This window comes from Epinephelus lanceolatus, chromosome 11 (assembly GCF_041903045.1).
Source record: "Epinephelus lanceolatus isolate andai-2023 chromosome 11, ASM4190304v1, whole genome shotgun sequence".
Classification (NCBI taxonomy): Eukaryota; Metazoa; Chordata; class Actinopteri; order Perciformes; family Serranidae; genus Epinephelus; species Epinephelus lanceolatus.
The window spans coordinates 28,722,529-28,789,768 of NC_135744.1; the positions used below are offsets into that span (position 1 = coordinate 28,722,529).

Sequence of the window (67,240 nt, forward strand, 5' to 3'; positions counted from 1 at the left end):
GTCTCCCAGAAATTACATATATACATAGGCTAATAATTCATTTGAAAAAGCAAATACATTTTGAGGGAAATGTAATGCTGAGTGACTTATGTTGATACTGGAAGTGTCAGCAAAATGTTTACTGAAAACACATTTCAGTTGTTTTCCACCTAAATAGGCAATACCGCAGTACGGTTTCCTGCCGTGGTGACTACAGCATTGTTTCTTCATTCCTGTTCAACCAAATTCACGATTTTTCACTCAACTTAACAAAAGTGCTTGCGTTAACTAAACCTAAGACCAGATTCTGGACATGAACCCAGTTCCATGAGTTCTGGTTTTGAGGTCCAACACTTCGTACGCTGGTAACCGAATGCACCAGTAATGCACCAATTATAGTGTTTCTCACTGGTTAATAAATGTCTAAATGTTGGCTATGTATGAAAAAAAAACTTACTTGGAATAAAAACAGGCCAGTCTTTATAGCAAGGTCATTATTATATTTAAACTTGCAATAACCGATATCACAAAATAACACAGGCTTAACACTCACTTCATTTGGTGACAATTTGCATTATCAGCAAGAGATTTTACCATGCCATTGTGACATACTGTTATTATACCAGCTCTGCTATAACCAAACCTCTGTCCACCATCCCTTCAGCCTCTGTGAGGACTAGCAGACCATCTGTTCCTCTGTTCCTCAACCCTCTGATACCTCAGCTGCTGCCTACCTTGCCAAGGACTTTTCTCCACACCATGTCTCTGGGGCTTATGGCAAAACCTGCTTGCTCTCAGGACAGGCAGACTACAGGGAGATTCAAGTCTCCACAACAGAGAAAAGAGTTTGTCCCTGGTATGGAGAGCCTGAAGCGCTGAGTTCCTCTGCCTCCCTTGCCTAATGGGTCACAATCCTGCATTTGTCTCGCCAAAGGATTAAACTGCTTACTCCTATACCTGTGGCTGCTGGGCCTCTTCCACATGCTAAAAGTCTGACCTGCTGTTTCCTCTGAACCAGCTGGCATTCAGCATGTTTATCACCTGCCACACAGCAGGCAAGGCAGAGCAAACTGTACCCAGGGCCTCCAGCTGTAGGACTTGTCTTTGTCCACCCTCATTCCTCAACTCTTATCCCAACAGCCCCATCTACATTCATGCCTCCTGTTTCATTTCTCCCCCACGCACCTTCTTCTGTCTCCTGTTCAACACGTCTCAGCATTGCACTTCTCTCCGTTCCTGCTTGCTCCCTCTCAAACTACATCCTCTGCTCAAATGGTGTCACTCCAAGGCCCTCCTCATGTTAATGAGTCATTAGGATGAGTTCACTACAGGAAGTTGGACAGTTCAAATAAAGCTCAGACTTTGTTTAATTTTTCTGTTGTATGTCAGAGCTGCTGTATGGCTCAGTCACGTGCATCGTAGGAGCAGTTTAAAAGGTACTAGCAGTAGAAGTGGCAGTAACAGCAGCACAGTTAGTCATACCAGTGCCAGTAGCCTCAGCAGCAGTATAGTTACCATAGGAGCAGTGTTAGCAGGACCAGTACAATAGGAGTAATATTTACGGTGGTAATGTAGTTGAAGGTGTTTTAGCAAAAGATTCACATGGTAGGGAAGGTACTCTTTAAATTAAATGAAACAAATATATGCTTTTCATTATGTAATCATTGAAATTACAATTAATTTGTATCTTTGGGTTGTGCTTATAGTGATGTATCCTGTAAAGACATACAGATGAGTAACAACGTTTTGGATCCCACGTTTTTTTAGAATTACCTAAAAAGGAACTGACATGTTACGGGAAAAAAAATCAGGAACTGAGAAAAGATTACGTAATTGGTCCTGATAAAATGCCATGTAACAGAAAATTCTTAGAGAAGTACTCAGAAAAGATTACATAGTTTGGTCCTAACTGTAGTAAAAAATGCAGACATTGTTCAAGCGATACTGTTTTGATTAATTATTTCCAGTTAATTTCTTGTGTAACCAAGAGTCTTTTGGTCAGCTGAACACGGCTCAACGTGAACAAGCTTACAATTGAACTATGTAGAGAATAGTTTCCAGTTCTTAATGGATAGTGAATGAATATTTACTTGGGATTAAATGGAGAATGTCTTACAAGTAAGGTAAGACATTTCGACATATAGGCTGCTTGACTGAAAAAACAACAACCCTGAAATTAGTTTTGTTTTTGTGAAAAGAAACTGCAACATTCTGGATTTTGGTATGATATTTCCTGTTTTATTTTGAAGTACTACCCTCTTGTGTCCGTTTCCTGTGTTTTCCTGCCTTTCATCAACTGCACCTGCTGCCACTTACTCACCTGCCCCTGATTATCCTCTCAGCCATCCCTGTGTATATGTACCCACCAGCGCCTCATGTCTTTGTCCCTTTGTGTCATAGCTTTCTAGCAGTCTCTATTTTTTTTTTGTTTTTTTTAACATTTTTGGACTCCTTGTTTGTGTACCACCTTTTTGGACTGAAGTAAAGACCATGCTTTTTTTAAACCCCCCTCTGCCTCCTGTGTGTTCTCTGCATTTGGGTCTGAGTTATTACTGTGACAGGATAAAATAACAGAATAAACAGCAGAATTTTACTATTTCAGTTTCATGGTTTTATATTTTGCCCGTATTTATTAATATACTTATTAATTTCATAATGTAATTATTTGATGCTAAACAATTATTGGTCTTCAAATTGCACTGCTAAAAGTACAAATTGTTTCGTGGTGAAATTGTTGCCACCACTGACTCACTGAGCAGATACACTGTGGCTGCCTATGACCTGTGTGTGTGCTAACACTACATATGTTTGTCAGATTTTCATTCAGTATTTAGAATTCTGCTCCATTCAATATTCTCAGGCTTTGAATGCATGTTATCAAATGTTATTTAACATTCATTCATTCTTTAATGAAATCCACTTAATACTCTCGGACTATTCCATATTTCCAAATTCTCAGTAATTTATTCTCTGTTTTCAATTTAATCTTGTCATAAATTATTACTTTTAAGGCTCTGACATTTCAACTTTGTTGTGATACTAACAACACTGTCTTATATTCTCTGTTACTATTGGCCAACACATACTGTAACACATCAGGGAGGCAGTAGCTCAGTCCATAGGGACTTGGATTGGGAACCGGAGGGTGGCCAACCTCTCCATTGGCAGCCCCCTTGCTATGACATGCATATAATGGTCCTGTTTGTCCGTGTGTATATTTTGGGCCTGTGTGTATGTGACATCAGAGTGAAAAAAAATTGAATTTTTCCTCTGGTATTAATGATTAGTATATCTTCTTCATAATAATATTAATGTATGTATATGTGTTTATTTCTTATTTTAAGATTTGAACAGAGGTTTCAAATCATTTATCAAAGACTCCAAAAGTAACCTTTAAAAATCTACATTCATTTATTTACCGTGGATTTATCTAAAATTGTATAAATGAATAATGATAAATATAATAATGGATAAATTAATAAAAAGAATTCCTCACTATTTGATATTTTTCAAATTCTTTCATTTGTTATTTCAAAAATAAAAAGTAATTAAGTGTTCTTTTTGCCATAGAGTCTGCTTATTTAAAAATGTAACCTGAAGCCCTATTCTCTTTTATCTTTAAGGAAACTGTTCAATGGTAAAGAGATAAAATCAACACTTTCTATGCCAGTTAAGTGAAAAAAGCATAAACATATGCTTTGTAAGCTTTATGACCAAAGAACAAATTTCAACAGTTTTAAACATTTGACATTTAATTCAGTATCAAAATATGCAAATGATCAACATTACATCATATAATATCATGAAAGACACACTATCCATTATATAATTTTAACAACATATGATACCAGTTTCAAAGAAAATTTTGTCAAAGAAAATCACATTGGTTAGTAGGCACTGACCGGATCACAGCTTCACTATATAAACCATGCAGGCGTTTCCATGATCCATCTAAAAAATGTCAACCATACAACAATAGCATCCTGAACGTTTGTTTTTCGAGGAGCCATAGAAATGTTCCCTGATCCCATTCAATTCATGTTTTTTTTTTCAGTGACTTTACAAGATGAACAAACGGAGGTATCACTTCCGCATGAAGTGACTTAAGACATCCATGGGCAGGGGGAAGATGATGGTGGAGTTCTTCTCTGCTGCGATGGTGTTGAGAGTCTGCAGGTAGCGAAGCTGCAAGGCTGACGGAGACTCTGCAATCACGAGGGAGGCCTCCTTCAGGGCGCGAGATGCGTTCATCTCACCCTCTGCTGCAATCACCTACATCCAGAAAGAGAGATTGTGATTAACAGGTAATTATTGTATAACACTGTATGCATGTACTGAACGTGTCTTGCTGCATGTGCTAACCTTGGCTCTGGCCTCTCGTGCAGCCTCTGCCTCAGCAGCCATGGCTCTCTGCAGCTGATGTGGCAACTTCACATCTTTAATCTCCACACGCTCCACCTTGATTCCCCAGTTGTCTGTGGCTTCATCAAGGTTGGACTGCAAAAGACAAAAAAGAGGCACAGCTTACACATGTAGCTTACAATGTCATTAATTTGCTGATTATTTCATCCACCATCCACAGATGAACTTTACACATAAAGCTGTCGATCAGAGATGAAAAATCAAGGAAAAGCAAATTTATTTCTCAGTTTTTGTTTTTTGGAGAGAAACCATCTCTTTTGTTAAGTACAGCCCGCCTGAGAGTTTCCTGTACCTGCATGCTGTGAGCGATGCCCTCACGGTCAGACAAGAGCTCAGCCAGGTTCTTAGTCCCCAGGACATTTCTGAGGGTGGTTTGAGCCAGCAGACGGGTGGAGAAGTCAGCATTAGTCACATTGGCAACAGAGGCGATGGGGTCAAAGACCCGGAAGTACACCACGCCATCCACACAAACTGTGACTGAGTCCTTGGTCAGGATCTAGAGCAGAAGTACATAATAGTTTGTGAGTATGTCCACAGATTTGAGCTAAGATCATTTTGTGACGCTCTAAACACTGACCCTACCTCTTGTGGTGGGATGTCAAATGAAACTGTTCGCAGGTCAACTTTCACAAAGGAATCAGTGCATGGCAAAATAAAGAAAATTCCTGTGGACGAAAGGGAAAAAGCATGAATTGCATTACTATCTTAAATCAACCTGAAAATAAACCCCAAATTTAACCATGAAAAATAGGATTATATTTTTTCTCGCAATTATTTATTCATTTTTACAGTTTGTAAAAAAAAAAAAAAAAAAAAGTATATAGAAATTGTTAGTGTTTCTACCTGGTCCTTTAGCCTTCCTGTCTGTAATGCGACCCAGTCTGAAGATAACAGCACGCTCATACTCCTGAACAATCTGCAACATGACAGGAAGACCACAGCTGAAGCTCATTTCACATTCAGATTTGCTGAAGTAAAGGAAATTGCGGTTTCTGCTCTTCAACCCACTGTGCTCATTTACCGAGTTCACTCACCTTCAGACAAAACCAGATGGTGATGGGAAAGAGGCAGATTGTGAAAACGCCCGACAGTATGACTATGAGCCAACCAATGCACCCCAAAGATCCTGTTCGTTCAGCTAGAGAGAGAGAAAGAAAGACAACACTGTGTGTTTGAGTGTATATGATGTGCTGTGAAAACCCTAAAACAAATATGAAACGGCAAGGAAAGCCTCCTTGTTTATAGCAAAATAAGAGATGTGAACAGGTTTGTATCAAGAATAAACAAGATATGATTCAGTGGGGCATAATGTGGGGAAATAATGAACATCTGCCTGAAAAATTCAGAAGGTCACTGATCAGAAAGCAGTATGAAATGACATTGGATCCCTTTGGAATGGAGGACAATGGAGGTCTCTTGGCCCCCTGTAACTACAAGACATGAGACCTTAAGGGAAGCTTCAAACCCTCAGCTGCTAAAAAGGCAAACACACTATACTATGACTCAGGACTCACATCACATAAATTAGACACAAATTTGATAACTTTCTCAACTTGGACTTTACCACCAATGACTCATGTTACTTAAAAACTGTGCCTTGAATCAACTATTTTCCCTTCATTTCCTGAATCAACTATGCTTTTCATTCCCAGCAAGTCCGCAAGTGTTTTTCATGTGCAAAAATTATGCAATAGTCATTAAAATATTAATCACAGTATGCAAAACATACAGGTCAAAAATTGCATAACAAGTTGAGGCAAATATTAACATAGTTACGTAACGCTTGGCTAATATTAGCCTTACAACAAAGTAACTTTTTGTTAAACTGTATTTAAAGTAAAAAAAAGTAACATATTACTCTGTTGTTAAAACGGCAACACGTGGTGAAGAGCACATTGTGACCTGTTTAGGATTTGTAACTCAAAGTTTAGAACTTGGGAGTCATCTCCTGACTTTTCAGCTTTGACTTGGGACTTGGGAGCAAAGACTTGCAAAACAATGACTTGGTCCCACCTCTGCTATGAATGTGAAACTGAAATCATAATACAACATGACTTCTAACTGCTATCAACAGATTTTTTTCCCTTTGTTATCCAACTCAGATCTACCACCGATACGAGCAACTTACACACAGAGAAACTCACACGGAGAGACTTTCATTTTAACAGTGTAAACAGTAAAATGTTTACCAAAGCAACATGATCCCCGGATTACTATTTTGGTAATGAAAGAAGTCATTAAGTGAGGGAAAGGTCCGTGTGGTGATGCACCGTGTCATAGTTTCCAGCTCAAATGGCTGCACCTGTGCGTGTTTGCAACAAAGCCATGATATTTCACACTGAATCCTTCGTGGTCACACTGTTAAACTCCAGTTTATTGAGGTTATATATTTTAATTTGCAAGAAGCTTTAACTTTATGGCCTTTGCACCACTTAGGTTAAAAATTCATTTGTCCTAGCATGGTTAAAAGACACAAAAGCCTCTCTTTCTAGGTCAAACCACAGGAAATGTGCTTCCTGTGGTTGTACTAAAGGAGATGTTGAGAGTATTATCGCGCACAAACTGACTTTTAGGCATTATTGCACATTAGAGAGCCCTGCTAATTCACTTCCTCTGTGTCACAAGATCCCTGATACTTGCTGGAAAAGGTATTGCATAATTTATGAGGATTGTTACAATATAATCATAGCTTACACTGTGCCAATCTTCATCATATCTGTATATACTCTCAACTAAACAGGTTTAAAAATTGTGCACCCAATTTATGTAATGTTGATTTCGTGCTGTATCACCATCAAACACCTGTGTGAATGTGGATTCATGCAGGTGATGTGTATACAGTGTTCTATGTCACTTGATCCCATCTGACAGGTTCATGGTTACGCTGCAAAACGATGTGATGTGAAAACGAGCCCTAATCAGCAAACCAAATTAAGGGACGTTTACACACAGCTCAAACTCAATTGTGTAACATGACAGCTCCTTGTTTACCTGCTCACGGAGCATGGAGACACACAAACACTTAGTCACATGCTTTTGGGACTCTTATCTCAGTGACATGTGATTTCTGTCTCCATGACAATGGAGTTCTACTTTGCCCTCACCTCTCTGGCTGCGTTCTACCTGTACAGGTAAACTCCATATATGTATACATAATACACTCCTGTTTGCAATAATACCACAATGTAGCTAACATTCGATATAGAACTTCTGTTTCAAGGAAGAGTAAAGAACACCTTTGTTGATCTAAGCCTCAAACCAAGTCTTGTGATCATATTTTACTTTTTGTTAACACAACCAGTTACATAACACTGAAGCTCAGGTGAAAAGACAGGAAAAGAAAATGTGGTTTATCTTACATATCAAATCTTCTTTGCTCATCCCTCTTCTCTTCTGGCTTTCCATTTGGTCCTCCATTTCCATGTGCTGAGACTGAGAGAGGAAGTTCGTTGAGAGGGAGTTTGTAAATGTGTATTTGATCAGGAGGGACTCGCCCAGCCTTTTAAAGCTGTAATGCTACAATACAGTGGAGCTCAGAGTAGGTGTGGTTCCCACTCTGAGTTGATCATCGACAAAGTGCATTTATCATGATGCTAATACGTAACTGGATTTATCTCAGTGTTTGTAAAAAAAAAAAAAACCTGTAGGAGTGTTTTCTGTGTGAGCAATGTAGGACAAACAAATCATATTTAGTTGCATAAAAAAGAAGAAGGCAATCTAAAATACTGGTAATATATAAAATGATACATAGTACTAAAGGCATATATTATTTTTGCCCTACACATTCTGTTTATTGATGATATTTCTGAAGAGGAAATAAACAATGCAATGCTGCACTTTCTTTGATTTAACTTCCTACTGGAATGGGGAACTATTTAAAAGGCAGCTGAATATAAAATGAGCAAAATTGACTCTCTTTGTGGAGAACCTAAAAAGTTCTCAATGTTTTATGATGTCTGCATAAATAAATAAAATTAAATACCTTACAAGACAGAAAGAACAGATAGGATAAATTCAACATTTCCTTTAAATGGAGAGGGTACAGAGAGACCATCATTTGTTGAATAGGATAAACAAATATTTGTACACTTGTTGACTCTAGTTTCCTATAGACTGAACAGCAAGGTAAAGGACTCAGTGGTGAATATATTCTGAAAATAACTTACTGAAATTAAGGAAAATAAATAAATGCAAGCATTTATATTATAGTAATTCAGCTACTTGTGAAATAGAGTAAGTCTTACAAATACCAAAACTATAAATCAGTACTAATATATAAATCATACCAAATGTGCCTTGAAATTGAATTTATCATATTTGAAGATTAAGATTTTAAGAAACTGAAGAATATATTTTCTTTTGCAAAATTATTAAAAATTATATTAATTTAATATTATTGATTAAGGAAGTCGTAGACAAAGTATGGGTACAATGGAAAAAACTGTAATAATAGAAAGTGTAAATTGGTCCCATGATTGGGTGTTGGGCGTCGCTCATGACTAATTGACACATGACTGAGGACATCACCTCTGTGTTGAGCAATATTACAGGCGCTTATGATAAGCACTGTGTGGAGCCCTAAATGGACGTTAGGTAGGTTGTAAAAATGATCATACTGAGGGTTGGATAAACTAACAGAAAACAGAATAACCGCATATCAATTAAGGTATATGCCACAGCTGTCAGTACATATTAATCATCTATAACTATCCTGTTAACTCAGTCTTTCTCTGACCATGAACCTTTATTTATAACCATTACTTTGCTGATATAATAAAGTATAACCATGAAGATGCTCCTTCACCGGCTCTTTTTTTGCCTAGTGCACTACAATTTATCAGACTTTTCAACGTCTTTTGACATTTTATTAAAAAGACACATAAATAGGTGATTGCTACACCTCTTTAAAAGCAAATACCAGCTGGCCTTCAACTTCAGGATCTGCATGTCGAGCTGTCATTATTATCTACTAAGTGGTTTTCCTGATAAGCATGGCTTCACACAGAGTAGAGATACAGCAACAGCTACAGTAACCAGCAGTTTACTGACAAAATAATAAAACAGGTGCAAATACAAAAAAATAAGGGCAAAACAGATAAAACATACGTGTATCACTCTCAACTGTCTCTGAGTCTACTGATGTGTACAGTAACTGAGGTAAAATTACAGTTTTCACTATGTTGCAAAGCATCGCTGAAGAATACAGACATTTTATATCTCAAGTCCATATATCAATCAGCTTCTTCTCAGAAACATCTGCATACAGTATATGTGGTCAAATACTGTAATAACAGTGTTAGCATCGTGACATCCGTCAAATTTGAATCACAGTAAACTGCTGACAGCCACAATTGTGTGTTCACTAATAAAAATTAAAACACAAATATGAGTGGAGCTGGCAGATGCAGGTATTTGTGTAGAGCACTCCCACCCTCGATGCAGCACAAGGATTGTGAAGCAGTGTGCCCACCTCAAAATATGACTGCGCCTTATAGCTCAGTATACCATGAGTCACCTAAAAATGTCATGTCATAATACAATATTCAATTCAGGACAATCGATCAGTATCATACACGTCCTTTCCACCGAGACTGGACATGAAATACTACATGAGGATACTGGCAATTCATTACATGATATCATGTACATTTTTCAAATTCATTTCTATATTTCATTATTCACTAATAAATGTTGATAAACTCGATTAAAAACAGCCAAGTCCAGCTAACATTTAAACCAGTCACGGTCTACTTTTAAAACCTAACAACTTCGACAACTGATATTTACAACTGTTCACTTTGAATAATGTAGTAAATTTGTTTACTCCATAGTGTTTCTGGTAGTAGTAAGTCATTCTGGCTATAACACACACATTACTAAGACTCTCCAGTCTGTCCTGTGCTCTTCAGGGTTCAAGGCCAAAAAAAAGAAAATGTGTCAACTGCTGAGGGGTGGGACAGGGTGTACGATAGGTGTCAGCGTGTAAGTGTACTCCGTATTTCAAGGTGTGCTGTGGGTTTCACTGCCAACCCAACTGGGGGTGCAGGCCTGGTTGGAGGGGGAACGGGTTTCCAGGGCCTGGAGGGTAGTTGGTGAAACTGTTGGGCTGAGGAGGAAAGCTCTCCAGAGCAGGTGTGGGATGAGCCTGGAACAGGACAAAGAAAAGTAGCAGTGTGGCTTTATCAAACCGACATTCAAATACTTGAATACTCTCTCCGCCAGAGAATAGTGTGTGTGTGCGTTTACGTGTGTGTCTACCTGCAGCAGAGCAGACTGCATAGCTGGGTTGTGGAGGCTACCGAGGGCAGCAGGGGAGGCGGAGGGAGAGAAGCTTGTGACCCCAGGGAAGGACAGCAAGGGGAACCCGCTGCTTCCAGAAGGCTGGAGGACACTGCTCAACCTGTAACACACAGAATATACACAATGTTATTTTAATTTTATCAATATATTATTCCACATTATTCTGCATCTACTGGGTGAAAAAAAATGCTATTTACAGTGCTTAGTTACAGACGCAGTTTTTAATTCTAATGTGATAAAATACAACTCTGATCAAGCTTTTATTTTTGCCAACATCAGAAACTAAAAAAGCTGCATTTCAAAGAATATTACGAATTTATATAACTCTCATATCTGTCCCTTTGAATATGAAGCTAGAGCCAGCATCCTGTTAGCTTGCCAGCTTGCCAGGCCCTGTTCAACAGGAACAAGATCCACCCACCAGCACCTCTAAAGCTCACTAATGATCGTGTTATATCTTGTTTGTTTAGTCCATATAAAAGACAGAGACTCCAGGAAGTTACTGCTCTCATCTTACTCTCTGCCACAAAGCATAAGCGCATTTACCAAAATGTCTAAAACTAAAAATCTAATGAGTATACAGTACAGTATGTACCAATAGTGTGTTTATATTTTAAATGAATACACAAATATATGTATGGCAGTGGACACATTCTCTCATAACTTATAAGAGTATTAGGAAAATACTAGTTTTAAGGTGGCGTATGGTTTGATATGACAATTACCATCATTGTACATGTGTTTATATATTTTTTTAAACATTAAAAAGTACAACTTCCTTGTTCATTTATTAGCTCTTCCAAGAAGGACACCACCTGCCTCTTGAGTGCATGAACTGTCAACAAAAGGTGAGGCGTGTGCTTGTGAAACACAAGCAAGATTGTGTTTGACAAGATGATATGCTTAATATATGGCTATACAGCAGTCACCTATTAGCCAACTGGCATAGAACTCTTTAAGACCAGACAAACCAAAGTCTACACCTGACACTCGAGAGTAGAAACACAGGTGGACTTTGCACTTAGGTGCAGTGTTTCCACTAACAAAACCTTTAGTGGAAAATCAGTTTACATGCATTATGATGCTCTTTTTACAGCCATTTTACACTGAGTGGAAACAATGACATATCATATAATGGCTAGCTCAATTGGCACACACTGACCTACATTCAAATTCAGTAGCTGCTATGGTCTTTTCCTGTAGGCTAAATAAAATAACGGTAGGAAATCAATATAAAATCAATATGTGTATTTTACATCATTCATAAATCATGGCTTCTGTATACTGGACAGTAAAAATGTTTGAGGATCACATACCCAGGCTGGAAGTTGGAGCTGAAAGCAGACGCAAAGCCTGGTAACACTGGAGATGATGATGGAACTCCAGCTGCTGCTGCTGCCTGCAGCGGTGCCACCGATACTGCTACAGAAGATGAAGAGGCCCCTGGTAGTCCCATGAATGATGACAGCACAGGGCTCCCAGCACTATGCCCTCCTGAAACCCCTAACCCTGGGAAGGCAGCGGGGTTAGGACCAGGTGGAAGGCCTGGGAATATAGAGGGACCAGAGGTGAGGCCTAGACCAAACGGGGAGGCTGCAGCAGGGGCAGTGTTTGGAGCCAGGCCTGGGTAGATGGAGGTCGGTGGATGGTTAGAAATGTTGGTAGTGGGAGGTAGTGCGGGCATGGATGAAGGCATGGAGGAATTAGGGAGAGCGGAAGAGAGGGAGGAAAAGGGGGACAGGCCAGGGTAATGAGTGGGTGCTGGGCTGGAGGACAGAGCTTGGAGGCCGGTGAGAGCCACAGGACTAGAGAGAGAAACTTGAGGAGAACCTGAGGGGTGCGACAGACCAAGGGAACGTACCAGGGCAGCCTGCGCAGAACCTGGTACCACAAGAGAGCTAAGAGACGGTGTGCCAGAACGAGAGGTGCCCTTGAAAGCAGAGGGCACTGGGCTGTTACTGCCACTGTTACTACCTCCAGTGTGTCTGTTCAGGGCTCCAGCCACTGCCATGGCGGCCTGAATCTGTGCAGAATGAGCTGGCGAGGGTTTGGGACTGGGGCCTGGGGTGGAACAGTTTGGAATAACTGGAGTGGTTGGTCCAGAGGGGGTGTAACTTCGGATCACTGACCCAGAGGGGTTACCTGCTTGTGAGTGTATGCCAGGGTGGGTGGGTCCTGACTGGTGGTCTGTGGACTGGGAGAAAACCCTCTGCTGAGTTGAGCCCATGGAGTTTGTCTGAGATAAGAGGTCTGGGCCGCTGCGGGAGGTAGCAGGGGTGCCTGGTCGGGAAACTGCATGGAAGGGGGAAGAGGAGAAGCCTCCGCTGCCAGGGACAGGAGTTCCACAAGGGGTGCCTGAGGGTGTGTGGGCTTTAATGACAGATGAGGGTGTAGGTGTAGCATGGCCACTGGGGGTCTGTGGACCTGCTTTGATCACAGATGGGGATGGAGCAGGGGAGGGAGAGGGGGCACTTGGGTTGTGAGAGGGCACCATGCCAGGGAAAACTGGTGTTATAGGGGTTGTTGGAGGAGGCTGAGCAGGAGAAGCCTGGGGTGGAACAGGGGTAGAAGGCGTGGACCCATGAGGGATAAGGAGGGGCCCGCTGTTGACTCCAGGTGTGGTGTGCTGTGGATTGCCTGGTTTGGCATAGCCTGGAGGGAAAGAAAGTTCAGAGTTGGTGAAAAAGGTAATCTAAAATGATGATTACTATTATCTGATATGGCGTTAGGATCAATTACAAATAAAAGAAATACATTTAGATCCACATAGTTGCATTAAATATTTTTTTCTGATCAGTAGTGTTATTGTTCAAAACAAATTTCATTCCAGGACACAGACAGAATAGGTTGAAACCCAACAAACTATTGTAGAAGAAACAATCCACTCACATCTAAAAAAGGAGAGGAGAGACACAGCAAGGAGGAATAGCCAGAGAGCATCCCTGCGTGCAACTTACTACATGAAAAATCTAACAATTTTCAAGATTGGAATATGTCTTCTTCTTACCTTTGGGGAAATGTTTGAATGATTTATTTAGCCTAGTAACCTGGAATTAACTTTCGTCAGACACTGTGCTTATCTCAACACTGTGTTGGACATTTGTCAATTTTTAATGCAAGTTGAGAAACCTTTGTACGTTTGACCACACATCTCCCCAAAGGCCCTAAAAGATGTATTTCAACTGTGAAAACTGACAAGACAGTGCATTCAAAAAAATAAGCTAACCCAAGCGATGCATGTTAAATGCCAGCACACAGCATGATTCCAGAAAGAAAAAGATTAATGACATTAGTTTGAAGCTGTTCCTAGTCCAGGCAACCAAAGACCCCGTCCTCACAGTTCACCAAAGCATACTTCCACACTGACTGACCAGAAAACAGAAGTACCTGTGTATTGTTCTGAGATACAATACAACAACCTCGCAAAAAAAATGTTTTTGACCATTGTTTCAATTGCTTGCGTGTCAGTACCCTCTATGGCGTTGTATTTTTTCCATTTTGCCTACTTCACCTTCAAATTCGGAGGAGAACATACATCAAATTAACCTGAAATGTGGTTGCATTGTGTGTAATGCAATATAATACAACAACATCTCCCTGAAACATCACAGCAGTATTAAATCGACATCTCTCTAACAGCTCTAAATAAAAGGAATCCAGTACACAGCTGCTGTACTGGTTGCATTAAATGTACAGGAGGACATATTTTTCTGGTCACTCAGTGTTATCCAGAAGTAAGAAGCACAACCTTAAAACCTGATTAAGACATTAAACTTGAGAAGCGCAGGTAAGCAGCATGCCAGGTAGTTAGGCAGCAAGCTTCAAGGAGTGTCTATTTGCTGTAGCACACACACGCGCGCCCGCTTCCATCGAATCATACCTGCAACTTTGTGGGTAGAGTTGTAGGGGGGAGGGGGAACGTTGGCTGTTATAACCCCTCCCACAGAAACAAGGCCTGCGTTGTTGTATGCACCTGAGTGGCAGTTGCAAATATTAACAGCGCCCACCACACATTCATACACACAGACAAACCAAAGAATCATGCACACCACTACTAACTATACCTCAACCAGTCCCACATGGCAGTAAGATAATGCCTAAATGTACCTGAAACCACTTAAAGCAGCAATATTAATTTTTCAAATGTCTGAGAGCCCTCTAACTTACATATCAGCTTACTTATCCAAAACAAGTCGTACAGTGTTCAGTTATATGGCAGGAAGATAGGGATGGGTATGTAAGTGTTGTTTCTTACTTGGTGCGATGGTAGCATGGGGTCGGCACGGTGGTATAGGGTAGGGCACAGGCCGATGAGGGTTGTAGGTTGAGGGGAACTAGAAAAGGATAAGAAAAAAATGATACAAGGTGTTAAAAGGCAACTAACACATCAATTACACTGAGTGAAAACCAAAAATATAACAAACCACTGCTCTGTATGGTTATACAGCAGATGGTGGTAGTTTTTATAGCATGTCCCCATATTCCAAGATGATGACAACTGATGGATAGTGGAAGTCAAACATTTTTCATGGCCTCATTAATCAGTGTGAATGTGAACCATGGCTGTTAATGTGTTCTTCCTCATATGTTACTTATGTGTTTCTGATCACACCCTCTATTATTCAGTCTTTACTTCAGTCTATTTGATACTCTCACCATACCTAATCATTAGTGTATATACCATGGCTTGACATGCGTGTTGAACGTTTTATCATGTGTAGGCAATGTAATTAGTCACATGAGGCCTCGTCACTCAGGTATGAGGTTTCTCTGGGGCATGCTGGCCATATGACATATTCCCCGTCGGTGATTCCCATTCACTTGCTTACTGGTTTGAATGGTCCGATAATGCGAGCAGAAATTCCTTTCCCCTCAAGACTGTTTGAAGTGTCATCCTTCTTGTCGCCATCTTTCTTAACAGGAGGGATTCCCTATGATCATAAAAGAAACACATTTTTACATGGTAGGAGACAAATAAGGCATGCCACATTGTCACTTTTTGCTGTCTAGTTCTATTAAAATCACAAGGCAAAAGAAATAATATCAGTATCACAATTTATCTATTTCAGCCCAGTTTCATTCTTTTGTATGCCGAGTTTTTGCCACACTGGTAAAACATCACCAGTAATCTTCTTTAATTGAATTCAGATTTCATATAAAATTTACACAATGCTGTTAATTACATAACTTTTACCAACTTTGCGTATTACAAAACACTTTAGTATATGGTTCTAGCATTATACTGTTAATCCCGTATAAAAACTGACAGTTATCATACATGTACCATGTCTATGTGCTTATCTTATTGAAAATGAAATGCACAGCAGTGAAATTCACATAGATTCTAAACTTTGTTTTGTTCACTTATCTCCTGAGAAATGGAAGTAACGCAGATTTAAAGAATAAAGACAAACATATCAAAATTAATGATAAAATCTATTTCTACATCTACATCTTTACAACTCCATGAGCATACTTACAGGGAATGTGCCACTGACCAGGCTGGGTCTGCCTTTAGGGTATGGATTTCCTGGTATCATACCACAGGAAGAGATCATGGCTACTGGAGCCTTGCAGCCAACCTTACACACCTAGTGACACAGAAGTAGTAATATTTTAGAAACTGTGTGTGTGTTTGCTTGGATTTGCAGCATGCATTGAAATATTCTAATTGGATATCAAAGATAATGCATTAAAACATGAAAACAACCATTGTAAAACCTTTATCTTAGTTCGCTTTATTAGTATCTAAATGCATCACTGGCTTGTCCCTGCACATCTCACTAGGTAACGGTTATTCCCTGGGAAGAGGCTACCAAAGGGATTCCACAAGGTCTTTTGATACCCAGACATACAATTACCAAATACTGTTTCTATGCTAACCTGCCTAGAACACAAACAACATCATTAATTGAATTTGTAAAGGTGAACGTACTTGCTCCAGTATCCTGCGAGCCCGCTTCTTCTCAGACAGGTGTATGCGAAACAGATCCTCCACAGGACGATAATTCTGAGCATCTGAAATGTTCCTGAACGGGCACAGAGATCCAATATTCAACTAGAAACCAAGCAATCAAACCAAATTATCTGATATTACAATAAAAAATTTGATGTATGGTGTTTTAAAGACCATTCAGGGTGCTTAAATGTATTTTCAGAATGTACTCACAAAGCTATAAGTTCCAGGACAATCAGTCTGTCTTTTGAGAAAGTGAAACAATTCAGGATATTTGCAACTTTGGTTGTAGGGATTGCAACCATTTTCTAAAGGTAAAAGAAGAAGAAACATATTTAAATAACCTTTTAAAACACACCAAGTACAGACAGAGATGGCATTTACACACAAAACAATACATTCTTACAGCTTCTGATACTAAGACTTATGTTGCTGTTGTTTTCCTGCACTTACATTATATATTTTTTAGCAAAATATAAATGGATAAACATTTTTTTATCAATGCAAACCATAAACTTTGGTGTAGATCATTTGAAACTGGTTACTCACATGCTGCAGAGCTTTAACGGCTTTGATCTGTGGCTCTGCCCATGAGAAATACTTCAGTATCTCAATGACCTGCAAATTTTCAAGACAGTGTTATAACATACAATAACACCAGAGCTGCACTGCTCTAGTATTAAAGTCGTACGAAAGACCGTGACTAATTCGACAACCAATTTTATCTATAAAAAATACATTTCGACACCATATGAGTTATAACCCTTTTTGCAACTACATATTTTTCCTCAGTTTACATTGACCTAATCAAATACAACATAACACACAAGTTCAATTTATTTGATAATTCAATTTTTAAATCTACCCATGTGCAACACTGGTTACAAGGTAAGTCAAGAACTAGTATTAATGTCAGATCTTCATATGAGAGACACTGATACATTTTGGGACCATCTTTTCATTTAATGTCCGTGTAAGGGCCTCGTGACACACACAAGCTATGAGGGTTTAACAAATGTGTGGGAGCCCTGCCTATCTCATGTGATAAGACACAGTTTGGGCTGGAGGTTCTGCGGAGTTTCTCACTGCGGATAAACATGACGGTGGTGCTGTTTGGACATTTACCTGCTCACTGGAGAAATATCCATGCACCTGCTCTATGGCTTTGATCCGCTGATCGGTCAAGACGCACTGAAACACAGAATAAGAGTTACCAAACCTCGGAGTGGAGACGATTTCAGATCTTAAATCGGCCAGACAATTAGGATTTAAAGACTCCTTACCTTTCTTATCTCATCCAAGACTATATCAAATGATTTCTTATCCATGTTTATTAATTCAAATAAACGCTCGCCTTTGTCGATGAACAGTTGTTATACCACGCAAATGGTAAATACACTTTTTACAATGTAACAGATAGAAAATTTAAGGTAAAATGCCTTAATAGTTTTTACTAATACGTCACTGATATAAATTCATAACGCAGCGAAATCATACTTCAAAGCATCGCATATTCGCAGTAAATCATTAGCTCTGTCATAAAGCTTCATGTTCTTCACAGTCCTTATATATATAGTGCAACTTTCCGCCCATGAACAATGACTTCCAAACAAGAGAAGCTGTGTCTGCAGTGCAAAAAACCTGTCTGCACCAGATTTATCCGCAGCTAACAACAAGCTAGCCAGCTACAGCTAGCTTAATTCCGAGCGACGCGAAACAAATACGCTATAAAATGCCAAAAATAAATATTCGTGCATCTGTTCATTCAAGTTTAGTCAAAATCCAGTGTTAGCGATAATTACGAAAGAGACTGGAAAAGAAAAAAAATCATTTAAACTCATAATAATGCGCAAGGAAAGACAGCAGGTTAGCTAGCTTCCTCTGACAGCTGGCGCTGGTAACGTCAACAGTGGGAAGGACCCTTCTGAGGGTGCCTGTCACAAAAGACAACGTGTAGCCAGTTATATGAAAATTTAAAAAAAAAATCAGCTAGTTTGGGTAATATAATCAATACTTAAGTTTTATCCGTATTGAACATAATTAACAGTACAGTTTACCCAAACTTAGATTTTTTTATGTTCTATTTTAGCATTTCTCTGCAGGCAAAGTTTGGACAGCAAACAGGAAGTAAACATAAAATAACGTTAGGGCTCTGCAGCGGAGCAGAACAAGGAACAATTGTTTGTCTAAACATTAAAAATGGACCGCTTTTCGTGGTCAAATGGGCTCTTAGAAATAAACGAAACTTTAGTAATCCAGCAAAGAGGTGTCAGACTGTATGACGGTGATGATAAGGTATAGTTGTGTTTAAGTTCGTGGTCTGACAACACAGCAGCTAAAACTTACATGGAACACTGTTAATAGTCGAATAACGCAGCTATATTGACAGTGCACATGACATGCTGATGAAGTTCAGGTACATCTTTATGGTTTTAGGTAATAAAATATAATGGAATAACAACGTCTTGTCATTTCCTGTCATTGCACCAGGCTAAGCTGGATCTTGGAGTTGCCTTGTTGAGTACCCATCGGCTGATCTGGAGGGACGTCAAAAATCACGTAAGACAGCAGTGATTGTGTGGGATTTGTGCTTTTGGTCACAGATTTGTAATTTTACAATTTGTGTGCTGATTCTAACGATATATTATGTGTTTATATTGTCACCTGTAGGAATGCTGCATAGCCATGCCCCTGTCACAGATCATCTTCTTTGAGGAGCAGGCTGCAGGAATAGGAAAGAGGTGACGAAATAAATCTTTAGGTTTCTAACTACATACTGTAAAACGTCAATTAAAGCCTAGTCCCAATTAAACACCTAGTCTCTCTTACTAGAGAGGCTACACATTTTGACAAATAAAAGCCCCAGTCTCAATTAGAAAACAGGTGTGGTAGCCAAGCAGTTTTTTTTTTAAATTAGTTTTTGGGCCACTTTAAATTATGTGTTAACTCCTCGATCACTCTGTAAGATATTCATATTCCTTTAGTCTGTAAGGGTCCTCAGATCAAAATAAACAAAAGGCTTTTTCAGTAAAGATTAATCCAAGTTGTGCATATTGTTTTAACAGGATAAAGTGGTGTTGTGTTGGTATTCTGGGTGCTATAATCCTCAAGTGCTGTAATTCTGTCTCTCTGATGAGCTGTCTGTCAGAGCTAGATCAAATGAATTATTCATAATTGATGTCTAATCTAATTTTTAAACAAGTAATTTTCATGCTGGTTTAAATAAATAATTTGATGGTATTTCCCATCTTTGCCAAGCAACAGTTTTGTGTGAAAGGAATTAAAGGCCTGTCCCATGTAGGCACCTGTCCCAAATATAGGCCCTGTTGATTTCAGTGATTTAAGCAAATAACAGCCTGGGCTATTAATTAAGGTTTTATGGTCAATGAGAAATAGGATTTTAGTATTACATGAATAAAATGAGCGGGAACATGCTTTTTTATGCTTTTTTTCCTGGCATCTCATTGTCTCTATCAGTAGATAGAGTTTGCTCACTTGTCATGAAGGTAGCTCAGTTGTCATCACATGAATTAAGTGTGGAAATGTGTTCACACAATGGCTGGTGGCTGTATTTGGGGAAAAAAGGCTCTGGGAAAAAAAAAAAACTAGCAGGTGGAACTTGAGTTAGGATTTTTTTTTACTCTTTATAACAACAATAATTTCAGTCTACAAGCAGGGAATGGTAAATTAACTATTGGCATCTTTTATCCTGTAGTGCAAAAATAGTTATCCACCTGCACCCTGCACCTGCCAACAAGGAGCCAGGTCCCTACCAACACAGCAAGTACTCTTTCATCAAGCTGTCCTTCAAAGAGCACGGGCAGATTGAGGTAGTCCCACCCATACAAGTAGCTTAATTCACTTTTTTTGTTTTAGCTTTGTTCACTTCATAATGAGTATTCTTTAGCGAGACTGTGTGTCTTATTCTATATTACCTGAAAGTGACAGGGTATCATTTGCTTGCAGTTTTACAGGAGGCTGTCAGAGGAAATGACTCAGAAGAGATGGGAGAATACACCAGTTTCACAGCCCATCTCCACAGGAACTGGCTCTCAGGTTAGAAGCTGAACAGATGCTCGTTCTCATCCGACTACAACTTCTTCCTTTCCGCTGTGTTATTCATGGATTTTTTTTCTTTTAGAAGTTCATGCGATTTGTTTCCATACCACGTGACTTAAACTGTATCAGCCAAACTGCAGTTTAATAGGTGATGCACATGGGAATGACGCTCCTGTCAAAACACATTCTCTTCCACAGGATGGCAGTGTTGTCTCTATATTCAAGGGCTTGACAGTTAGAATAGTCTTCTTCTGCCTCTAACTATTCACTGATATGTGATAGTGACACTATGTGCTCAATTATTAGAAATTGGCTTTATTGACAATTTAAGTATCTCACACAAAAGTAAAAATAAGCCTCTGTATAAGCTGTTACACTCTGTTGTTGTTTTTTGATAGACACTATGAAATAATTGTCACTAAAAATGATTTATATACTGTAACAGCAGTTGACCACAAGTTGTTCCCTCCTCACTGTTTGTCTTTCTTCGTCCTTTGAGGCTCCTTTGGATTGCCTGTGTGTTTGACTACGTGTGTTTTTCTTTCCTTTGTGGTTGTATAGGCAGGAAGGACACGTGCCGTGGGGATTGTTGGCATTGAGAGGAAGATAGAGGAGAGGAGGAAAGAAACAGACAAAAACATTTCTGAGGTACTGTCAGGCAAAAATACTGAAATACTGAGAAATGTGTCTCCTCAAAGCTCCAAGCTGAAACTTTGTATTTAGCCATCTTTTGACGAGAATGACCTTAAACGTACTGAGAATACAGAGTGGGAATTTTTTGTGAATGTTTTGATCTGTTTTGTTTTTCTGCCAAAAACTTGTCACCACTGGAATTTATTGTAAATGACATGAATTCAAGCTGACCACAGCTGCCGTGACACTCGTTAGACAATCATGAAGTTATGTGTTTATACAACCACTGTTGGACATACTATATGTATCTATGGCTTGAATGTGAATTGAATTTAAATAAATAATGATGGCATGTATGAAGCTTTATGAAAAGTGTGACATTGAAATAAATGGGGGGTTTACAGTGAGGGAGAATGTTCAGTTTTATCATCAGCCAGAGGAGGGGTGGAGCTGCTGTGGAATGATATTTAAATTGCATCTGTAGCCATGAAGTTTTGTGGTTTATTTAATTGTGAACATTTTTGAACACAATTACCCATTTAGTCTCTTTTTACAGGCCTTTGAGGACCTCAGCAAGCTGATGGTGAAGGTAAAGAGTGTGCTCCTTTTTATGCTCACATTTTCCTGTAGTTGTTTATTTATAACAAAATTGTAGATCTTTATGAAGTCCTTTTATATTTCACCTACTGACATTTATACTGTATGACTGTTTAAACATCCTAAACATGCATATCAAACCTTTGTTGAGAGAATACTACACCCACAAAATTATTAATTTGTATAGCAATTACTTTCCCTGTGTTACATTGAATTCATGAAAAAAACTATAAGCTAAATTAAACTAAATTCTTGATGAATTGAAAATAACGGAGGCTGCATTTAACAACAGCAAAACTATATCTTGAATTTAAGAGTTGTGTGAATTTGTAAATGGATATACTGATGTAGCTTTGCTGTTGTCAAACACAAACTCCCCTTTACTCCAATTTATCAAGAATTTTCTCCATTTTTGGACTCTTTGTTCACCTTGGAGGCGTGAGAGAAAGAACGTTTTCTTCATGAATTTAAGCTAACAAGCTGAATAATTGATAATTTAATGGGTGGATTATTCCTTTAAGCTCATATACTGCTACAGGGTGCAGTTGGTTGAACAATTATCTACTCTAACTAACAGGCCAAAGAGATGGTGGAGCTGTCTAAATCTATAGCCAACAAGATCAAAGACAAGCAAGGAGACATTACAGAAGATGAGGTAAGAACTTGACTGGCATAATCAGACACAGAAATAAAAGAACAATGGATGTAGTTTCAGATTACTGCACATGCAGCAAGGTTTACCTTTTACTCATAAAATCCTGTAAGTAATACTTTCCAACATCACTGGAGCCTTAAACACACAACTGATGCTGTTATTATGAAGATGCCTCTACAGCATGCAGTTTTTACTCTGAATTGCACAATTTGGTTTTTAAGTAGTTTGCTTTTCATTGACGTTATGTTCTACTTTACAGACAATACGGTTTAAATCGTACCTACTGAGCATGGGTATTGCTAACCCCGTTACAAGAGAAACATATGGATCAGGTACACATTACCATATGCAGCTGGCTAAGCAACTGGGAGATATGCTACAGGCCCCTCTGGAGGTATGTGCCATTTTTTTTATGTGTCATGCATTTACATCCACACAGGCCAAGATCAAATAATAATTTTATTCATCTCCTTACTTTCTATTTCTATTTCTGTCTCTTTCTGACTCTATTTCTCCTACTTTCGCAGGAGCGCGGGGGTATGATGGCTCTCACTGAGGTGTACTGTCTCGTCAACCGTGCTAGAGGGATGGAGGTAAAGCTCACATAGATGCACACACAGAACAGTTGCAGAATTTTGTAGATCATGTCACAACTGTGCTATCTATATATTCTTGCTACGCACAGATGTCTTTAGTGTCAGATACTGAGGTTACTTTTTTTTCCCTCTTTCCACAGCTTTTATCTCCAGAAGACTTGGTAAACGCTTGCAAGATGTTTGAGTCTTTGAAGCTCCCGTTGAGGTGAGTTTGAGTTTTGTTTGTCTTTGTATCGTATTGTTTAAGTTATCTGTGTGCGCTTTCATTCACATTCATGTAAGTATAGACCAGGATATGTGTTTATATAGGAATATAGGGCAGGTTTAGCGCCTGCCTCACAGAGGCCAGGCTCTTCCTGCCTGGCTTCCTGTTGTTGGAAGTATTGTCCAGACCTCTGCAACTGTCATTTCCTGTCACTTCCCGTGGTTTAAAAAGAAACACTGGCCTGTTTTCCTACCACGCTGATCCTAGTACACCCACAGTGTTTTTTGATATTAAGAGAGTTCCCTACTTTAGCTTCATAAAAGATAATGAAGCACAAATGTGTCTCTATCTCTCACACACACTCATTTCCTCATCCATCTTGTCCTCCTTGTAGGCTGCGTGTGTTTGACAGTGGTGTGATGGTGGTCCAGCTGCAGTCTCACAGTGAAGAGGAAATGATAGCATCAGCACTGGACAATGTAAGCTTTACAGTTACAAACATTATACTGACACTGACGTGCTTTAGACAGATTCAGCAGCATAGATATATATTTTTGAAAAATATCAGGATAAGTCACCAACCCGTAGGTTTGAAGTTTCTATCTGATTCCTTGTGTCGTCTCATCATCTTCCTCTCCTGCAGGTGTCAGACAAAGGCTCTTTGACAGCAGAGGAGTTTGCAAAGCTCCTGGGTCTCTCTGTTCTTCTGTCCAAAGAGCGGTAAGTTTACACAGAAACACAAAACTCAAAGTAACATTTTTATTTTTGTTCTTTATTTCTGCATTCAGTCACGTGTTTCTCGTTCCTCATTTCTACATGTCGTATTCTCTTCTCCCTCCGCATCTCCAGGTTGTTGCTGGCTGAGAAGATGGGCCACCTGTGTAGGGATGACTCTGTTGAGGGTTTGAGATTCTACCCAAACCTCTTTTGACCTGTTTACAGTCATTATTGTTAAGATTAAAAAAAAAAAAAAAAAAAAAAAGACTTAAACTGGGCTTACGTGTCTCTGTTGATAGACTGATGCAGAGCCACAACATGTACATACTGAATGCACAGCAGCAGGGTGCCTGCTCGGGTACATTCTATTTTCTGTCCAAGACCTACACTCTGAGATACTTTTTCACAAACTGCCCAGGATTATGCAAATACTGTACACGCAGAAAAGTGATGGAGTGATCATCATGTGCGTTTAGTAATAAATGGGTTTGGGAAAATTGACTTTATGGAGTATACAGTGTACATTTTTTAACACATGCTTGTCATAGAGCTTATGCCTTCTTAAAGTAGTGTGGATTGTTATGAAAAGCTCATAGCCACTGATTTCCAACGTAAAATATGAATTGATGTAATAAATGATTCAGGAATGAGTCTTTTCATGCTGTCTCATCTTCTGAGGAGGGAGAGAACCTGCCTAGATGTCCCAGTTTCAATGAATCCTTTCATCTTCAGCCTTGTTCATCAAAACACGATTCTAGCCCCCTCTCCAGTGAAACTGTCTTTGAATGTAATTGCCTTTGTCTGGGACACATTTGAGAAAAGACAGAGATAAAATCAAATACCTGATCTGCTGTCAGTTTGGTTTACAGCTAATAAAATGTAGGGCACGTTGCCAAATGTCACTTCACAGGCAAGTAATCCCCTCATCGCAGAGGTTATGTTATAGAAATTCCAGTTTTGACTGTTTCGGCGCCAGACTGAAAGGTTAGTACCCTCTTAATTGGCACAGTGAAGCTTTTAAAACAAGTTTCTGTAAAATCCCATCATGCACTCACAGTATATCATATAAAGAGTGACTGCAGATGTAGTCATGAATGCGTGAAACATGAGCATATTGTGTTGAATCTCATCTGGTCTAAGTAGCTTCATGTCTAAACATTATGCTTTCTGTTGGAAGCATCACCACTGTACTTTTATTTTTAATCTCTGTGTCCCTGTAGGGCTTTTTACACACAGAATAGAACATGTCTTTGTTCCCATTGTGAGCTGAGCTGAGCAGTAAAGGGTGTTCCATCTCCCGAGAAGCTTCCTGTTTTCTGCTGGCTCTCTGGAAGAAAAAATGGAGGTCTGCAGAGCTGTACAGCTGATTAGATTACCCTGCCATGTGGTTCACTTATTGATAGTCTCATTTGTTTTCAAGGAATCTAGATAGCTGAACTGCGGCAGGTCTAATCATAATAATTAGGGACTCATGCGTGACATTGAACTTTCGGTGAACGTTTTCCAAACAAAATAGGTCCTGTTCTTGCATGCTGAGATGAATTTACTCAGTGGTGCATTTTAAGTTAATCCATATCCTGAATGGCTCAGTGTCGTCTGCCCAAATCTCAAAAATGTTTCCTTTCATCAGTGGATTATAGAAGGATGACTTGTCAGTCATCTACATGTGAGGGGAAGGTAATCTGATTACATGAGATGAATAGTTCTGCTGTTTACTATCGTGACTGCATTGTGTACACTGTTTGTTACCCTGCCTCCTGGGCCAATTTGGATACACAGTGTCTATTCTGTGTGAATTTCCATATGACTATATTATGAGTTTCTTTTAGTCTTTTAACAACCCGTTTACATAAAGAAGATTTATGTGTGACTGCCACTTGAAGGAGTGAGTTATGGATCATCTGTTGAAGCTCACATTTTTCTCCATGTAGTCACCTTCTTCAGCTTTAATGACCCTGGTGCCTGTGCTTCAAACTGATGACAAGCTTTTGAAATACTATTTTCACACAGTATGATGCAATTTTTAAACTGGCAGGAGAGGGAAGGGTCTTTTATGTTGTGCTTTTGTTATGTATATGTCCTTATAAAAAAAACCATCTTGTATAAATGAACGTGCTTGTGAGGGTGCTGCATGGGCGGCTCTGCACTAGAGAACCAGTGTTTTGGATATTAGTGTGTAACAATTTTAACACAGACATTAAGAACCCAAGAGCCATTTCAAAACCAGTGAATAGCATTGCTTCATTTTTGCTGGCTATGTTAATGCTCATGCAGGAATACAAGAAAGATTAGCCTTTATTTGTCTTGGACATTTGCAAGAACACAGGTGTCACACACACACACACACACATACAGTCAAATTACAATTAATCCATACACCCCAGTATTGAACGATGCCCTAGAGCCAAATGTCCCATAGATGCCCAACCTAAAGTAATTGCACACAAGTCCTATAGAGAATTATTGGGCAAGTAGTAATTGCACAGATACCCTGCACAAGGTTATTTCACAGTCAAATGTCCTATGTCAAATTATTGCACAGATGCCCTACACCAAAATATTGCACATCCCCCTCCCTCACACCCACACACACTCTTCATCTCCTACTGTTAAGTAGTTTGTTTGATAGTGGGACTAACAGAAATGTATACCTGTTGAGCTTACGGTTTGGCAACCTGTACCTTTTGCCTGAATGCATCAGCTCATACTCCTTATGAAGGATGTGGGTCAGCAGTGATTTTTAAGACCCTGCTTCCTCACTGTCTCCTCAAATATGTCCTGGAGAGAAGATAAGGGCAGCATGCCAATTATTTTCCCTGCCCTTCTGATCAGGTTTTGGAGTTGAGATCTGAAGTTGACAGTCAGGTTACCAAACCATGAGATTAAATGGCTGCTCTGTAAAATAACATAATATTTTTATCAACTCCATGGACCCTCAGCCTTCCCAGAAAATGCAGGCATATTCAGCATGATGAGCCCACTGCATCTGATGATCAAAATTAATACCTAAGTTCTTTTATTCTGTTACCTACTCAAATCTCTCACCATTAATAACAACTGGGCTGTGGTCACCAACAGACCTTATAATCAGGTTATGCCCCCCACTGCACTGCACAACTTCTTCTATCTCTAACTTGTATACAGCAATATCTGAGTCACTAAATATTAAGGTTAAGCCATTAGAAATCATTTAAAGTGCACTTTATAACAGGCTGTTAAAAGAGGTTGGTGGGAAATTAATGTGTAGAGGCCATTAAAATATTTTAATAACCGACTCATTTATGTTTTTTTATGCGTGTGTGTGTACAACTATTTCCTCACTCTTTCTGCAAAAAAATAGTCTATTGGTTTATGCACCACTACGTCACAGTACGTTGTCTTTACAGTGCCTCTACGTTTAGAGAGGAAACAAATAGTGAGTTGCACATAATATCCAATCCGCCCCGCTGGTGACCGTGAAGTGACTGTGAGCGGATCTCTCTCGCGCGCGCTCTGAACAGCGGCGCGCGCCTCCGGAGAACTCTGTCTGATCTGTGACGCTTGTCCTGCAGACTGTCACTGACATTATAACCAGATTATCAGGAGAAATGTATCACCAGGACATGGAAGGAGTCGTTTTGCTGCCGGTTTCTGTGTTGGAAAATTGGAGAGGAATAATGCTGCGCTGAGTCAACAAGAAATGTGAGTACGACAGATTAATTTCCAGCTAAAACAATGACGGTTTTGACCAAAGGTATGTATGCACTAGATATGCTAAAACTCGGGCTTAGAATCATTTGTAAGTTTCATATTTGCGCACACAGTTTCATAAAATATTTCCAAATAAGTGACAAAGTTATATGTAGTCAGCCTTCCTGTCGGCTAAGCACAGATACATTTGTGGTTTGGTTTGGTTGAAAGTTGACAAAGCATTTAACTCTTTACCTATATGTAGACATATTGCAGTAACATATTGATTTTAGTAATTGCAGCCTTAGGTAATTAGGTATTCATAGTGCAAAGCAGAACCCCAGAGTTCAAATGTGAGTGGGAGTGTAAAATGTAAGTCTCACATCCTGGTGCCAAAAATCCCAAGTTTAGATTTGTTTCTGAGAGAGGAATCTATTGTATGTGTGAGGAAACAGTAGAAAAACAATCACTGAAAACCAGTAAAAGCAACCAAACAACAAGTATGTGGCTCTAGACCTCATAAATATTTGTTATGGATAACTTCCACATTTGTGTGCTGGCTGCATCTCTCCATATCCATTGTGAGGATGGAAGGAAGAGGAAGACGCCACTGTAAATCCAGAAAACTCATTGTCAAAGCTCCATGCTCTAGCCTTCCTGTTTTTCATGCCTCAGATCAGTTACTACATCTTCCATGCCCCCTCCTGTCTGACAAACACAATTGATTGTTGCCTGCTGCCGTCATGTGGATTTTGTCTTGTTTATTTTGTGATTTGCCTCTGATTTGCAGAGGTCAGGGATGGTGGAAGACGACGGTCATGTGGTGAAGGAGAAAACAGAGGCACGGACATCGGAATGCCACAGGCTGTCTCACTGCTGCCCTTCCTGCTGGCGCTCATGGGATATGGTGAGTGTCACCAAACCACCTAAACAACATGACATGTTTGATCTGATCACCATTGTTTCTAATTCATCCGATCAAGCACACACGTTAGCTTCAACAGGATGTGAGGAACAGGCAGAAGAATGAAGGGAGTAACGGAGGGTCAGCCTCTTCCTCTTCCCACACCCTCTTTGCATTGTGAGGATGTGAGGTTTGCACAACAGGATTTACCCTCAGCACAATAGCTCTAGAAATAATGTGCCACTGTGCCACAACATTTTTACTTTTTCCCTGCTAATATTCTAAAAAGCTACACAGAGGTAACTACTAAATGCTTAACGTATTGTGTGTGAAATATGCATCTCACTATTTGGATCCATAGTGTCTGTGCTGAAAACTGAGCTTTAGCTGTATTTGCCAAATTCCATCATTTGTGACTGCGTTGTCATAAAAACTTGACATGGTAATATATTAATGGGCCCATACATAATTCAGTGTTATATAATTGTACATGGAATTTCTTTGGATCATGAATCATGATGCACAATTATGTTGTCAAAAGTGACACTGTACTGCAGTCACTGTCACATTTCCTCCAAATTGATTTCTGATATTTGTGTCATGATTTTTTTTATACAGTTGGAACCTTAAAGGTCCAGTGTGTAGGGACATGCATTGGCAGAAAAAGTATATCATTTTCATAACAGGGTTTTAATTAGTTTATTATCACCTCAAAAAAAGAATCGTTTTCGTTACCTTAGAATGAGCTGTTATATCTACATACAGAGCAAGTCATCCCCCATGGAGTCCGCCATATTGTTTTTTAGTATCCCAGAATGGAATAATCAAACACTGGCTCCAGAGAGGGCCATTGACGTTTTCACGTTTTTGCATTGGCCACTGTAGTTCTCCTACACGCTTGGTACATGGGAGATGTTTCAGTCCTGCAGCCTCACCACTAGATGCCACTAAATCCTACACACTGGACCTTTAAATAGGCAACTTTTTTTTTAATAATATTCCACATCTAAGCAGTTGTTGGGATATATCAGTTTTAGAAAATGCCATTTTATTGAATCACTGCAGTAAGTTGAGCCAGAAATACACCCTGTAAGCGCAGTAACATACAGCTTGCAAAGTCAAGAAAATTGGAAAAGCAGATTTACAAAAAGTAAATGTAAAATGCGCAAAGAAACAATAACAAAATCTGAGACCAGATTTTACCCACAGTGGACATGCTCAGAGATGTTTGTGCAAGATGGATGAACAATAGGTAAAATAGTCTGTGTCTTTGCCCTGTCTCACTTCCATGCATCCTCTCCTGTAGCTTTTGCAGGCCTCAATATCTGGCCCTCCTTCCATGTTGCCCTTAGCAACGCCAGTGTATTTGTGGACTTCAGCACAAAATCCAACAGCAGCACCATCCGCAACATGAGCCTCTCTCTGGTCAACACGGAAACCAACACCACCCTTCTCACCAGGATTCTCCCCAATGACCAATCGACCGGTAGGGTGGAGTTCAACTGTTCTTGCTTCCTGTATGCAGGGACTTTCCGGTTCCTGCTGAGGCAGACCAGCATCTCTGCTGTTTCCCGTGGTAATGGCACACACGACAGTAGCATGGAGAGCACTACTTGGTGGTGGAGTTCAGAACTGCAGGTGCAGTGGCCCACCTTTCACATCGCTGTGGACAGGGCTGGAAACCAATCAGGATCTTTTCAGGCAAGACAAACAAGATCTCAAACTGTACACACTAAGTTAGTTTATTGTGCTGCAGAATGCTAACTGTTCATATATCTCTTCCTTTCTCTCTCTCCAGGTTGGGATATCCACTAATGAACACTTTCAGGCTTGCTCCAGTGGCATTGACTCAGCTCTCTTCCTAGAAGTCAGTTACATGGAGTACAACCAGATAGGGCGAAACAGCATCGACAAGGTCCAAGCCCGCACACGACATCCAATCAAACCCCTCCGTTCCCAGAGTATTGAGCTGTCCTGCGCCTTCCCCTTCACAGAGAGAGACTTCATACGAGTGGCTCTGCGGTCTCCTCATGCAGCGCAGGATGTGAAGAGCTCTGGACCTCTCTACCTGTCCCGTATCTTCTCCTACAAGCTGCTGGTGGAAAACACCAATGCTTACAGGAGTGGCTGTGAAGGGACTATGACTGTTAAACTGATAACCCCACCTTGTGCTCACATCAATGGGAAAGTATTGCTGTATAAGGATGCAGGTGTTGGACGAGGGGTTGCTGTTTCCTCTGGGATGGATGCAGGTGGAACAGCACTGATGGGGTTTGGATCAGAGGAGCCGTCTTCACCTCTGTTGGCCTATAACTGGCTGACTCAGGGAGAGAATGAGACAGAATTCAACTGTTCTGTGTTTTACCCAGGAAGGAATAAGTACTGTTTTCGCTTTGTTTTCAACTTCAGTCGCTCCCCTAGTCCTGCACAGACCTGTTTGGTGGTTCACAAGAGTGCAGGTGAGATTCACATTTGGCAGCTGACAAGAACACATTTACACTCTTCTTCTGCTTGTCACTCAGCAGTGTCATTGGAGCAGGGGTGCAATGTTGCTCAATAAGAAGTGGATTTTGAGAGAGGGAAAGAGTTGCTTTGCTTTTTTATCCAGATTTTCGCAGATTGATAAAATCCAGTGATGGATTAGACTTGTTACTAATTGACAAATGGCCTCATTAAAGAGAAGGCCTTTTTCATGGAAGACATTTTGACTTGTCACTCTAGGGAAACGTGGGTGTTAAAATCAAAATGAATGATGGCTAAATTTCTTTTAGCTGCTTTAGTTTCAGGGTTGCGGTGTTGTGTCTGCTGGCTCATTGTCACACTGTCATTCCATATTTATAAACAGCAATAGCCAGTCGAGAGTGAACATCGTGAAAAAAATGACAGCTTCATAAGGCTATTATTATGCATTCAAGTCAAACTTTAAGAAGAGAAAATAAATACCACACCACTAATAGCTATTTAAGGATATGCAAGACTGAAAATGTCATCTGTTTTCTTTTCCTTTTTTGAAGATCACACATTATCCATGAAACTGTGTTAAGATAATGCAGTGTGCAAACTGAGCATCATCATATCAAACCATGAAATCAGGGCCAACATAGCTGATCACCACAGTGCAGCAAACAGGCATTGTTACCTGCAGCTGATAAGCCATGCCACTATACTGACCTTTGTGCATTCCCATGCACTCCTGTGTAACAAACTGCACAGTGCATGATGTTGGATTATAGTGAAGTGTCAACCTTAGTCAGCACATATCCAGTTATTTTATTATTTTGTGCACAGATACACAGCTTAGTAATTTATAACAAATCATAATGTTCAACTTCAACAAATATATATTTAGGCCACACTAAATTTTAAAGCCACATGCCAAAGTCAGTGTCTTTTTCTGCTCCGTGTAGAAGGGTCCAATTTGTACACTTCTACTGGCTTTTTATTCCCTCAAAATAATCCCAGCATTGCATGATATTGACATGAACAACACAGAATTAAGGCTTATACACTTTCTAATGTATCTGCAATTTAACATTGTTTTGCTTATCTGTTTTTCTGCAGAGTCATGGGGCCCATGGCTGCCCTGGAGTGTGTGCAGTGTGAGCTGTGGAGAGGGCGTGAGGGAGCGAGTGCGTGAGTGTTTGCTGCCCTCAGGTGTGGGAGGGATGCAGTGCACTGGCATGGTGAAGGAACAGTCCCTCTGCTCACTGGAGGACTGTGTCGGTCAGTCTCTTCGCCTCTTATCTCCATGTTTTTCTTTTTCGCTCCCTCTGTCCCTTGATTTTCTGCAGAATTTTACAAGAAAACAATTTTTAAAAACGTCACATATTAACACATTTGTTTCTCTTTCTTCCCAGTGTTGCCTGCTCCTTCACCATCCCTCCCCCCTGTGACTGTCGGAGCTGCCCCCCTAGGCAGTAACATGGTCGTGGTGGCGGGTATCTCCCTTTGCCTGGCTGTGATTCTGGCTACTGTTGTGGTGACTTTGTGGAGAAAGCTTTGCAAGACCCCTCAGTGCAGCTCTGTCCGCAGAGGCTCCATACATTCCCCCGGAGGACGCAAGCTCTCAGATGAGGCTTCCATTTTTGGCCACAGCCTCCAAAGACCCAGCCTGACTGACGGACATGGCCCACCGGGGGGCATGGGTGTGGGTGTAGCCCAGAAAGACAGGCCTTCCCTGGCCAGTCAGCCTCTCTCACAGCCTCTGGTGATACCTCTCTCACAGGACCCAGAGAGGCTTTCCCCCACAGGTCAGAAGATGTTGCCACCTATATTTGGGTACGTTTGAAATATAGTTTCTTTGTCATCACAAACAGAACATCACTGTCAAACTTATTCTATCACTTCCCAGTCCTAGAAATAACAACACAATTGTCTCTCTAGTTACCGACTGGCTCAGCAGCAGTTGAAAGAAATGAAGAAGAAAGGGTTAAAGGAGGCCACACAGCTGTACCATGTCTCTTCAAGCCCAGTCCATGACACTGTGGTAGAGACATCTGCATCACCCACGAACTCCCCCATTCCTACACCAACTGGATTCGCTCATCCCACACTCCCTTTGGGCCTCCAGGACGATGCTAACCACAGTCCTTTTCGTATTGCAGCTCCCTTTTCTGAGCCACCGTCACAAACTTCCAGGGTCACATCAGACAGAGTTGGTCTCAGAGTGGAGCTGGTCCTAGGTCCTTCTGCTCATGCAAGTGGGGGCAGCTCGAAATGGCGTGACCGCACTGCTGACTGGGTGGAGATGGTGGAGAGGAGTGGGTTAGCAGGTTTCAGAGGAGGAGGAGATACAGGAATGGGAAACTCTTATCATAAGAATCCAAATTTCCGCAGGACCTCCAGTTTTAACGACCCCAAACCTCAGCCTCTATCCTCTGTACACTCGAGACAGTTCAGAGAAAGGAGCATGACCCAGGTCACGTATCCAGCTATATTTATGTGTTCATATATTTTTGTGTAGTTAAAGCCCTTTTAATAAACAAAGACAAATGTTGTCCTTTTCAGGTGGGATCTCGGACCCTTCCTGAGGGAAGTTGTTGGAATAAAGGAGGGCGGGAAAGGCAGCCATACAGCTCTTACCCCATTCCAGAGCACGGGGCCCCCGAGTGGGCTAAACCCAGACCCCAGAGAAATGACCAGAGGAAGCCCTGGATAGAGACAGCTGCTCCTTCTCACAACACTGAACTCAAACACACAGGAACCAACACAAACAGTATTTCAGTATCTGAGAACAATGCCAACGCAGACCTCCACTGCACTGGGGAAAGGCAAAGGAGTAGTGAGACAGGAGTTAGAGAAGGAATCTCAGGGATCGGGGGTCCAGCCGCAGGGCATGCCAGCTTGAGTGTGGATCGGGCCGAGCGTGCTGAGCAGAACTGGAACCGTCGTGGACCATCACCTATCCAGAGAAATATCCTTGCTCGTAAATTAAAGGAGGCCCAGTCCTGCTCTGGGGTCAAGGGGCGGCAGCGCAGCTCCACCTTTAGTGTACCGCCATCGGAACAGAGGAAAGGTCGCTGTCGCTCGCTGCCAATGTCTGGAGGCTACAGTAGCAGTGGCAGCTCACCTTACAGGCTGAGTGAGGCAGAGCAGATGATGCTGGACCTAGATTTGTCTTCAGCATATGGAGGGGAGGAGTAGAGGTTTGTAGTACTGTGCCAGGGAGGACTTGCCATCACTATTTACATTTATTCCTAACCTTAAATTCACCCTAAGATCTAAATCATATATTTTGTCTCTTACCTGTGGTGCTTTTTATTAATCCAGATTGTTTTGGTGTGAGTTGCTGAGTGTTGGAGATATCGGCCGTAGAGATGTCTGCCTTTTCTTTAATATAATGAAAGTAAATGGCACTCTGCAAAGTGCCAAAAAATAGATTTGAAAACCCAACAGGAAAGTAGGCAGACATCTCCATGGCCGATATCTCCAACACTGCAACTCACACCAAAACAATCTAGAGTGATAAATAGCACTACAGATAAGACGGCAAATGTGTGTTTTTTATTTCTGGGTGAACTGTCCCTTTAACGCAGACACACACACACACACACACACACACACACACACACACACACACACACACATATCAATGACGATTGTATTGTATTTTAGAGATTTGGGAAGTTTGCTTATCTATGAGAAGGAGAACAAACCACTTATTTTTAAAAGATATTTAAGTTTCTGCTTTAAACATGTTTTTCTATTGCAGATTTGTAATGGAACTGTTTTAATATTTTCAATTTTTGATATTCATTATAAGTCATCTCCAGAGTGTCTCTGTAGTCACATTGAACATGGCCTTGTACCTACAGTATGCACAGCGCACACAAGCTGCTGTCAGTGACAGTACTGAAAACACTACAGGAGACAGGTTTAGTCTTAATGTTCTACACTGCTGAGTGTGCTGATTTTAATCGTGCTGTGAAATCCCACTGTACCAAACTGTGCTAAAGTGAGGACCAGTCTCACTGTGATGTAGTTTACTGTTTCGGAACTATTTTCCATGTGACATAAGTCAAGCATTTTTCATGTGTTTTCTGCAAAATGCACAGTACAGTTGTAACAATTCTTGAGGACAGTCAAATATTAATTTCAATGAGGCATTGTGGCTGAGATGCTGTTTGTTTTATTGTTTGAGTAATATCATATGCTTCATACAAATCAGTGCTTACTGAAAAATAGAAGATACTGTACTGACATTTGATAATAGTTCAAATGATGAAGCAAAGGGAGAAATTCAAATACAAAGAATTTAAACATGACATCAGTCTTTGTTCTTGTTATTCAGCTTCATATGTATCACACAAGGGAATGTGAGACCTGGTGTTTTCACATGTCCCCTGCTCCACTGCCCATGGCGTCCAAGAAAACCAGAGGCCGCACCTTCATGGTGGTGTGTCTCAGGGAATACCAAAGGCCTCTCCAGCTCCCCCACACCACACCATTGTCATTCTGGCCCTTGTACTTCCCTTTGCGGTAGAACTTCCCGTTCAGGTTGGCTGCATGGCATCTGTCGATAGAAGGTTAATGTCAAAGATGTTGCATTTACCAAATGACAAATTGAGGTTATTGAACCTCAGCTTGACCAATATGATACTCGCCACGGTTCAACAGGCGAAACAAAACTCAGAATGTAAACCAAAAATTTATTTTCAGGAATGCTTAGGCAGAAATGAAGCAGAGAGAAGATAACAGTCAGAGCAATAGTGATTTAATTTGACAGGTCTCACCTGTTGAACCACCAACCTGCCTTATTCTCCTGAGCACAGCTGCCCTGCAGGTAGCGGTCATTGTCCTGTGAATGATCATCACCATCATCAGTGTTAACACAGTCAGCATCTACATATTGCCAATATAGTTAGCAGTCTTATAAGGGTAAAAAGGCATAGACAACTTACCTGATCTCTGGTGCTGAACTGCATGCCGCTGAGGCAAGCAGACCACTGCTCCACCATTCCCCCACCACCAGTCAGAGCATCCCCAGCTTGCCCACTATACATCCCATAGTGGAGACGATACTTGTCCTGGAATAGGTATCAGAGCAACTGGTGTATGTTGAGGATCAGTTACCGAAACAAAAAACAGAACTGTAAAATCTATTTATCTTACGGCCTCGTCAGTGATCCTGAAGTTCTCGTAAAATGCATAACTTCTCTTTCCATCCCAGTCCATTAGATCAATCTTCACCAGGTTCTTTCCTTCAGGGCAAAGAGATAAAGGCAAAAACATTTGAGGAAAAAGAACATTGCTATTTCAAAATAAAATATAAAAGTAGATTCTGGGATTAATTAATTATTTCTGACCTTCTGAGAGTAGCGAATGCATGTGCTCATTCCCCAACCAAAACTCATCATTCCACAGCTTGAAGTCACCAAATCCATCTCTGTAGTCCACCCAGTCTCTAAGTCAAGAATCAGGCAGATATTTTACCTCACATGAAACAGCTGCCTGACCTTTATCTATACCTAAACAATCTAATGCTGGGCTTTGCAAGGATTTGGGGATTTAAAATCCTCCCATGTACTGTACAGTTTGTGGGCCAGCTTCTCTGATTAAATACCTGTTGAAGTCAACTTTTCCATGGCGACGTCTCTGAAACACTGTCCATCCTCCTCCATCCTCCATGTCACAATAGGCCAAAAAAGGTTCCTGTTGTAATTTGGGTCTGATACGGTAGAAACCGCTTGGTGGTCTCAGTCTGTCAAACAGCTCTGAACAGTCTAGGCAGATAGTAATCAGAAAAAGACATTGCTAGTTATCATCCTTATCATCCCTAATTCATGATACTCTTACTTCATGTTGCATTTAAGGACCTATAAATTTTTTTGATGCACTGTGAGCGCTGTAGATGTCACATCCCAAGCTGTAGTTTTACATAAAATACACACCCAAACACTTACATGACATGATATGAGCTTTTCTTACCTTTGTCATGGACGATCAAGCTGCCTGCTGGTGGAAGTGTTGTCGTCAGTGTCCCATCAGAGCTGTCTACTGCCCCACTGCTGTTGTGGTTTACAACAGGGGCAGTGTCAGTTTCAGGTTCAGTATTAGACACAGCAGGTTGAAATGGACGGAAGTATTTGTGCATCTGCAAGTGTTCAATCTGCCAAGACCCGATCAAGAGTTTATTCTCCAGTTTCCTTATGCTGTGCTTGAGAGCTGCAACGTCTGGCCCGCATGGGTCCACTGCCTTAAATGAGGAAAATCAGTTTCAAGTTATGCGTGACATATCCTTGTTTTATGGTAATATTCAGAGATAGGCCAGCGATAGCATAGAGCCACATCTCCAGGCATCTATGAAACCGATTTTATCCATGTGGAGTCTCTAAACTTTCTAGGAATGACAGCTCTTAAAAAACCTTGCCTGCAGTTTATGCTTTTTTTACCATACGTCCTCTATTTTCAATGTCAGTAGAAAAACAAAGATCCTGATACCCTCAGAGAGTAGAAAAAGCTACGTACTGAAAACGGTGAAGAAGAGGCCATGGTTTGGCACACCAGAGCCAACAACAGCAACCCTGACATGACTTTACAGAAGAAGCCTCTTGCTCCAATACCAGTCTGAAATTATAAACACAATATATATTAAAGGTAAAAGAATAAACAGATACTACAATTCCTCAGACTTTAAAATCTCTATGCCACAAGCCTACCTTCATTTCACGATGCCTCCCCTTGTTTTCTCCAGGTTCAGTGTTCTTTTCCTCTAAAAACATGTCAGTATTATTTATAGGCTGGGCCAGTTCTGCATGGTCCATATTAAAGGATCCAGATTTTTCAAACTCTGCCAAACACTGAACTTGGGCCAGTTTGACATTTTTCTTCCTCTATCAAGGATTCTAGTATGAGCTGATCCCAGACCTGGAAACGCCTTCATGGACAGAGAGTGTTGACAGGACTCCATTCCTTACATACCAGAAGTATTTTTTATGCCTTTTTTTGATAAATAAAATCATTCTAAAAATAAGTGTATTATTTTCCTTGAAGTATTAAGTCATGTTTTACCATTGTGTTCCCAAATGACGTGGTGTCTTCATTAAACAGAAATCATTTTCACCCTTATAAGAGGGTTCAGTTGAATGTGTGGGTAAATCACCCTTAGAAATTCAAACATATAAGCTTTTTTTTTTTTGTTTTTAACCCAACCACCACCAACTCTAGTGGGCATGTATGTATCTCAACACAGGGACAAATGGTCATAAAAAAGAAATGTCATATTGCCATAACAACACTTGACTAGCTATAAACTAGCTCAACCACAACAAGTACAAGTTGTCAAAAAAAGGCATTCTTGAAAAGATAAGAATAGAAACCAGTCACTGTTTTAAGTTAAGCCACATATCGTTTCTCACCCCTCAGCTTCAATAAACCTTCTAAGTAACCTTGGTCATATTTATAATATCCTTCCAAAATACACTGGTGTTTAAGGACGCACCTAAATCTATAGATGTTTAAGGATTCTACTCCAGCTGCCTTATAAATCAACCTTTTTCCAAATAATATAATTAAATTTACAGTATGGGTCTTTGTTTCTGTAACATCCCCCAACATCACAGAGAAGAGATATATAGCCTAAATGTTAACACTGTTGTAGTTAACACTATACATTGTAGACTATGTAAACATGCTGATATTACAGAAACAAGATAATCACTGTATACAAAGGCAGCACATATGTACAGTCAGTGTAGGTTTCATTTTAACATTGTGGGGATGGAGGGGACACATATGAAACAGGTGGAGTTGGGGTTCCTCTGCCAGAAAATATGAAGCATCAGATACTTAATTTCCTGCATCCTGGTGAATTTTTATTCACTAATTCTCGTCTTTTCTGCATCAGTTCATGGTGTTATTGTCTAACGCTTTTGTCAACATTAAAGTCCCCTGCTACTTTAATGTTTTCATTATATAGTATGTTATTTTATACTCTGTTGACTGTTATTTCACACTCTGTAAGGTGACCTTGGGTGTTTTGAAAGGCGCCTTTTAAATAAAATGTATTATTATTATTATTATTATTATTAGAAAGGAAATGCACATTATCTAAATGCTGAGGGGGATATGTCTCCTGCATCATCCCCCGAAATCTACACCTGTATCTAAGTCTATAGTGTAAATGCAAAACAACCCAGGCTTTACCCCTGCAGAAGTCAACAGCAACCAAGTTAGAGTAAAAAGGGAAAAGGGGATTTGGTTGCAGATGTTGAATAATGCCTGTCAAGTTTACAGGGCCGAAAAATATCTTAAAATAAATACATGTATCCAACCAACAGTTAAAAGACACAGGGGTGGGCTATTCAATTCACAATATGAAACAGAGCAGCAAATTCACTTTATGTGCGATGTGGATATGGCTCCCCCTGGTGTTAGTCTGTGGTCAGTGAACAAAAAAACATTTGTATTTTTACTGGCATGACACACATAGTGACAATTTCTACCGTGTGTAATCTACATTTTTACTAGGTTTTACTTTTAGAATGAATTTATTTATATAGCCTACATATCTATTTTTTTTTTACATTTTTTGCTGATAGAATGACGTAATTTTCAACCATTACTTAGTTTTTTAACACTCTGAAAGCCTGTGAAAAAGAGAGCCATTTACTTAATAGTCAGTGATGTTGTAGCCTGTAATTTATTATTCTGCCTCAGTCTGCTGTGTCCTTTAACTTTAATTTGGCCTTTCCTTAATTTTGCCAAATGATATTTTCTAATGGTTCACACTTTTACCTGGGAAATACAATGTCCACACATGCTGCAGAATTTGCAAATAAAAAAATCAGGTACCTCCAACACAAAGCTTTCAGTTTTTGCCATCATACTATAGCCTATATAGGTACCTTGCATGGTCCGCCTCTAGAAACCAGGATAGGACTTTTGGTGCTCGGAAATGCGCATTGCAATTAAAACCAGATGTTGCAGAGAGGAGGGAGATGTGAGATGGCTGCAGCAGCCTGTTGACTCAGAAACATTTTGGGACGATACAAGTGGGCACAGCAGCTGTGCACTGCACGGAGAGGTTATGGTCAGACTCAGTCAGTTTTCGTGTGAATGAGCGGTTGTGAGAAGGAAGGATGACTAAAGAGTAACGGAGAAAGAAAAGAGGGCCGAGCGTTTTTCACTGAGCTCCAGGAAGTCCCAAACCGCTACGTTTGCAGAAACGCAGAGGAATAGTGGATGGACGGAAAGAAAAAAAAAATCTACCCGGTTAACCTTTGAACCGTCTTCCTTTGTCCTCGCAAGAAGTCACAAGACTAACTCCCGTATAATTTCACGAATGACAGCCCTAACGGTGAGCAGGCGGTGAGAGTTTGGAGACTTTTTGGGGGATTAATTTGTTTCCATCGGGTAAACAAACAGTCTGTGAGGAGAAGAGGGGACTGTGGGAAGGTGCTTGGCCCAGAGGAGCTGAAAAGCGGGTGGTTTGTGTTGTTTAATCTGCTTGTTTTTATTTTTCACTTGACTTTCTGGAGCAGTTACTGATTTCCTTGCTTGCTTGTATGTTTTGCACCGACGGCTAATCAGAGGACTTGCTGTGTGATTGATTCAGGAAGCACTAAAGCACCCTGGATGCTGATTACAAGCTTCATGATTAAAGTGTTTGTCTTTTTCTCAAAGAGAGATACAGTATTTAAGGACAGGACACAAAGTTTTTTCTTTTTGTTTTTTGCATTGTAACTGTGGAGACTGACTATTTGCACTGTTGTTTTCAAATGCAGAAACCACAGGTTCAGAACAAAGCCAGAAGGAAGACACACACACCATGTCCTCTGTCCATTTCAATCCAGGGTCAGATTCAGGTGTGAATGGGTGAGTAATGTTGCTGTATATGTGAACGTGGTGGTGTTTTGCAGGGTGTTGTGTCTTATCAGCCTGCTTTTTGTGAACATTTCATCTTGCACATCTTTTTATTAGAAACATAGCAAAGATGGAGGATGCTTCAGTGGAGATTGACGATGGAAAGGATGACAGTGTGGTACCAGACACTATGTATCAGTAAGTTTGCTGCCAGACAGTATGCAAAACTTTTATTCAGAAGCACATCCACTGACTAATATTATTTTCTCCTACGCAGCAATATCCGGAAGAAGATTGAACCTTTTGTTATGTCTTTTGGATTTCGGTGAGTGTTTTTAGGAGAATATTTGCCGGTGATGGTTCTGTCCTTACATGGTAGTGTTTGCTAATGCTGATTGTCTTGTCGTCCAGTGTATTTGGAGTGGTACTGATCCTTGTGGACTTTGTGCTGGTGATTGTGGACCTGTCCCTGCCAGCCAAGAGCAGAGATGTTGGAGATGCCTTAGAGGCTGTGTCCCTCATCATCTCCTTTTTCTTCCTCGCTGACGTCCTCCTGCGAGTTTATGTGCAAGGGTGAGTGAGAAAGCAAGACCTTGCATGCAGTAGTGTAGCAGTATAGCCACTTCTGAAGCTTATGTCAATTATTTGCTATTAGAAGGGGATTCATTCATTCATTCAATATATTATAAATTGTATATGATATATTCACATGTAGTTTACCTACATCTTCAGTTATCACTGCACAACTGCTTTTGAATTTGAGAGCGAGAATCTTTTGAAAGAGTGATGCAAACAGCCCTAGAGTCCCTTGTCAGCAGAAGTCAAGAGTGATTAGCTGTTAAACAGGAAGTTATGGAGAGGAAGCTGGACAGGAAGCGTATGGCATGTATAGGACCGGTCCTTGGGAAACCTACTGACTCAGTTCCAGTTTAGTGTCACTGAATACATAACTTTCTATACATAACTTTCTACTACAGTAATGTTAGATTCAGACACATGCTAGTAGTTGCAATATCTGTTAAGTTTCCTCAGCTCACTTTCTCATGTTGTGTCTTTTAGGTTCAGAGTTTACTTCAGCTCCAAGCTGAACATCGTAGACGCCTGTGTTGTGGTAATCACGCTGGTGGTCACTATGATCTACACCTTCACTGACTTGTCGGGAGCCAGTCTCATCCCCAGGTACCTGCTTGCCCCTGCTCTCCCAGCTAACACGTGGATTTACTAGAATTGACTCATACAATTGTGTTTGGCTTCTTTGTAGTGGAGAATTATAAAAGTACATGGAAGCTCTGCAGCACCAGGAGGAAGATTTTAATTTGGACATAAAAGTTTAGGTTTAGTACCTGGAGATTGATTTGTAATGGTCCTGAAATTGATTGATTCATAGTCTGTCCATGCAGATGTTTTCACTTGTGTTGCCAGATCTGTGTACACAGTGTGCTTAATTAACATCTAGAGCTAATCACACAGGGTAATTGAGAACACCTGTGTGGCTGTATACTGATGTCATAAAATATTGATTAGTAATGCTATATGGATTTCAACAAAAATGCCTAACATCACACTGCAGTACATAGTGTGTCAGTGATCATATTATTATCTCTTTTCATATATATATATATGTATATCTTATATTAATGTTAAATACATTATAGTCAGTGCGATTAAGATGTTAGCATTTGTTTAATGATTCATAATTATATATTTTTTTTCATTCTCTGTTTATCAGGGTGGTGTCATTTTTCCGTTTCCTGAGAATAATAATCCTGGTGCGGGTTTTCAGACTGGCAGCTCAGAGGAAAGAGCTGGAGAAGGTCACCAGGAGGATGGTAAGATTGTCACCAAGGATGCATAGAAAACTGTGAATAGCTCATTTAGTAAATATCGTCTGGAGGATTGCTGCAGTGTGGAACTGGGATAGGCATCACGAGAGAAGATGTCTACTAGTTCCTGATAATTGACTTGTTATTTTTCTCAGGTTTCTGAGAACAAGCGGCGTTATCAGAAGGATGGATTTGACCTTGACCTAACCTATGTCACAGGTACATGCTGTATAACACAAAAAACACCATGCATGCATGTCAGAAAATATGTGGAGATGACTAAAAAATTGTTTGCATCTTTCCTCACCTCGCTAGACCGTGTCATCGCCATGTCTTTCCCCTCCTCTGGGAAGCAGTCATTCTACAGGAATCCAATCAGGGTAAGACTTACACCACCTGAATACACTGTAGATAGTTTAAATCTAATTACACTAGCCAGTTTCATAATGAAGTCCATTCATAGGCACCATATTTACAAGGAACTTTCAATAGACCCACAGACCCCCAAGTACACACACACACACACACACACACACACACACATATACACACACAGGCAGGCAGGTGTTTTGACATATTTTTCTCCCTGTCTTTGCAGGAGGTGGCCAGGTTCTTAGACACTAAACATGAAGGCCACTATAAAGTTTACAACCTGTGCAGTAAGTTGACACCTCCTCTCGTCACATGCACTGCACACCCTTTTTATGCATAACTGCACAAACCATGCAAACATCATTTGTTTCCAGGTGAGAAAGGCTACGACCCCCAGTTCTTCCACTACAAGGTTGAGCGGGTGTTCATTGATGACCACAATGTCCCCTCCTTGGAGTGAGTAACATTTTCCATGTGATGTTTTGTTTTACCTCTCCCTTTTGCTTGTAATCATACTGAAGCACTTTAGATAATAGCTACATAATGGGGCCTTTTGTTATCATAGTAATGACATTGATACATTATGTTAGCATTATTCACACAACCATAATGCTTGCAAATGAGTCTTAAATTCTCCAGTGGTGGTGTCAATTAAGTTTATCTTACCGCATTTTAAAAAGCACTCCTTCGCTGTTTGTGTAAGTAGTATTATGAACACATACAGAAACAGGATGTATCACTAACTACTGTTACATGTTGTATAATAGTTTGCCAGCTTATCTTAATGTGTTTATGATTGTGTGTTATACTGTCTTTCTCAGGGACATGCTGAAATACACAGCAAATGTGAGGGACTGGATGTCTGCTGATCCCAAAAACATCATCGCTATTCACTGTAAAGGAGGGAAAGGTAATGCCAAAGATTCCAACTTGTTTGATTATCATTTTAGGGAATCATTTATGTTGAACAAGAACATTAGTTTTCTGTAGAGAAAATATGTAACTTTCACTCTTTGTTTACCCCCTACTGCTCTCTGTCACAGGACGCACAGGTACTATGGTGTGCACCTGGTTAATAGACAGTGACCAGTTTGAGAGCGCACAGGTACGTGTTAGATTTGCTCAAGCAAAAGTTAATGAATGATCACAAACAGTTTGAAACACTTACTAACATTGATTTCTGTTTGTCCACCAGGACAGTCTGGAGTATTTTGGTGAGAGGAGGACGGACAAGAGTCGGAGCTCCAAGTTTCAGGGAGTGGAGACTCCCTCCCAGGTATAAACAAGTCACTCAGGGGCTAAACCAACACAAGACTATTTTTTTAAAGATTATTTTTTGGGCTTTTGCCTTTAATGGACAGGAAAATGTGAAATGGGGAGAGAGAGAGAGAGAGGGTGGGGGAATTACATGCAGCAAAGGGCCACAGGCTGGAGTCCAGCCTGCGGCCGCTGCAGCAAGGCAGTGCCTTTGTACATGGGACGCCTGCTCTATTCACTAAGCCACCAACGCTCCACAAAGACTATTTTCAATAGAGGCATTAATTAAGAACGTTAAGTATTTCAGTAGGGCTGCAACTAATGTTTATTTTAATTGTCGATTTATTTGTCAGTTATTTTCTCAATCGATTAGTTGTTTGGTTTTTAAAAAATCAGTGTCGATCAGTGTTTTCCAAAGCCCAATATGAGGCCCTCAACCCAAAGATATTCAGTTCATTGTCAAAGAGGAGCAAAAGTAACAGAAAATATTCACATTTAAGACGGTGAAATCAAAGAATTTTGACAAAAAAAAAAAAACTTGAATCAATTGTCAAATTAGGTGGTGATTAATTTCAGTAGCTGACAAGTGATCAATGAATTGTTGCAACTCTACATTTCAGGACTTTGTGTGGAAATTGAAAGAAGGTGACTGGCGCCTCTCAGTGGTACAAAGAAAAATTAAACTACGACAGCTCACTTTTCCACAAACAAGAATTATTCCATCAAAATGGTTTGAAAGATACTGCAATCCTTAGCAGTATCATCATTTACCATATACACCGTATTTAATATTTATTTGTATTATGTACACACAGAATGTGTCACACATTTACCATATACTTACCATAAGCTTATGATCAGTTCTCACAGTTTGAGTCATATTGAATTGATTGTCAGTGGAGACCATGAGTATGAGAAGCATGAGCATGAAACCTCAGACACTGAGTCAGTATTGGAACATGCTGTCTTTGAACCACAGAGCCGGTACGTGGGGTACTATGAGGTCATGAAGACCAAGTTCAACAGACAGCTGCCTCCACCTAAAAGCCTCAGGATCAAGAGCATCCGCATCCACTCCATAGCAGGTAAAACCCCGGGCACTCCAACATGTAACTTTATCTGTAGTATTGCTGTGTCCATTAATATCTGTTGGGGTTTTTGTGCTCTCACCCAGGTGTGGGTAAAGGTGATGGCAGTGATCTCAAAGTGAAGATAATTGTGAGGAAAGAGCTGGTGTTTCTGTGTGTGTGTGCCAAACAGGAGAACTGCACAGTAAGTCTCACACACTCTCTGCACATGCACTCATCAGGTCAAACGGATTCATTTGTTGAATGTATGAGGTTTTTTTTAATTTTTTTTTTTAGGTATTTCCTGATGTGGGCAACAACGCAGCAGTCATCAGCCTACAGAATGGGCCTGTGGTTGATGGGGACGTGAAGGTTATGTTTGAATCGAGTGCTGTGAGTGCTTACAATTTCCCCTTGTAACTACATATGAGAGTAAAGCTGGTGTTTGGCCTGATTGTCCTATAATTCACTTTATTTCATCATTCCCCTTAGGGTCTTCCAAAAGGATACGAGGATGTCCCGTTCTACTTCTGGTTCAATACCTCCTTCATAGAGGATAACAAGTATGTGTCTGATACATCATTCCTTTAGCTCCTGACTCAAAAGTTTTCATATTTTCTTTTGACATCAGTATTGATTGTGAAACTCTCCACAGGCTGTTTCTATCCAGGGAAGAGCTGGACAACCCACACAAACCGAAAACCTGGGACCTGTACAAGGAGGACTTTGGTGTCACTATGTTCTTCTCAGACCCATAATAAAAGCCCTTTAGAACAACAAAGTGGCTTGTTACAGTTGTACCTTGAATGATGGATGGTGAGCAGAAATTGGTAGTTTGAACACTAACTCAAGAACTGAATGAGAGTTTGGTGTCAAAGTTAAAGGGAGGCACAAAATGATAAGTTCACATGTATGATCTTGAGACCAGTGTGGTTGCTCACCGGGTCAAATCATGTAGGCTGCAGCATTGCTCTGATGAGTCATGGCACCTAAAGTGAAATTTACAATGGAGAGATATGTGAAGAATTAAATAATGTGATGTCTGTATGCTTCGTGACTCTTTTGGGTGTCCAAAAATAGAATAAGAAATCTGAAATAGAATCAGAGAAACATTTACTCCTGATGAAATAATAATGTTGAAAGGTTTGTCTTTAACACAGTCCATTTCTTGAGTCTTGAACTATTTCCCAGTGCCATTATTAATTCTTCTCCCCTGATACATTAAGTCAATTCTAAGCCTTCTTTTTCTTCTAATGTACCATGTTTAGGTGCTGCCCGAATATATGTATGCACTGTGGTTTATTAGTGAAGGAAAGCAGATGGAAATGTACTCACTGAGGTGAAGCGGTTTACCAGAACACAGGGTGACACACGAGAAACAGAGGTGCCCACAAATGTGCTCATGGTGGCTTATAGAACAGAAATGACAGCTCTATCTTAAACTATAATTTGAGGCTGCAGGCCTATTCTCTTATGGTTCCACTTTATTTAAAAGGGAGTGACTCATGAGTATTGTAAGTCAATGATGCACCTACTGCACGAGTCACGACTCGAAATACCTCATGCATATGCATGGTAACGCACATAGAATTTGACGTGTGCACATAGTTCTCAGCTCAAAATGCACCAGTGTACTTGACTGGGTGCAGAAAATACGTTGTGCAGGGCTGCCAACTCTGATGCACTGGCCATGAGACGTCCATTTTCTAACCCAGTGAAAAACAAATGTATAACCTATAATGCCAAAGTGATGAGAGGCAAGCACGAACAAAAGGAAAAATACACCAGATGGTGCTGTAAACAAAATGTAGTGCAGGTAAAATCATTTTGATGCATGTAATTTAGAAGTTACATGCACACAGAAAAAAGCTATTCCGAGCCCTGTGAGTTGCATACATCTGTAAATATGCTACACAGCTATATTAGGTTTGAATATCACAATGCCAATTTTGAATCAAAAGCATTATTGGTCATCTGTTGACATGACTTTTGGTATTTTAATTTAACTAATGTATTGCCACAAAACCTTTTCTTTCAAAATATCTTTCCCTCTCAGCAAACACAAAACAAGCAGACATGTATCAGATTTCATCTTTTATTCATAATTTACACATTCTCTCTAAATCATTTCTTATTTTACAAGTTTAATTACAAGTTATGCTCATGTTACGCCACAAGTCGCATAGACCAAGATCTAAGAGCCTTCCCATGCTCGTCACACTTTGGGTCCACCAAACCATGACATTGACTAGCTAACAAAGAATTAAAGTGCAGACAGAAGTAAACCTCAATGAGAAATACTGTTCCTTATTTAGGTTTGAAGACATCTATGCTGAGGCAGATGGTGCAGCGAATTAAGGTTAGTAATCAAGTGACCTATATCTCAGTCAAAAGTCCCAAGACAAAATGATTGAGCGAAGATACTGTGTGCTGCGAAGCAAATTCACATAAGCCAAAAGTGATGCCTGAGATCCATTAATCCACCACATTTAATGAAGTAAAAGGCTTACTGATTTGCTTTACAACCTTCAAATCCCGGAAAATGTAATGATAACACTGCACTGTGGGACAGGCCTACACTAAGAGATCATCAATTATAATGCTTAAACTTCCGGCTTTAAAATAAATTTAAATCAGTCTTCGGATGTTATGAAGCTCAATTTGAAGGATGTTAACATCAAGAATAATTTTGAGACTGGGTGCTAGCTATTCTGTGCACAACAGCATTTTAAAGTTGCAAGATTGTTTAGCATAGATATGTTTAGCATCATTTTTCCAGATACAAGGCACCCATTTCAGTAGAACTGCCAAAACCATGACCACATTGATCAAACTACACAACTCCTGCAATACTGTGCATTTCAAGTAAACAGAGAAGTCTTTGCGAAACTGGTGTTGCAGAACAGCAGTTGACAAACCAAAGGCCTGTTACAATCACAGTCAGATGTTTGAGCAACCACAAGGTATAACAGAACTCTTCAGACTCAATGTCAGGTTCACAAAGTCAGCCAACTGTCAAAAGTAATGAGTAATAGCTTAGGGGACTTTGTCATTGAACAAATTCAACAGTCCTTGTTGACCAACTAGTAACAAGAAAGACACATTTTTTCGGCTCAATTTCATTTTTTTTTGGTCATATTGCTTTTTCCTCACCCACACATTCAGTCCAAACTTCCTCAGATCAACAGAGGGTTTTTCTGGCAGCCCGGGCCAAGTTCCCTCCAAAACCGTGGAGTAGGTCACACTGCTCCAGCTCATCATACCGCCCGCTTTGCAGAAAGCAGAGCAGTGTAGTTTTGCATGTCTCTTTGCAGGGCTCTGACACATGTCCTTTATGTCTGAGGTACCAGAACTTTTGGAAGACCCGGTCATCTTTTATAAAGGTCTGCATCAGCCCGTTGTAGTCGGAGGGGAACAGACTGGTCAGACCATAAGCCTCTGTGGCGCGGTACAGCAGTGTCCACTTGGGGTTCTGCTCCGGGCCACGTGGATCTCCTGGACTGTGGTTTACCTCTGTGAGATTCAGGATGTAGGTTTCATGGTCAAGCACCAGCCGAGAGCTGCCTTGGTAATTCCCATCCACATAGTAGACTCGGAAACCTGGAACAAGAAAAAGGATTACAATTTTTTCACTGTGTGCTGCTTCTGAAAATGTTGGGAGAACACTCAACTTGTTTATGAACTCACCTGGGTTAAGATTAACGTAAGTAGTGACACTGGGAGCAATGAATGCCACTCCCAACGGGCGGGTCATTGTTTCCTCATCATAAAACATTTGGAACTCATCCATGTGTGTGTGGCCAAAAAACTGTCCGGTAATTGTACTTTCATATCTGGGAAAAATGGGATATCAAACAAAAAGAGAAAACTTTACAACTAGTCTCATGTCTTTTTGCAAAAGGTCAGACTGTTGCATGCAGCTACTTTAACCACAGTAGGTCACTGACCTTTAAATTAAAAGCAAAACAACTTGTATCTACATTTAAGTGGACTCACAAAACCACACAAGCATCTATCTAAAGACATCTGATCCAGCCATGCAAACGAAGAGGAAGTGAAACACGTGTTGCTGGTAATAAGTCAACCACAAGCTTATTTGACTACAGATAATCTGGGTAGATTTACCATATACTGGCATTGCACTTAAAATATATGACAGCTACTGCACAATAGACAGCAGCTATGAACTGACATTGGGGACATTAGTGTTACTTATTAAATTCACTGCTGAGTGTACATAACTTCATGTCCTCTAAAAAAGATGTACTGCAACTGCACTACAACAATTTCTAACAGTTGTGGGGTTTTGCATTTTTTTTGTTTTATGTGATTAATGTTGCTACCTGTTGACAATGTGATAGTAGTTCCAGCTCCAGCTGCCAAGACACAGGCCAGGTGGAATGTGACCAATGATATGTACCTAAATTAAGGAGGAAATGACACCACATAGAAGAACATTATTGCACCAATAAACAAACATTTCATTGCAATCGCATGTTCAGTTCCAGTGATAAAAGGGAAGTAAAACAAGAAAGCCATAGAGTCATTATCCACATCCAGAATGAAGCACGTGGCTAAGGTGGGACATGAACCTGAGCCTCATTGATTCCACAGTAAGTGTTTTATTAGCTTTGCAATGTCTGCTCTTATTTATTTTCATTTTGTATTACCTCTTCTATTTTAAACGTATCCTCTTGCACTGTCTGCACCGTGGATCAATTCAAAGTGAAATGTTGTTCTGATTCTCTGTATGCCTGTTACATAACTGCAGAATTGATAATAAAGCCTCTTGAATCTTGATTTTTTTTTGTACTTGTAGACAACAGTTTTGGTATCTGTAGCTAATCTCCCTCTTCATGACAACTGTATGGGGGTGAATTTTTATATGAGTCACCCATTTACATTTTGTTAAGGCTTAAAATTATAGTCATTATCAAGAGTGGGCCACTTTGAGTGACAGGCTGTCTGTAGACATTGTCCTCAGCTTCTCAGTCATAACCACCCCTCACTCCAAACTTGAAGCTTTAAAATGAGAGTCAACAAACCAATGGGTGATGCACAGGAGCTATGTCCATTATGTTTTACAGCCAATGGGCATTCCTTCAGTTTTGGGAAGCAGACAGGAGTACCGCCACGGAAGCTAAGTGATGTACGGCTGTGGACAGGGGCAGCAGCAAAACATATTTAAGCCAAGCATATGGTACATTGAGAATACTGCTTTACCTTACCTTCAGACATCCATTTCAGACAGGGAAACCAATTTACAGTTTACTTCCTCATCTATGCTCTTTTCAAAATTATCAGACTCCACTGATAAAAACAGTCATTTTAGCTCGCTAAACACAGGAGCTGCTGGTCTACCGTTGCATCTGTTAATTTGTGTTATTGTGTGACGTTGGTGATTCTGTATTAATCCTTTTAAATGCCAAAGTCACACAATAACACAAACAAACTAATTGGTCAAAGCAGCAGTGAATCAGCAGCTCCTGTGTTTAGTAATATCAAATTACTGTTTTTCTCAGAAGAGTCTGGCTTTAAAGAGAGTGATGCAATGGCTTCAGTTACCCATCGGAAATCGCTGTGTGATGGCAAGGTAAAGCTGTGAAAATATTCCCAAATATAGCATGCACTTAAACTGATTTTTAGTGGGACATTGTTTAGGGGGCTAAATTACATAAAGAGTTGTACATTCCTTAGCTTCTGTTTCGGTACTCATGCCAGCTTCTCCAAACAGGGTACATGCAAACCGATGTCTACTGTATGTAAGACACTTTTAGGGATGCACCTAATATTCGGTAACCGAATATATTCCAGTTCCGGATATTGCAAAAAAAAAAAAAAAAAACCAAACACAGATTTGGTATGCAGTGGAATAAGTGAAAAGCAAGGCCGAATAATAGCGGCGTGTTTTGATAACGCAATCAAACAGCGTGCAGTGAGGGACGGAGTAAAATGTCGGCAGTGTGGCGATATTTTACTCCGTCCATCACCGCACTCGCATTTGCGACTAAAAATAGTTTTGTGTGGGCAAAATAAATCATTTAGCATGCTGTGCGAGTACAGACTTCAACCAGCAGCAGAAACAAAACGGCAAATCCCGCCGGTTGTGGGTTGAACGGGGGTCACAGACACGGACAGGAATACGTATTCCTGTCAAATACAGTGGCACATGATAACGGCTTACCGGCGACGGAGAAGACCAGCTCTAGGTGAATAACTTATTGTCATGAATGCCCAAAAGTACCTGAACAGCTGAGCCATGGCGGCACACAGTATGTGGCGTATCATAGGAGAAACGAGCCGTTCACATTTCTCTCTCTGTGGCAGGTAACGGCTCACAAACCTCACCACACTTTAGGGACTGTTCTTTACTTATGAAGGGACTTGTCAGGGGAGGAGGGTGGCTGGTTGCTTTTTATTTCACTTATTTATTTTGATCCCCCTATGTTCATCACTTATTGATGCTGTTTTTGAAGTATGAATAAGTCAATAAGTAATTTATTCCATTGAAATATCATTGATGTATTATAGAAAAGTGATTTATCTTTTTATAAATGACAAAAGGCACATCTGCCTCATTTTTGCTGTGGTATAGTGATACTACTCAGAACCGTGATACTTTCACTGGTATCGTAACGTGGGTCCCAATTTTGGTACCCTGACAACACTAAACTCGGTATCCGACCAAGCGTTTATTATTCGGCTTCGGCCACAAATTTTCATTTCGGTGCATCCCTACTTACTATAGATAACTACCTCACATGTTTCCCACTTATAAATGATTCAAACTATCCCTTTAAGCTACCTAAATAGCCCACTCACCTTCTCCCCCTTGTCCTCACTTTCCTGGAGAATATGGACCAGCCACTGCAGCTGGTTAGCAGGATCTGTAGAGTTCACCATCAGCCAAAAGTTTTCTCGAGCACAAAAGTTCATGTTCAGAGAGACCACCCTCAGACCAGGCTGAATTTCCACTGTGTAGAATCCTCCATATCTGAAATGACATCCAAAGACATAGGTCAAGGATTCAGAAAGTCAAAATCACCCTCGCAGGCACCCATCAAAATTCCAAACCCTCTTGATAGGGAACAATATTCAGAGAAATGTGACCACTTCTGTTTGCAAAGCAGAGGGATGTGAACGTCAACCAAAGTAAAACTACAAGAGCAAACATGTGACATAAACAGTTCCTACTTTATAATCTAACACAAAGCCGTTGCGTGATGTTACTCTTTAACAACAGAGCTTACGTCTTATCTGCAGGGTGGCCCGACCTGCACAACAATGTCAACATGCAATAACCACTTAAATATGATAAAAACAAGACTATCAAAAACCTCAAAGTCTGTAAAGCCTGCTCTGGTAACCATGGTGCCCATTCCTCTGCCATGGTGTTGTAGAGCCAGGCGCTGGACCTGTTGCCATGAACAAAGGGTGGCGGGAAGCTGTTTACAGGTGTACTCTCGTGGTTCCCTACAGCAGGGTAAACTGTCACATTTGCTCCCAGGTATCTGGACAGAAGATAAGAGGAAGAATCAAAAGCTGTTTGGATCAGGCAACACATGACAAACATATGACCAAAGCAGCCGCAGAAACAGTTATGTTTCGAGTCCGAGAACAAGACCAGTTTGAAGTTAAATTAGGGCAACTGCATTATCCAGAAATTCTAATAATATCAATGTTCTAACATTTCAAAACCATGTTACACAAATTATTCTATTAAAAAAATACTCTGATGGCTGAATGGTTAAGTTATCTGCACTAATAGTTAGACCGCATGCCCATTATGCTGCGTGTGAAAGGAGCAATAATGTTTATCTTATGTAAATCCTAAAGAGAAATTACTTATGGATGAGCCTGGAGATAGTTGTAAGCTCAGACAGCTGCTGTTTCCTGGTCTGAGCCCAAACATTGTGTGCTGGTATGTCTCCAGTCCAGTAGACCCAGTCCCAGGGTCCGTCTCTGGCAGCATTCTCCAGGAGGTTTTCCACCGTCCACCGAGGCAGGTCACACTTACTGTAGGTTCCCCAGTACCCAGCCTCCCTCCGCCTCCAGCTGGGGGAGCCTGAGTCTTTGCGACAACACAGAGGGGCCTTGCAGTCTGCTGCGCTGCCGACTACATACTCCTGTAGGGAGGGGATTATTTTTAGAAGCAGGGCTTGATCCAAAACAAAGTCAGGTGACCAAAATCCTCCTAGCATCTTCTGCTTAGTCACTACAAATGTCCCAGGAAAATGGTAACTTTACTTTCAGCTAAACAGACAGATTTTTAGACGGATAACACTCACCTGGTCCCAGTGGATGTCTGTTAGAAACAGGACCCTGCTCTGTGGAGAACCAGGTTTGGGAAGAGAAGGTGGTGTGACAGGGGGCTTAGGGACCTTTGGCAGGGTGATGTTCCAGGGGTCGTAGATGTCAAATTTGCCGCAGGAAGGGCCCACCAGCAGGGCGCACGCTTCACTGGGCCACAGTAAGGACTGCTGCAGAGCCCGGATGAAGTCAGCCCTGAACAACTCTGTTATTTCTCGACACACTTGCTCATCAGCCAGATGGAGACGGATACATGCCTCACCAACTGCATGTGCTACTCGCTCTTCATTTACGTCACTCTAGAAGAGGTAACAAAGGCAGAGCAGGATGAGGTTAGAGGTGTGACAGCACAAGTAAATGTAACAGTAAACCTGAAGGGGCCTTTGTCAAGAGCTTTTACTCACCGATGTCAAAACCTCAAACTTCCTGAAAAATGAGCCAAGCTGAAACTGAACTGAATCATCTAAAATTCCAACTTACTAGACCACAATGTAACACTTGACATTATGGACAAGTCACACGCTTGGATGCGTGCAGCACTGAAGTGTAATATTTACACTTCTGATTTGAATGAACATGAATCTGGCCAATTCTGAAAGCATGTTTTTTAAGGTCAACAGCTGCAGCTGCTGGATGACAGGAGCACTTGAGGTCGACAAAGAGACCATATGATCAAGAAATCTCAAGAATGCGTTTGTGCTAAAATCAGCTATGAACACCAGGAGATATAAAAAGAAATCCCATTTCTCACTTCTTCAAGGGGCAGAGGAAGAACTGGACTTTCCCCATATGGAAGTATTGGTGCTGCGTGTCACTTTCGTTTGCAAACTTGAGTAACCCCATATAAATTAATCTTCTAAGTAGTCTGTCTGCACTGAGCAACAGGATTCTGGTCATATTATCATCTTACCAGACTAACCGTGCTCATATCTTAATCCTTTAATAAATAAATTATATTAAATTCAATATTTCCAAACTGAGAGAAGCTACAAATATCCGTGACATCTGACAAGGAAGTTCGTGCAACCATTTCCCCCATACTTCGGTAAACAGGAGGTCAGACATATTTGCCTGGTTATAAAAAGAACAGACGCACGCAAACTAATTACGGGAACAACATTTTGATGCATTTAAAAACATTAATCTTTCATTTACCATTATTATATATTAGGACTCTGACACTACAGTTTATCTTGACTCCGGTTTAATTTCAGTTTTTGCTACACTGATTAAGGTGTTTATTTTGGAGGCTGCAGATTGTGGTGCTGTTGCATTGTTTTGTGTCATACTGAGAGCTGTAATTTAACATGCTTATATAAACTAGGGTGGACAAAATTTCAGATGGTTAAAACACCTGCAGAGTAACCATAAAAATCATCACTGAACAGGGGTGGGATTTACAGCAGGATTGCTCTACTGGTTTTAGCAAGGTGTGCCTACTAAACTGGCAACTGAGTCTATAAAAATACCTTGCTAATGATACATGTATATTCCAATATCCTCTTTAGTAGCCTGAGTACGAGACATGTTAAAACCTTACCAGAAGGGCGATATCAACGATGGTGAAGAGTGCTTTGCACAGGGGGCAGGTAACATTTCTCCAGTTGAACCCGACCCCTGGAAGACTAAACTGCTCCATGAACACCATCCTGGGCTGCTCTGAGGTCGGTGCTGGACGGCAGGACCCAAACATCATTAACACCAGGGTGCAGGTTATCAGCCCCAGCAGCGAGGGGAGCCTCATTGTCTTCGTCTGCAGCCTCTGTGAGGGACAAGAACCAGGACAAAATGAAAGTAACACTCAGCGGTGCAGTTTAACCCCTTAACTTGAGAGTATGAGTCTCATGCTGCACCCACAGGCAAATTTAAAGGGGTATCGACACAACGCCGGATAACAGGCTGCTAACAATGTAGCTAGCTAGCTGGTGTTTTGCCAGTACCTCCCAAAAAGTGCAGACCGGAGTGTCGTCGTCGTCGTCGTCGTCTTCCCCAGGTGAGGTGGACACAGGCAGGGCAGGAGGTTCAAGAGAGTCCCGCTTCCTCGTCCACAAAGTGTACAAAACAAAGGTAGACTAGAGCTGTTGAAGGCTCGTCGGTCGGCAGCACTCTGCTAACAGATGTTATGGTGTGAGTGTCTCCTCTGCTCGGCTCGGTCTTGTGAAAGGCGCAGACAGTCAGCTGACTCGTCACGTGCCACAACTTTTTTTCCCCTCTTTTGTTCAGAACAAATTGTGACATGAGCTGCAGCTGGTTGATCTTTGAAGAGTGCATCGATCTGACAGATTTTTATCTCCCCTATCTGGCCAGCATGCTTTATGTGTGTGCTTTCACAGCAGGAGCTTCATTAACTGTATGACACCTGAGCAAAGTGGCTTGATTTCTTTGGAAAGAAGGCAATGAGCAACTTAGGAAGAAATGAGAAAAAAAATAACTAAAAATAAAATAAAATAAAAAACAAACAAACAAACAAAAAACTTAAAATTTGCAAATAAATAAATAATAAATAAACGAAATAGAAATAAAAATGGATACATAAAATAAAATAAAAACAAGATAATGACCTGAAAAAAAGTGCTTAAAAATGTTTGTTGTCAAATAATTTTAAAAATACATTTATGGTAATTATATTTCAAAAGGTTGATCCTGCACCACTTACACTGTAGCTTAGTCAAAAAAACCCAAAACAATTTATCAAACTGTTAATTCCCATCATAAATTTCTTTCAAAACATGGGAAGAATGCAATGAGCAACTAAAGAAGAAATGGCCCAAAAATAGCATGAAATTAGAAAAAAAAACTGACAAAAAATAACCTGAAAATTAGCAAAAAACAAACAAGGAAATTACTTGAAAAGGTTCTTAAAAATAATAAAGAATGTATAACATAATTAAAAAGAATATTTATGATAAATATACAGTTTTGTGCACATTTTTTCCCATAGCTTTAAAAAAAATAATAATTTACAAATCTACCAACTTCTTGCACTTTACAGCACATTTCTTGCCAAGTTGCTCATCGCTTTTCCCCGACATTTTTATGAAAGAAATCAAACCAATTTGCTCAGGATTCAAAGGTTTAAATACTTTACTAAAAGTGAAGTCGCTCCAGAATTTAAAAGGTTAATGCTGCACCAGTTACACTGTAGCTTAGTCCAAAAACAATTTATCAAACTAAATTCCCATCATAAACCCAAGTTACGCCCACTCCAATACTGCAGAATAAATAGAATATATATTTAAATATATAATAAATGAAATATAAAGAATAATATAGCCTGCTGCATCTGAAGAAAATCCATCAGATTTAATTTGCTGTTGTACATGCCTGACTCACACTGCATCAAAATAAGGCAAAGAATCCCACAAAGCTATAAAATCACACATTTCCGTTGGAATCTGTGACCACATCCTCTGAGCTGAGTCTAAGCTTCATTTTTGACCTCAGAAATATAAATTTAAAAAAATCCAGCACAGAGTCCACTTACTGCTAAGTTTTATACAACTTTCAGCACCATCTAGTGGCCTTCATCTGAAAAGAAAGTTCGCTCAGCAGACAACTCCATCCACTGAATTTGGCTGAAAACTTTCCAGCAAGCAGACCTTGTCAGGATGCCTACAGGTATCATACAGTTAAATTTAATGCTTTTCAGACCTGTTCAAGACACAATATTTTCGATCAAATACCTCAATATCACAATGATACTGCAGGGCTGACCATTGATGCTTTCATATTTACAAAATGAGATTTTTTGATAATCATCAGCAATGTGGATATAATGACTAAGTGGTAAGTTCAGAAAATTACATCACTTAAAACCAGGAAAAGAAAACACTTGTGGTATTACTAAATCTAAAATCTGCAGCGATATCTAGTCTCATATCACAATATTGATACATTACCAATATATTGCCCAACCCTAATGCAGTCTCAAAATAAAAGAACAAGAACTTGTCATAAATATAAAACATTTATTGCATTTGCGTTTGTTCATGTGTATAAAATTATGGTTCCTATACACAGTTCTTTGGATCAGTTTCTGTCACTGAATATAATCCACACTGGATTAAAAAAATTGCCAATATTTCAGTGAACATGTTTCAGCCACAATAAAAGAGCCCATAGGCTAAAGAACATTTATACCTCAAATTTAAATTATACAAGAAAAGCAATACAATACTTATTGTTTGGATCGTGTAGCGAAAGTGGTCTCTGACATTATTTACAGTGGCTTAGCAGATACATGAAGTGAAGATACAGAGTGGTTTGATGATTAAAAACATGGCAACAGAAGTGTTGCAACAGATTGCTGCGAAGGCGTTCACTTGTCTTGCATCTTCTCCAGGATGGGAACGATCATGTCAAACTTGGGTCTCTTGGCTGGGTCTTCGTTCATGCACAGCCTCATCAGCTTACAGATATGAGGGGAAATCCCCGGTGGAATGGTTGGCCGAAGACCTTCGAGAGCCACCTGAGGAATGGGTGAAGGCGAGATACAAAGTTGCTGTAAATATCCCAAACAAAGCAACCTGTGCTTCAGATTTTTTTTTTTAGGTATGGTGGTGTATTTCCGAGGGTTACAGAGATGTGGACATGAATACAAAGTGCAAGCCTGGGGGTAGATAAATACTGCGCCCACTTGCCTTCATGCCTATCTCCATGTGTGAGAGGTCAGCAAACGGGACCTCTCTGGTGACCAGCTCCCACAGCAACACAGCGAAGCTCCACATGTCAGCAGACCGTCTGTTGATGTCCTCAGGCCTCTTCTGCAGGGCTTAAGGGACAAGGAAAACCACAAACATGACAGGGTAACTCGTTTGTTGGTTTGTTTTTAATCGGTAACACGGGCAACACACCAGATGACTACCACTAAACTGAGACCAAATTACACAGTACAGTATGTTCCTCACTAAATGACTCATAAAGACTGAGGAGGCATTATGGGGGGAGGAAGTAGGCTGAAGGGAGGAAAAAAAAGGAATAAATACCTTCAGGGGCCATCCATGCTGGAGAGTACATACGACCAGGACACTGGAAGGAGAACTTAGCATCTGCCATGCTTATTCTGGCTGTCATGTCCTCATCAATCTGGAAATGAACCCCATCAGCTTGTTACTCATCAGATATCTGGCTTGTCAACGGATCACCTTAAAGGGGACCTGTTATGCTCATTTTCAGGTATATTTGGCATATTTGTAGTTAAGCTATCTACAAACTAAAACATGTTTACATGCTTTCATGGTCACAGTATTCCCCCTCTGTCTGAGACATTCTGTTTTAGCATCTGTCTCTTTAAGCCCCCCTCTTGAGAAGCCCAGTCTGCTCTATTTGGTCAGCGTTTCCAAGTCTTCGGTAGATCCACGTCTCTGCATGCTGTCGGCAGAAGTTTGCCTTCAGGGCTTTCTACTAGAAAGCTCTGTCTTGGTTAGGTGTAGGAAAAAGATCATGGTTTGGGCTTAATTGAAAAGATTTCTGCCAGAAAGAAGGCTAACTTCTCTCACGGGCTCCCTGCACTGTCGTTGCAGCCGGGGAATGAGACAACACAGTATAACAGCACTTTCTTACATGAAAAATCACCAATAAAAGCCTTTAAACACAACTGGAAAATGTTCCATCAGGAATATAATCTGAAATTGGAGAGAAATTAACAACACAGGCAACCAAGATTACATGTTTTCCTGACATGTGTGCAATGTAAAAACTTGCAGTAGCATGCCTGGTGCAGATGACTGTAGAAAGAAATCCATCACAGGTTGACGTCAGCTTGTCTCAAAGTAGAAAAATATGTTGGAATCATCAGAGTATTGAGAACAGTCTGAAGCCTGAGGTTTTGCTCACAGGGATCACTGTTGCATACATTTACCTCAGTTATTTGAAACTTTGGCCACGTTTAATATATGAACATCCGACATTATAACATTTTATACACGACATAAAATAACGAAAAGCACTATAGGTCCCATTTAATTGTGTGTAAGCATACTGGCGGTAACGGACTAAAACCTTTTAGTTTATAATAGCAGTTGGTTTATACGGCACAGTCGAGTGGTGTCTTACCATGACATGCTTGCTGTTGAGGTAAAGTCGTGACACCATTGGTTCTAAGGTATGGAGGAAAGCCATCCCACTGGCAATGTCCAATGCAAACTTCACCGCTTGGCTTTGGTCGACCACCAGAGCTGAGGAAGAGGTGGACAGGAGGGGAAAGTAAGAAGTACAGTGGGGCGTGGACAGGTTTGCAAAGTCTTCCATCTAGTGCTTTGGAGCTGGAATAAACTTAAATTCAAATTTCAGCAATTATCATTTTACACATGCACATAAACACATTTAACTTACTAGTGCCCTGGTGCAGAATGTTGAAGAGGGATCCATATGGCATGTAGTGGGTAATGATGATGGGGTGAGGGGATGGAGGTGACTGACAGGCCCCAAGAACAGGCAGAATGTTTGGATGAGAAAAGATCCTACGGACACATGACAGAAAGAGAGAGGTGTGTGTAAACGTCAGAAATACGTAATTATGAAGAACACATGGGTGTTTCTCAGATGATTAGGAAAGAACAAATTCACGGCTGGCAGGAAACAAAACACCTCTGCCTCTCAACTTTTCAGCATACTCATCCCAAGTACTTTTATGTGTGCTTTAATTCTTAAAAGAGCACAAGAACTGAAGCCAAATAAAAGCACACTGCCAAGTTCTTCCAATTCCACACTCAGCCTTCCTGCTGGGGGTTCATTCTTTGAATTGGCCTGCTGTAAGGTTTTCTTCATTTTTGTCCTATTACGGTTTTGTTGTGAGTTTTTTCCCGTCACTTAACAAGGGTCTGGACTGATTAAACTCGGCCAATGAAGGTATTATGTTACATTTGCTTGACTGATTTAAACTGCTGGGTATTACGTCATTTTATTCTGTGATTAATTTTGATTTATTAGATGTAGGTAGGATATAATACATGTGAATACTTGTGAATTTCTCCATAAAATATGCATGTAACACCATTATTATGTCAACAACTTATGATTCATTGAATGCAGAGGTCCTTTCGGGGGCCCAGTGTGCTTCACATGTCTAAACATGCCTGTATGACTTCTCTTGGAATTGTCTGCACATACTTCAACATAACAGAGGCACAACATTTTGCCTTTTGGGGATTAATATGGTGCAACAGCCACTAAAAGCATGGTAGCCTACACAAAGTGATGCAAGAACATCAACATGACAAACAGGATTCAAAATACGGTTTTTACCATGATGGATTTAATTCCATGCTATAAGGGATGACATGTTTACTGTGATGCAAGGAGGTTTGTGGAATTTGTTTTTCACATCGTGGAGCAGAAGACATCACACAGTAAACAGCTGCCAACGACTGCTTCATCACAAAACCATCCCATTCCCTTGACCTCTAAAAGCAGAAACTCCTCTCCTTGTTGCACAAGAATCTTACACCAGATCCTAAATTCTCTTTGACCACAGCAGCCTCAGTGGCCACCAATCAATCACATCCATCCTCACATTAGCACTGTGTTTACCAGGATGTGATAGTCCAACTGCTCATAGACTGTGTTAGGCTCAGACATACAGGCTCTGACGAGACTTAATCAAATCACAACCATTATTTTTTTATTGATGTATAAATTACCTGAGTTTTGGATGCTCTTCGTTGAAGTCCCTGCTCTTCCTGGTGGTCCAGTCTCTAACCTGTAGCACCTTTACTACAATCTCATCCCCTTGCCATCGACCCTGCCATAACTGTAGACAGAGCACACAGTCGAGTAAACAACCGGGGAGCTGAAAAGAAATTAAAAAGACTGACATAGCAGTAAACACAGTGCAACTGACCTCTCCGGACTGGTTTTCATTGATCTTTGCCAGAAGCGAAAGCTGCTTATAATCAATACCAGCCTGCTTGTTGAGGGTACCATTACCTGAAGGAGCCAAAACATAAATAGTCAAACAAACATCCTGGTTTAATATGAGAGTTTGTTCCTTTTAACGCAGTGTGAGTGTTACTCACGAGGTCGTGTTCGCATGGTGCCCTTCCAGAAAGTTTCCTTATAGGGGACTTTGGTCATACTCTGGCCCATTTTCTCTGCCTTTTCTGCATAAATGAAGTAACAACACAAAAATAAACTTTAAATATGTTTTGTTTTGCTGATATAATGATTTACTTTTCCTAGAAAATAACCTGTTAGGATGTTAAAATGTCCATAAATGAGCTCTGACCTTGAAGCAGTTGTCTTAGATGAGGCTTAGCCTTATCCAGAGGCGTCTGTCCATACCTGTTACATATACACACCTGGGCACCACTGGTCACCAAGTCCTACAAAAGAGGGGATATACTATGTGTGCACAGACTCGATTTTGAATTAAAAGCACAACAATACAAAAAAAAAATCACTGTAGTGGCCATTTCTCCCCAGAAGAGGGCCTTTGCCTTTGCCAGCAGATTGTATTGTGGATGTATTGTACTTTACCTCTGCTACTTCATCTTGGCCCCAGAAGCAAGCGTAGTGGAGTGGTGTGTTTCCATGCTCGTTGACTGTATTGGGGTCGGCTTTGCACTGAATCAGCTGGAAATCATGTGCAGGCCATCAAGTGAGAAAATTGGGGGCAAACCAAAGCAAGTGTAAAGGCATAAAAGCCATAAATGCTCTGGTTGTAACGATAATGTGTTTACCTTTGCCACAATATCTCTATGCCCGTGACTGGAGGCGAGATGCAATGGGGTATCATCTCCACGGTTCATCACGTTAATACGAGCACCTCTCATGATGAGCATGTCGACAACTCCGCTCCTTCCTTCCCTGCAAGCCCAGTGGAGGGGGCTGAAGCCGTGGTCGTCACTAGGACACAACACGCACAAAGAGAATTGCTTGATTGATGTAATTTACTTTAAACATGTAAAACAAAAATAGATGAACTAATCCTTCATAAATTAGACCAGTGGTAAACTTTCTTTATGACATTTTAAAGTCTAATTAGAATGTTTTTATAAGATGACAGTGTTGGAGGTTACTTATTCCAGGAAACAAGCGTGGGAGGGTGCTAGAGTTGACCTGAACGCTCTGAGGCTTCAATTGTTGCTATGGTAATCAACATCTAAATCAGTATTCAAATGCTCCGTTTTATTTATACATATGAATTACCCCCAAAATAGCTCATAAATTAAGAAACAGTGATCCATCATTATTCATTATGCATCAACATTAATTATTACTAGTTATTTTTAGACAAGGACATTTGGACTTGATGATAGTTTCTTGACTCCTACTCACTCTCATCTATCGTCAGCCACTGGTTTGATCAGATGAGACAGGCTTACAGATGCAATAGCAAGATGTTGAATAAGTCAAGCATCTGGAATAGTTTAAAAATTTTGCAAAGATGATCCCAAAAGTCAAGTGCCAGATGTACCAAAGGAAACTGGCATATCGTAAATCTACAACAAGCTTGGAAAACTACCTGAAAACTGCAAGTAACAGCTTAGCCGTCCTGCAAAGAATTATTTTTTTCTAGCTATTATTCATGGTTAATGTGACCTGCATACTAACAAAGTGACTAACTGTTATGTTATTTTAGGTGCTGACGTTTAAAGAAAAAGCACGGATACTTCTTGATGAATTGAAGTAAAGAGGAGCCACATTTAACAACAGCAAAACTACATTAAAACATCTGTTTACAAACTCTCACACAAACTGTGCAGTATAATGCAAGTCTCATATATCCAGTTGTATGCTCAGTATTTCTCAAACACATAAATTTCTGCTAAAACTGTAAAATAAAACACTCTTGCATAAACAGCTTCACGCACAGATGAGCAGATCTTGCCCAGGAGTTTATACAGGAGTGTTTTAAATAATTCTGTTTTAGGAAAACTAGATAAATCAGATTTGGATTATACTGCACAAGTTGTGAGAGTTTGCACACAGATGTTTTTGGTGTTTTGTTCACTGTGAAAGTGAGTGCTTGACATACAAATGATCAGTTGGGTAGCAAAATATGCCTCCAACATCTCCGAGCATATATCAGCTGACAAAATACTCTCTGTGTGGTTCGCTCTTTGACACTCAGCCACACAGGTTCTCACACCCACTACCTACCAATCTTTATTTAGACTTAAGCACATGCTTCCTTGCACTGCTGGCAGCCTTTACCCATCTGACGACTGGCCTAGTGATAAATATGTCTTTGCAAGCTGGAATGCCTGCTAACATACATAAAATGCAAACATGCAGACAGCGTACATAACACTGCTGCAGTCTACAAGGAGCCAAGCTATCACCTATGTGCGACTGGCCCCTTCACCCGAGTGGCTCCTTTACATTAGCTGACCCTGAAGCAGCTGCTGGGGCTTCTCGCAACTCCCCGCAAAGCCACAAGCTCTACACTATGTTTAACAATAAACCTCAAGAGGGCTTGTATAGCCTGTAGGAAATGGCTGCAGTACTAGCTCGCACCAAAGTGAAATAGCAGTTAGTCACATTCTCTTGTCAATTCTCATCCAGCGCGGTGTACAGACAGTTCATAGTTGGACCAGCCTTGTGTGTGCTATATAAAGTAACGGGTAAAAAAACTCAGGAATGACAGAGCGGAAAATACACGGTGGAATCCTCAGCTACACATTCTCTGAGTCTCCCACTCTCTTTCTCCCTGCCTTCCTGTGTCACTCGCTCAAAACACACAGAGCTCCCAGGGGAGATCTAAAATGCCATTTAATGTTTGTCTCCGTGGGCTCTGGTTCTATCTACTCCCTGCATCAAAAATGAGCAGGAAAGCACATTTTCCCACCAATATAAACCACTTATCACACATTATTGGATATTCTGAAAGAAAAAAAAAACAGCTGCTTCACACACTCAGTTGAGTCTCTTTCAGGTTAACAGCCAAAGCAGGCCTCCAGCATAATGACTGGTCTCTCAGATGTTTATGTGGGACTGCAGCTCGCTGCCTGAGAAGCTCTGTCAGCGAGGGCCTGGCCCTGTATGGAGTTGAGCAGAGGAAATGGCCTTGGCTGTTGCGTGGTTGGCTAGCAGCTCTGCAGCCCTCAAAGTCAACGTCAACAAACTGCACATATATGGCCTGGCCCAAGAATGAGATAACCGAGGTCTTTAGCAGTGAGGTCTTCTCGCTCCTCTCTAGTAAGGAAATTATGTAAACAGGGAGAAGCGCCCTGTATATCCTAAACAATTTTAAAAAAATCTAATCAGGCTGCATCTTGTAACCATTATAAGTTCATCTACCACTTATATTTGTTCCCAGAAAACAGTGTGACATCTTAAAAGTGGTTGTTTTTGATGTGATTAACAAATGTGCTATTGAAAAACATCTGTAAATCAGCGTAATCATTTCAGCACTATATTCAAATGTCTATACGTGCTTTCCAGTCTAGTGTAGGATGAGTTTTGGGTTATATTTGGATATCTGAGTCATAGACATTACCGCACAACCTCCACAAATCACCCACTGCTTTTATACACACACACACAGTTTTTGGGGATGACATCATAAGGAGAAAAATCCTAGAAGAAAAGGGGAAAAAAGCTGGACTGGAATTACCGAAGCTGGGTGACGTTGAGGAGTGTGTGTGGAGTCGCAGGGAGAGCACAATATGGAAACTATTTGACCACCTCTGACGTGCCAAGGATTGCTTTGTATGCACACACACACACACCAGCACAGAATTATTCACCCACCATACCAAATGTGGTGCGTTTGCTATAAAGTCAGCTCCATTCATTAGAGGAGCGTAGTCAATGTGTTATTGCACAGGCTCTCCACACTCTGACATCCAAGAGAAGATAGAGGCAGTCATCTTCAAAGCTTTGCATCCGCTTACCCCAAGTTGAGGTCATTCTCTGTGTTGTCCAGCCACAGGCGGACAGCTACAGAGTTCCCTTCTCGACACTGTGTGAAGATGTCATCCATGGTTATGCTGTGGGGTGCCTCTCTTGACTGTTTGCTTCAATCTCTTTTGAGATCAGGAACATGTAGCCTGCAGAAAGGTATTCAACGAAGACTGTATAAGAGACTAAGTTTATATTTTGCTCCCAAACAATAAAGGTTTGAACAAATGGTACATCTTCCAGGACACTGATCAGGTATATGCATGGTCTTGTGAGCCTACTTCTATAAGGTTAATGTCCATAATGTGGAATGAATGTGTGTATCCCCTCAGGTGTGACTGTGTCTCGCTGTGCTTTATATTTTTATGCTATCGCATTCCTAAACATTCATTTTATAGTAGACCAGTCTTTTATGCTGATTGTTAAATGCAACATAAACACTATCTGCTGCACAAAGAAACAAAACAGTACATCAAAACGAAACTATGCAGTCCATTAATAGCTCTACATTCCCACATTTCCCCTCGACTCTATCCTCCTCCGTGGAAATCGGATGGGCTGGCCTATTGGCTCACTTTGAAATCTATTGTTAAAAAGTCAAAGTGAACTTTAACAACAAAACTTCCGCGACCACAATGAAAACAAAACTATTAAACATGCAGAAAAAGTTGTCGGAACTCTTACCAGCTGCGAATCGATCGATTTCTTGTCAGTTTCTCTTTTTTTCTTTCTTTTCTCCCGAAAGTCGGTCTTGTCTCCTCAGATTTAAGGGCAGAGAATAGTCGGTCTCAGTCCACGCCCCGCTCCTCAGAGTTGATGTGGGCTACTGGTGAGAAGTTGAGAGGCGCTCTGCTACTAGCAGCCCACGTCCCGGGACACTGGGACAACAGCGCCCCCTGCTGTAGGCAATGCACTGATGCTGCACCCGGCATAAGGGCCGAAAATACTGAGGTCAGGTGAGGTGGCGGAGGGATGTAGACAGTTTTTAAAATGAATGCATGCATGGACATAAAAAACAAAATGAATGGAGACACACAGTCACCAGGGATGTCGGCTAGTGAAGGGAAATGCACAGGTATTAATTTAAATCTTGGTTTCCTTTCCATTTACCAACAGTATAAGATCATTGATTCATAAAGCCCATATTGGAGCCTGACCAATACTAGATTTGTTTTTCATATACTTTATTAATCCCAGAGGGTAAATTAATTTTTTTCACTCTGTTGTCATATACACACAGGCCTGAAATACACATACATGCACAGGACCTATACATGCATTACGTGGTGGTGTACTGACACCTCTATAGCTACCAGTCCATACTCCTAAATCTGCAATTCTCTAGTTCCCACCCCAAGTCCCTATGGACTGAGCTACTGCCACTGATATTGAAATAAAAATTAAGAGTGAAAAATCACATGACAGTATTTTCTGACACTGTTAATTCTCCTTTTTTAATATCAGCATTAAAAGTTTTATAGCTCCCTTTAATTTAATTTGGACATTCTGACTTTCATAGTAGCAAAAGTGACAGTGTTATTAATAACACTGAAAATGACTCTGCTGTATTGA

The 67,240-nt window shown here is 40.5% G+C and overlaps 8 protein-coding genes across 15 annotated transcripts; 3 read left to right on the plus strand and 5 right to left on the minus strand.

The window, feature by feature from the left end:
• Positions 1-3,713: 3,713 nt before the first annotated feature.
• stoml3b (stomatin (EPB72)-like 3b) lies at positions 3,714-7,920 on the minus strand. The gene is made up of 7 exons (XM_033637430.2): positions 7,761-7,920; positions 5,436-5,539; positions 5,245-5,317; positions 4,984-5,066; positions 4,694-4,897; positions 4,342-4,476; positions 3,714-4,251 (listed from the first exon to the last, which is right to left on the minus strand). Exons 1-7 carry the CDS (start codon positions 7,822-7,824, stop codon positions 4,063-4,065), a joined length of 852 nt encoding a protein of 283 aa, XP_033493321.1. The 5' UTR covers positions 7,825-7,920; the 3' UTR covers positions 3,714-4,062.
• Positions 7,921-9,252: 1,332 nt separating this feature from the next.
• proser1 (proline and serine rich 1) lies at positions 9,253-18,566 on the minus strand. Of its 2 annotated transcripts, XM_033610312.2 has the most exons (12): positions 17,941-18,566; positions 17,783-17,848; positions 17,207-17,275; positions 16,871-16,965; positions 16,637-16,730; positions 16,182-16,292; positions 15,531-15,632; positions 14,957-15,035; positions 14,582-14,674; positions 12,018-13,353; positions 10,660-10,801; positions 9,253-10,546 (listed from the first exon to the last, which is right to left on the minus strand). In XM_033610312.2, exons 1-12 carry the CDS (start codon positions 17,983-17,985, stop codon positions 10,421-10,423), a joined length of 2,358 nt encoding a protein of 785 aa, XP_033466203.1. In that variant the 5' UTR covers positions 17,986-18,566; the 3' UTR covers positions 9,253-10,420. The 2 variants fall into 2 exon arrangements, with proteins under 2 accessions (XP_033466203.1, XP_033466212.1); XM_033610321.2 differs by lacking the exon at positions 14,582-14,674.
• Positions 18,567-18,777: 211 nt separating this feature from the next.
• vps36 (vacuolar protein sorting 36 homolog) lies at positions 18,778-24,769 on the plus strand. The gene is made up of 14 exons (XM_033638733.2): positions 18,778-18,952; positions 19,148-19,216; positions 19,328-19,398; positions 20,373-20,487; positions 20,624-20,713; positions 21,278-21,364; positions 21,906-21,938; positions 22,524-22,601; positions 22,861-22,995; positions 23,129-23,194; positions 23,338-23,402; positions 23,797-23,881; positions 24,046-24,122; positions 24,252-24,769. Exons 1-14 carry the CDS (start codon positions 18,857-18,859, stop codon positions 24,331-24,333), a joined length of 1,149 nt encoding a protein of 382 aa, XP_033494624.1. The 5' UTR covers positions 18,778-18,856; the 3' UTR covers positions 24,334-24,769.
• A 2,796-nt stretch (positions 24,770-27,565) lies between these two features.
• On the plus strand, positions 27,566-35,456 carry thsd1 (thrombospondin, type I, domain containing 1). 3 transcript variants are annotated; one of them, XM_078172468.1, is made up of 8 exons: positions 27,566-27,800; positions 28,571-28,695; positions 29,999-30,393; positions 30,491-31,151; positions 32,254-32,415; positions 32,550-32,970; positions 33,076-33,610; positions 33,700-35,456. In XM_078172468.1, the coding sequence occupies exons 2-8, from the start codon at positions 28,644-28,646 to the stop codon at positions 34,333-34,335; spliced, it is 2,862 nt and encodes a 953-aa protein (XP_078028594.1). In that variant the 5' UTR covers positions 27,566-27,800; positions 28,571-28,643; the 3' UTR covers positions 34,336-35,456. The 3 variants fall into 3 exon arrangements, with proteins under 3 accessions (XP_078028594.1, XP_033493842.1, XP_078028595.1); XM_033637951.2 differs by having other exon boundaries at positions 28,579-28,695; XM_078172469.1 differs by having other exon boundaries at positions 28,579-28,695; positions 30,218-30,393.
• fgl1b (fibrinogen like 1B) lies at positions 35,305-40,165 on the minus strand. 2 transcript variants are annotated; one of them, XM_078172471.1, is made up of 10 exons: positions 40,038-40,165; positions 37,851-37,903; positions 37,660-37,758; positions 37,120-37,387; positions 36,755-36,914; positions 36,498-36,595; positions 36,304-36,392; positions 36,093-36,218; positions 35,925-35,989; positions 35,305-35,704 (listed from the first exon to the last, which is right to left on the minus strand). In XM_078172471.1, the coding sequence occupies exons 1-10, from the start codon at positions 40,042-40,044 to the stop codon at positions 35,524-35,526; spliced, it is 1,146 nt and encodes a 381-aa protein (XP_078028597.1). In that variant the 5' UTR covers positions 40,045-40,165; the 3' UTR covers positions 35,305-35,523. The 2 variants fall into 2 exon arrangements, with proteins under 2 accessions (XP_078028597.1, XP_033494981.1); XM_033639090.2 differs by lacking the exon at positions 40,038-40,165 and having other exon boundaries at positions 37,851-38,002.
• A 69-nt stretch (positions 40,166-40,234) lies between these two features.
• Positions 40,235-46,561, plus strand: tpte (transmembrane phosphatase with tensin homology). Of its 4 annotated transcripts, none has more exons than XM_078172470.1 (19): positions 40,235-40,500; positions 40,917-41,007; positions 41,113-41,193; positions 41,273-41,320; positions 41,407-41,568; positions 42,055-42,174; positions 42,725-42,824; positions 42,974-43,037; positions 43,134-43,198; positions 43,417-43,477; positions 43,565-43,646; positions 44,012-44,100; positions 44,234-44,295; positions 44,386-44,466; positions 45,427-45,532; positions 45,622-45,719; positions 45,812-45,907; positions 46,007-46,077; positions 46,170-46,561. In XM_078172470.1, the coding sequence occupies exons 2-19, from the start codon at positions 40,961-40,963 to the stop codon at positions 46,270-46,272; spliced, it is 1,536 nt and encodes a 511-aa protein (XP_078028596.1). In that variant the 5' UTR covers positions 40,235-40,500; positions 40,917-40,960; the 3' UTR covers positions 46,273-46,561. The 4 variants fall into 4 exon arrangements, with proteins under 4 accessions (XP_078028596.1, XP_033492966.1, XP_033492975.1 ...); XM_033637075.2 differs by having other exon boundaries at positions 40,257-40,489; XM_033637084.2 differs by having other exon boundaries at positions 40,477-40,616.
• Positions 46,562-47,595: 1,034 nt separating this feature from the next.
• On the minus strand, positions 47,596-56,000 carry smpd1 (sphingomyelin phosphodiesterase 1). Its single transcript, XM_033609767.2, has 9 exons — positions 55,765-56,000; positions 55,365-55,586; positions 53,803-54,123; positions 53,360-53,640; positions 52,852-53,025; positions 52,337-52,508; positions 49,858-49,934; positions 49,202-49,347; positions 47,596-49,114 (listed from the first exon to the last, which is right to left on the minus strand). The coding sequence occupies exons 2-9, from the start codon at positions 55,566-55,568 to the stop codon at positions 48,696-48,698; spliced, it is 1,794 nt and encodes a 597-aa protein (XP_033465658.1). The 5' UTR covers positions 55,569-55,586; positions 55,765-56,000; the 3' UTR covers positions 47,596-48,695.
• A 1,772-nt stretch (positions 56,001-57,772) lies between these two features.
• Positions 57,773-66,509, minus strand: ilk (integrin-linked kinase). Its single transcript, XM_033635603.2, has 13 exons — positions 66,353-66,509; positions 65,662-65,817; positions 62,503-62,668; positions 62,300-62,395; positions 62,049-62,145; positions 61,840-61,923; positions 61,665-61,750; positions 61,465-61,574; positions 60,158-60,285; positions 59,879-60,000; positions 58,810-58,909; positions 58,465-58,595; positions 57,773-58,292 (listed from the first exon to the last, which is right to left on the minus strand). The coding sequence occupies exons 2-13, from the start codon at positions 65,748-65,750 to the stop codon at positions 58,143-58,145; spliced, it is 1,359 nt and encodes a 452-aa protein (XP_033491494.1). The 5' UTR covers positions 65,751-65,817; positions 66,353-66,509; the 3' UTR covers positions 57,773-58,142.
• Positions 66,510-67,240: the final 731 nt, after the last annotated feature.

What these genes read in the sequence shown, in the direction of transcription:
- stoml3b (XM_033637430.2), bottom strand. Translation starts at nt 7,824, where the DNA reads ATGGAAATGGAGGACCAAATGGAAAGCCAGAAGAGAAGAGGGATGAGC. An exon ending in CAGGAAGGCTAAAGGACCAG is followed by an intron (nt 5,067 to 5,244) that starts GTAGAAACACTA and finishes TTTCGTCCACAG; the next exon opens with GAATTTTCTTTATTTTGCCA. An exon ending in GCATCGCTCACAGCATGCAG is followed by an intron (nt 4,477 to 4,693) that starts GTACAGGAAACT and finishes TGTCTTTTGCAG; the next exon opens with TCCAACCTTGATGAAGCCAC.
- proser1 (XM_033610312.2), bottom strand. Translation starts at nt 17,985, where the DNA reads ATGGATAAGAAATCATTTGATATAGTCTTGGATGAGATAAGAAAG. An exon ending in GATATTTCTCCAGTGAGCAG is followed by an intron (nt 17,276 to 17,782) that starts GTAAATGTCCAA and finishes GAAAATTTGCAG; the next exon opens with GTCATTGAGATACTGAAGTA. An exon ending in GTCCTGGAACTTATAGCTTT is followed by an intron (nt 16,731 to 16,870) that starts GTGAGTACATTC and finishes GTGCCCGTTCAG; the next exon opens with GAACATTTCAGATGCTCAGA.
- vps36 (XM_033638733.2), top strand. Translation starts at nt 18,857, where the DNA reads ATGGACCGCTTTTCGTGGTCAAATGGGCTCTTAGAAATAAACGAAACT. An exon ending in GGAGGGACGTCAAAAATCAC is followed by an intron (nt 19,217 to 19,327) that starts GTAAGACAGCAG and finishes TGTCACCTGTAG; the next exon opens with GAATGCTGCATAGCCATGCC. An exon ending in GTTCTTCTGTCCAAAGAGCG is followed by an intron (nt 24,123 to 24,251) that starts GTAAGTTTACAC and finishes CCGCATCTCCAG; the next exon opens with GTTGTTGCTGGCTGAGAAGA.
- thsd1 (XM_078172468.1), top strand. Translation starts at nt 28,644, where the DNA reads ATGCCACAGGCTGTCTCACTGCTGCCCTTCCTGCTGGCGCTCATGGGA. An exon ending in ACCAATCAGGATCTTTTCAG is followed by an intron (nt 30,394 to 30,490) that starts GCAAGACAAACA and finishes CTCTCTCTCCAG; the next exon opens with GTTGGGATATCCACTAATGA. An exon ending in ATGTTGCCACCTATATTTGG is followed by an intron (nt 32,971 to 33,075) that starts GTACGTTTGAAA and finishes TTGTCTCTCTAG; the next exon opens with TTACCGACTGGCTCAGCAGC.
- fgl1b (XM_033639090.2), bottom strand. Translation starts at nt 37,955, where the DNA reads ATGGACCATGCAGAACTGGCCCAGCCTATAAATAATACTGACATGTTT. An exon ending in TCAGGATCACTGACGAGGCC is followed by an intron (nt 36,219 to 36,303) that starts GTAAGATAAATA and finishes TACCTATTCCAG; the next exon opens with GACAAGTATCGTCTCCACTA. An exon ending in GCAGGTTGGTGGTTCAACAG is followed by an intron (nt 35,705 to 35,924) that starts GTGAGACCTGTC and finishes TTCTATCGACAG; the next exon opens with ATGCCATGCAGCCAACCTGA.
- tpte (XM_078172470.1), top strand. Translation starts at nt 40,961, where the DNA reads ATGTCCTCTGTCCATTTCAATCCAGGGTCAGATTCAGGTGTGAATGG. An exon ending in CTGCGAGTTTATGTGCAAGG is followed by an intron (nt 41,569 to 42,054) that starts GTGAGTGAGAAA and finishes TGTGTCTTTTAG; the next exon opens with GTTCAGAGTTTACTTCAGCT. An exon ending in CCGCATCCACTCCATAGCAG is followed by an intron (nt 45,533 to 45,621) that starts GTAAAACCCCGG and finishes GCTCTCACCCAG; the next exon opens with GTGTGGGTAAAGGTGATGGC.
- smpd1 (XM_033609767.2), bottom strand. Translation starts at nt 55,568, where the DNA reads ATGAGGCTCCCCTCGCTGCTGGGGCTGATAACCTGCACCCTGGTGTTA. An exon ending in CAGACATCCACTGGGACCAG is followed by an intron (nt 53,641 to 53,802) that starts GTGAGTGTTATC and finishes CCCTCCCTACAG; the next exon opens with GAGTATGTAGTCGGCAGCGC. An exon ending in ATCTCCAGGCTCATCCATAA is followed by an intron (nt 53,026 to 53,359) that starts GTAATTTCTCTT and finishes TCTTCTGTCCAG; the next exon opens with ATACCTGGGAGCAAATGTGA.
- ilk (XM_033635603.2), bottom strand. Translation starts at nt 65,750, where the DNA reads ATGGATGACATCTTCACACAGTGTCGAGAAGGGAACTCTGTAGCTGTC. An exon ending in GCCAAGATGAAGTAGCAGAG is followed by an intron (nt 62,146 to 62,299) that starts GTAAAGTACAAT and finishes CCTCTTTTGTAG; the next exon opens with GACTTGGTGACCAGTGGTGC. An exon ending in CATTCTGCACCAGGGCACTA is followed by an intron (nt 60,001 to 60,157) that starts GTAAGTTAAATG and finishes CCTCTTCCTCAG; the next exon opens with CTCTGGTGGTCGACCAAAGC.